Source organism: Lynx canadensis, chromosome X, assembly GCF_007474595.2.
Source record: "Lynx canadensis isolate LIC74 chromosome X, mLynCan4.pri.v2, whole genome shotgun sequence".
Lineage (NCBI taxonomy): Eukaryota > Metazoa > Chordata > Mammalia > Carnivora > Felidae > Lynx > Lynx canadensis.
In genome coordinates, this window is record NC_044321.2 from 19,723,123 (window position 1) to 19,795,211 (window position 72,089).

Here is a 72,089-nt window from a genome sequence, read left to right on the forward strand (position 1 = left end):
TGGGCTTTTTCCAGTTGAACTTCTTGAGGCTGGTGCTCTTGGGCTCTCCTGCCTTTATGAGAGGGTCTCCAAGCTGACCTCTCACACTGCTTGGGCTCTGTGATTTGTCGACTATCCCCCACAGTGATAGCTTGTCAGAACCTGGCTCTAGACTACCACGAATCAGCAGATGCTTCCAGAGAAAATATGATCTGTAGGTCTTGTGGATTTGTGCTTTCCTATCATTTCTGCCCCACCCCCCTCCCAGGAATTCCTTTACTTTCCCACCACTACTCTACAGACTGAAATATTAAAACTCCTTTCTTTGGCATTTACTGTTTTCTGAACTAGAAGGAAGTTTCTCCAAACATCTAGCCAGCATATTGTTGCAAACACAAGTCCTACTGTTAAAATATTAGTGTTTTCCTTTGCAGAAAATTTTCCTATGCAGATGTATGATTTGTATAATAAAAAAACACCATGCATAGTGCTTTCTAACCTGTTGTCATTTAGCAACATATTTTGAACAACTGTTTATGTAAATAAATGTGTCACTGATGCTCTGGGTGCAGGAAACAGACTCTGAGACAGAGACTTGAGTGCAGGAAGTTTATTAAGGAGTATTTTTAAGATCAACGCCACCAGGGAAGGAGTTAAGTCGGTTCGGGGGGACGTTAGGCAATGATGCAGTTATCAGTCCCGAGGCTTCAGCTCTGAATCTGGAAGGGGCCCTGCAGCCTTATCCCAAACTGGAGAAAGAAGGCTGGGCCTTCTTACTCCTGTGTAGTTTGATGTGGGCTGTCCCTGGGAAGGCAAGGCAGCCAACTTCTACTGCATGCAATTCCTAGAGACACCAGACAGATGACGATTGTCAGCCTGCAGCACTCTCAGAATCTGGAAGTCCCCAAGGGGGATCTGGGGAAGAACATCATAATGTCCACCCCAGCGAGGGACACTTGGGGCTCCAAATAACAGAAAATCCAACCAACTCTTGCTTAACAAATAGCTACTTAATCTCACTTAATATAAAGTATGCAGTAGATGATTTTTGGCATCAACATCATCTTTCTCTTTCATTAGGAAAGCAAAAAAAAAAAACTTTCTCAAAGCCCGTAGAAGACTTCTCCTTACATTTCATTGACCAGAAACGTATCACATGGTCACTGCCAGGTAAGAGGGAAGCTGGGAAGGTGGGGACTGAATTTTCATGATTTTGTGCCTGGAGCAGTGAACATTGCTCCCGTGAATAGTATCTGGGTTCTGTTAGTATAGAAAAGATACAAAGGAATTTACACATGCATCTAACATAGCCTGCCACAAATAGACCCCTGCAAAATTATTTTGAATGATATATGGATATAACTTACCGAAGCAGGCCCATTTTTCTGGAGGTTTTGATCGTTGCCGATATTCTGCTATTATCCACTGCGCTGTGATAAACATCCAAGTGTGCCCATATCCTCAATTATTTGCTCAGGATGAAATGCCAAATATGTGACTTCTGGGTCAAGAGAATGTACCTTTTTAAGATACAGATTACCATGACATACCAGGGAAAGTTCTACTAATGTATGTTTCCAGGAGCAGTGATTGAAGAGGCCTAGTTCCCCTAGATCCTTGCTGACCCTCGATATCAACATTCTTATTAATTTCCATCAGACTTGCATTCTTTGAAAAGTACCTGGTTTTAATCAGCATTTTGATTACTTTGTATTCATCACATTTATTCATTTTTTGAATTATGGCCCCAAAATAGGGTTTGTATGGTTTCAGCATGTTGCAAATTATTAAGATACATTTAGTGTTTTGCTACTGTGCTGTAAAGGTTAATCACAGCAGTTCTGTAATTAACCTGAGCTGTTTGCTTAAATTAAAGCTCCTGCTTGACACGACTCCTGGTCAAAGCACGAAACAATGATGTAGAGTGTCTCTGTAACCATGAGTCCAAAGAGTTTCAGAGCAGTCTGACACAGCTCGTCGGCATTGTTTATTAATAACAATGAGATTGAAGACTTGCACCTGGTCTTGGAGTGATCCTCCCCAGCCCCCACCCCAGGGCTCTGCTCGTTCTGCAGCCAGAACGTGCCTCGGTGACCAGCATAGAATACACAACGTCAGCAGATACTTCATTTTAGTCTGCCTGGGTCTGAAGGGTTCTGTGCACACGTCAGTGGTTCCCAATCCAGGAGACATCTGGCCTGGCCCTTACAGAAAGGGGACGTTAGGAACCTGCACCTGGCTGCGGCAGACCCCTACTGTGAGCCATAGGCTGTGATGTATATCCTGACGTTCAGGCTTTTGCCATAGCATGTCTTTTCCCTGTAATAAACTGTACCTTTGTAGGCTTTGTCATTTTGGGACCTGCGCGTATTCTTCAGCAGTTGAACCCCGGTTAAGTGCCACTATTAGTGCACATATATATTCAAGTTTTGTAAGCGTCCCATGGGCACTAGGAAAAAAGTCATATTGTCTAGTACATATACATGTCTTTTTTCCAGGAAGCTTTTATTTATTTTTTTTTTTTAATTTTTTTTTTCAACGTTTATTTTTGGGACAGAGAGAGACAGAGCATGAACAGGGGAGGAGCAGAGAGAGAGGGAGACACAGAATCGGAAACAGGCTCCAGGCTCTGAGCCATCAGCCCAGAGCCCGACGCGGGGCTCGAACTCACGGACCGCGAGATCGTGACCTGGCTGAAGTCGGACGCTTAACCGACTGCGCCACCCAGGCACCCCTCCAGGAAGCTTTTAAATAAGACATTGATTTTTATCAGTAAGTAAGTGAATCTCTGTCCTTCATATTTTGATTGTATACTTTTCATGCCATTTTGCTTAGTTTTTTGTCTCAAATTCTACTAATTTAAGTATTTTGATCCTTTGTTTTCCTTTATTTGTGTCTGCTTCTCGTATTTTTTCCCATTCTCTTACACTGATCTTTTTTGTGCAGTTGTGTGATTTTTTTAAATGAACATAGAACTGATTTTTAAAAATCCAGTGTGGGAAATTTTATTTTTAAATATAAAAGTAGGTTCCATTGATATTTATCATTATAATGAATATATTTAGTATATTACGTTTCATCTTCTTCTATGCTGTTTTTAAATGCTTCTTTGTCATTTCCTTTGTTTTATGATTTGTTTCTCTCTCATGAGTATTTTCTTTGTTTTTATCTACTTCATTGCTTTGGAAGGCACATACACTCCTTTTAGGACTGGTAGGTATGGGCTTTAAGCATTCTGTGGGTCTGGGGAAGAACACATACAAGATGTTTTGATGGCAATAAATCTGTCAGAGACACGAAGACATGGCAAAAGGGCTCAAAGTACCCCCCGCCCAGTTGGGATAATTAGAGCATCAGTGAACATAATTGCAGTGGTTTGAAACACATGACATAAGGGTAAATCTGTGAGTCCATATTACCAAAAAAAAAAAAAAAAAACCCTTACCATCTACCCTTAAAAAAAGACAAAAACTTTATTGTTTTCCTTTAGAGGAGTTTATGGCACCAGCTGTATTTGGAAAACTGCTAAATAAAATATTGACATGGGACAACAGTTTGAAAAAGCATTCTGTGGCCTATATTTCTTAAATTATCAGTATTTTTTAAGCGAAATGGCAGTGTGTGCTCGGGGGATGAGTAGAGGGGGAGGGAGAGGGAAAGAGAATCTTAAGCAGGCTCCGCACCCAGCATAGAGGTCCACATCACCCCCGTGACATCACGACCTGAACCGAAATGACGACTTGGACGTTTAACTGACTGAGCCCCCCAGGTGCCCCAAAATGGTCATCTTTTCATTCCTCCTGATTTGGCCAAGTTGAGCTCACTCTTACTCTCCTCCCTCTTGTCTTTGTTACTAAAATGTTAGATTTTGATACAGAGTAATCATTTAGACTTTTAAAAACTGTCATTTTCACACAATTTTCTCAGTTTTGAACTATTTTTTAATCTCTTGTTATTATGGTGTGTATTAAATTTTTTCAGGAAGTGGGTGTTGATGATACACATTTGAACCCTGGCAGTAGGGAAAAGCAGTTCATAGCAGGGGCGCAGATGCCCCGACTGCCTGGGCCCCATCCTGGCTCTTAGATAAGTTACCTAAACTCTCAGCTCTCTCCTCTGTAAAATGACGGGGGTTGGTGGAGTGAATGAGTCAATATATACAAAGCACTTAGAAGAGCGCCTGCCAGCGTGTGCTTAGTATTTGCCAGCCATTACTGCGAAAGACCATTTGGCCGCGCGTAGGAATCCTCCGCTATAACCCTGTTCTCTAAAAACCCTAGCTGTTGGTCCATTTTCTTCCGAAGACTGATGTTGCAGAGAAGCCTGACATCAAACTGACTTTGTTGCCTTCTAGCCTAGCGGTGGAGAGCTCTGGATGTGTGACTCTGGGCAAGTTACTTGACCTCTGCAGTCCTTGCCCCCATCGTGTGTAAAGCGGGGCAAGTCCCAGCTAGGCCTCCCCGCCTTGGGCCCTTTGCACTTGCTGGCCAAGCCATCCTTCCTCCCTTCCATCCATCGGCTCGTCTTCCCTCACTCCGACCTTTTCGTTCTGCCAGGGCTTCTACCGTAGGGGCCTCAGCCTCTGGCCAGTCATCTCACTCCGGCCTCTCGGCCTCCGCCACCGACCCGAGGGCACGCACGCGGCAGAGAGAGACAACCGACCGAGCGGTTCCGCGGCGAGACCGGAAGACACTCTCTTTCGTCCAGGGTGACTGGGCCGCGGGGAGCCCAGAGGCGCCCGTCTGCTCCGGCAAGGGCTGGAGGCCAGCGGAGGCGGCTGGAGCGCACAGGGCTCCCGCCAGACTCGCTCAGGGTTCCCGAGGCCAGTCGACGTCAAGGCGGGCACCGCGCGCGGCTTGGTTGGAAGCCGTGAGGTTTAGGGGAGAGAATTCAGTAGAGCTGCGAGTAGCGTGCAGAACACGGGCTGAGCCCTCAGCGAACGACGGTTTCCTCCCGCCTCAGTGGTTGTGGGGCTTTTTGTAGTTCCAAGTTGTGGTTACAGATTGTTGCCAACTGTGTCTGTGCGTGGGTAGGTGATTTTCCCCGAAGTGCGGGGAGCTCTTTCAGTCTGCACAGAGAGAGAGAGAGAGAGATCTTCCCCAAGCTTAGGAAAACCTTGGTTCCCCGACGAGCTTTCGTTACTGCGTCTCTTGGCTAGGAGCGGTGAGCACCTGTCTGTGGGCGATGGTCTGTGTTCCCCGTCTCTACCATCTCTCCCCACCTCCGAACGTTGAGTTCCCGGGGGCGGGGACGTGGGTGCCGGTATTGATCTCCGGAGGGCTTCCTCCCAGCCTCCTGGGCCCTGAGGCCCTGGAAGGGCCTACAAGGGACCGGCCGCCCCCGGCCCGGCCGCTTAGGGAATGAGTTTCTGTCCCTCGCCCGGCCCACTGTCCTTCTGGCAGCGGCACACGACTTCTCAGCGACACACTTGAGCGGTCAGCGCGAGGAGCCACCGACCGCGCGGGCGATCCCAGGAACCCCCGCTGCTCAGCCCAGAGGCCCGGCCTAGGGGCTTGCTGGAAATGCAGAGCCTCCGGGAGGTCCTGGCCCCGCTGCGGCGGAACAGCACGTTCACGACGCCCCCGGTGGTGGGGGCTGGGGGGGGGGTGCGGGGTGGGGGTTGTGTGCGCCTTAAAGTTGCAGAGGCTGTGCTCCAGAGCACGGGACTCGGTAACCCTTTTATTCATAATCCGTTTGTTTTCTGGCTACTCACGGGGTCTTTCTGTACGGGGAAAACCTTCCCAACTCCTCACCGGACCAGATCATGTCAGGCTCTGACTACTTCTTACTGCATTTTCATGTGAAGTTTCATGACCATAAACTGGGGACTCCGTTGCCCATCGCCTGAGTCTTACGTGCACAATTCACACTTCATTGGAACCTTAATTTTACTCCGTCACATTCCTGCCGTGTCCTCGGCTCCCTTCACCTCTCAGAGAACCCCAAACTTGCCAGAGTTGTGTCCGCAGCTTCTGTTTTGTTCGTTCTTCTCTCCGTAAGAGCTCCCTGATCTCAATACTCTCCCCTGAGCTTCCACTCACGAACTTTGATGCACTTTGGATCAATATTGCCCACTCAACAATAACAATATTAATGGGTTTTTTTTTTTACAATATTAATGTTTAACATTGGTTACCACACACCGTTGACATCATTCATCTCTTTTATTGTCACCAGAACTCCCTGAGGTGGGCTGAAATATTCTCATTTTTCAGAGGAGGAAACTCAGGCTGGAGCAGCCGGTGGGAATTGGAATCTTTCTCATTCTCTTCAGGACACTTAGCATTCTCATGGCAAAATATTATTTGTACTATGATGGGTAAAGATTCAGCGTACTATTTTGCCTACCTCTTTGAATATTTCCATAAGGAAAAGGGACACGGAGTCAAAACGATTAAGTACTATCTGTCATGGCAGATGGCTGGCCGGTGTATCTCTCCAGTCCTGGACTTCCTTCTCCGTTTCATCTAGATTGGCCTATCTGGTGACATTTTTGACTTCTTCACTCTTGAACACCTCACAAACTTCTGAGACCTGATGGGCCGGGACCTGCACTCCTGCTACCCCTTCCCCAACCGCTCTCCTGTCTTTCCCACCAGAGCTAAGAGCATCATCACACGCCCTGTGTTCAAGAGGGACCCAGGAGTCGTTTGGGCGCCATCTCTTCTCCGTTACCTCGTATGACCAATTCACTGCCAGGTTCTGCCAGCTGTAATCTCCAGAGCGTGTCCGAATGCCATTCTCTTCTCTGCCTGCAGTGTCAGCCACCACCGTCGTCCAAGTTGCCATCACCCTTTACACGGCCCTGCCTGCTTCGGTGAGCTTTCCGATTTTATGCTGCCCCCTTTCTAGGGACCAGAGGACCTCTGAAAACATAAATCACATCCGCCACCTACTTAGAGCCCTTCGATGATTTCCCTTTTCCCTTGGAGTAAAATACAGACTTCTCACCCAGCCTCGGTGGCCTTGTGTGATGTGGCCCTCGTATTTGTCCGCCACACCTTGCACCACATTCCCTGCCTTCCTCTCCTCAGCCAGGTGCCCCGGTCCCCTTTCAGTCTCTCTGCTGCCCCACATGCTTTTCTGCTGCAAGGCTACAGACCCCTGCCCATTTTCTATTGTTTCGTCCTCTCTTACTCATCCTTTGTATCTCCAGCTATCTACTCCTTCTTTTTTTTTTATCTACTCCTTCTTTAGAGAGACACTCCCTAACCCCCCAATCAGAACTAGCTTCTCCCAGGCAATCTTCATAGTGCCAGTTTTTAGTTGTGGCAACCACCATAATTTGCAGTTATATGTTAATTTGTGTTCAAATGCTGCCTCTCCCACTCTGATGACAAAGAACGTGAGGGTCTTTGGGTCCAGTACCTGGATGTAACTGGCACCTAGTAGGTGCTCACGAAGCGTGTGGTGAAGAACGGAACGTCTCTGTCATTTTCACCTGCATTCTGGGAAAGTATCTCAAGGATGTTTTTCACGTCAGCCTTTCTATTCCTTACTGACTGTATATGGCTTTTAATTTTGTTGATGCCTTACGAATTTTCTTACAGTCTTCTTTGAGTCAACTACCTTGTCAACTTTTGCTCTTCGTCTACCTATGACCTTTTGCTTCTCATGCACAGAAGTTATGGTTATTTGCGATCTTTTGAAGAGGCCAAATAGTTTGATTTTTTTCTTCTGTCTCTGAAAGCCAATAATTTTCCACAAGTATTTCCTTTCTTTGAGTCTTCCAACTGTTTCTTTTATCCCACTGTCTTTGGTTGTAGATCTAAGACCCTTCCAGACTTAGTGTGTCAATAGAATGTGCGGGTTGCCTTTAGTCCCCGCTTGTATGCATTTGGGTAGAGTTTCCAACCCCTTGATATCTGCAGCTGCAAAGTGGGTTAGTTGATGGGCATGGCCTCCTGTCCACGTTCCAGCTTCTAACAGGCCTTCCCTTTTTGTACCTCCTTGTTCTCCTGTGGTTATTACCTTCCTCTTATTGTCTCCGTCTGTGGTACTGGAACCCAATGACAGTAAGCGAAACGGTTCTTCCTATGTCTGTGGTCACCTACAGTGAGTGAGTAATGGGGGAGGATACGTTTTATGCCACGGCCAGTCTGCCCTTACTTCCTACCTAGCTGATTAACCAGGTTGTTCTGTTTCGGGGTGCCTGGCTCAGTCAGTGGGGCGTCCAACTTTGGCTCAGGTCATGATCTCGAGGTTCCTGAGTTCAAGCCCCGCGTTGAGCTCTGTGCTGACAGCTCAGAGCCCAGAACCTGCTTCAGATTCTGTGTGTGTGTGTGTGTGTGTGTGTGTGTCTTCCCCTCCCCCGCTCACACTCTGACTCTTTCAAAAACAGATCAACGTTAAAAAAATAAATAACAAAAAAATTCCCCAAGGTTGTTCTGTTTCAATGTAAAAATGTAAAAATGCAGTGGGTAGACTGGAGGTTGTGGGGGACTGGGGGACAAGAGGGGACAGAGAGGATGGGGACTCGAGGTGGGCAGAGGACACAGAGGGGTTTCCAGACAAGGGGCAAAACTCAGGAACAAGACTTCCTGCCTGACAGTATAGTTCCTTGGGATCAAGAGCTATGAATGCGCAGTCTTCTGGCGAGTAAAGGCCCCAATTTCTGCGTCAGGACACAATAGGTGTAGCAAGAACAATGTACCTTTTTGTTTGTTTGTTTTAATCTATCCCCAGTTGCTCTCTTTCATGAAAGGAAGCCCGAGTGCTCCATTCGGTGAAGTATGTGTCCCTTTTTCTCAAACTCTAGTTGCCTTACAATTATTTTCAAGGCCGTTCACAATTTTATATTATGTTGTCTGTCAAACTCTCATTATGTTAATGGATTTTTATTATTTTTCTATGAGGACATGGGATGTTTTAATGGAAAGCTGTGAGGAGTTTACTGGTGGACTGTAGATCCAATTTTTCTCTTCTCCTCCTTCAACAAAGAAATCTGCAGATTTACAGAATATTCATGAATATAATTTTTTTTTTTTTTTTGCTTCACATCTGCTCCCATAGCTCTGTCAGTAAGGAATTCATCATTCCCAAAGCATTCCATATGCTTTTCCACTCTGCATTTACCCGTGCAATTTCCCCTGGCACAAATCCTCTTCAGTTTTTGGCCTCTAGCAACTCAAGAACAGGATGTTTCGATCCTCCGCTTGTTTTGAGCCCGAGGACACCGTGACTCCATGTTTGTTAGTACAAACATTCTAATCAGAATCACGCCAACATTGAAGAAATTTTATGAAGAACATCTTTTCCCAAGCAATCTCAAATCACTTTAATTCCTTAATATCAATTTTCTACCTAATGCAGATAAAACATTTCTAGTGTTTTTTATTTGCTTTTATGTTAATGAAATTATTTTCATCTGGAAAATTCTTATTCATAAAAATGTCACTGTGATTTGTTTGAAAACTTGTCTAAATCAAAATTTTTACATTTTAACCTCTTTCAAGTGAGTTTACTTCTGTGGCAATTAGGTCTGCCAGTTTCCCATGTTGTGAATTTTGTGGGCCTAAATTTTGTCAAGAAAATGTGAGTTTTGGGGCGCCTGGGTGGCTCAGTCGGTTGAGCGTCCCACTTTGGCTCAGGTCATGATCTCACGGTTTGTGGGTTCGAGGCTCACGTCGGGCTCTGTGCTGACAGCTCGGAATCTGGAGCCTGCTTCAGATTCTGTGTCTCCCTCTCTCTCTGCCCCTCCCCCACTTGCGCGCTCTCTCTCTCTCTCTCTCCCTCTCAAAAATAAACATTAAAAAATTTTTTTAAGAAAATGTGAGTTTTTTAAGTTTCTGTATTTATTTTGAGAGAGAGAGAGAGAGAGAGAACGGGTGCAAGCTGGGGAAGGACAGAGAGGGAGAGAGAGAATCCCAAGCAGGCTGTGAGTGTGGAGACCTAAGAGGGGCTCCCAACTCTCCTACCGGAGATCATGACCTGAGCCAAAGTCAAGAGTCGGGATGCTTCACCCACTGAGCCACCCGGGCGCCCCAAGAAAATGTGGTTCTTCCAAGTGTTTTGTATCGCTCACAAATATAGCAGGTAGTAGTGACCCCCCCCAGGCCCCCTTGGCACCCACCCTTCAGTACACAGGAACAGTGGTTGGCTTCTGAGTGCAAACACCTGCGACCCCCCACCTGCGGGCGTTCTTGGAGCCCGACACCCCAGCCAGGCCAGAAGTGCTGGGGAGCTGATGTGCCCCGGGGACAATCCTCAGCCAATGACAGAGGTAAGTTGGAGGGTAAACACCCCAGCTTCCACGTCCTCTGGGGGGATGACTCTTAGCTATGTTCTACATGGTTTTTCCTAGTTCCCTGGGGTGTGGGGGCGGGGCAGGGGGGCGGTATAGAAGCCAGTTACCTCTGGTCAAAAGCTGCTTGATGATGTACCCTTTACTGGCTCATCCTCATCTGTCTTAATTCCCCCACCCTACTGATGCTTTCTGAAATGACCTCTTAATTACTCATACTCTGATTCTCCTCTAGAAGTCAGCTTCCAGGGACCCCAACTTAAGGCTACAAATGTTATTGTATAAAGTTTTGCTATTGACAGTTTTATTGTGTTATTTTTATGGGGTCTAAATCTTCCATGGTCGGTGTTGTAAAAAAAACGTTTTTAACATGTATTTATTTTCAAGAGACAGAGTGCGAGCGGGGGAGGGGCAGAGAGAGGCACAGAGAGAGAGGGAGACACGGCATCGGAAGCAGGCTCTAGGCTCCAGGCTCTGAGCTGTCGGCACAGGGCTCGAACCCACTAACTGTGAGAGCATGACCTAAGGTGAAGTCACACGCTTAACCCACTGAGCCAGCCAGGCACCCAGCCAGGCACCCAGGGTTTTTTAAATTCTCAGAGTCAAACATTTTGTTACTGAGTTAAAATGAGTCTTCAGTCATTTTTTTGTTCATTCACAGCAACTATTGTAGGCGCTGTTTTATGTTTATTCCTACCAGTACTAGAATCCACTTGAAGACTGATAGATTTGATTTGGGTGCATGCCTGGGTCAGAACCTCCTGCCTCATGTGACCTCCTGTACTTTTTTTTGCACATCCTTTCTTGAGAACCCTTTTTTATATTCCCACCTAGAGAAATCTTAATCTCCATAATGAAGTAGAAATGCCAGTTCCTCCATAAACCTTTTCCTGATTCTCATCAATAGTAATTGTAATTTTGAGCTCCGATAGCAGCCTGCTTTTTCCTCTATTTAGCACCTTTTCTTGCCTTAAGTGATTTTTAATTATTTCCCCATCAGACTGAGAGCAGAGCGGATCTTTTCACTCCCACCTAACTCCACTCCTACCAGCACACACTGCAGGTATTCAGTAAAAGTCTGAATGTATGTTTCCATGACAGAGAAACCTCTCATACTCCAGATCTAAGAATGCTATTTGTTAACTTTTGAATGGGTTTTTAAAAATCTGTAATGTACACCATGCCTCTCACTAACTTTATCAGCTGCTATCTCTCAGATACATTCGATTCTTAATCATTTTGCTCCATCAGTACAATTCCCATCTCTTTTCTCTAAATTCTGTTTTGCTTTTCACATTTAATGAAATTTGATTGTACGGTTTTTTAAATTGCCCCAGTAATTAAAGATACCTAGTCATCATTTGGAATAATATGCTCAAGTGTGGCAAGGCATAGTTGATGAGGAATTCTTCCAAATCCATAATAAAATCTCAAAATGCCAGTGAAAAAAATGACATTGAAAAAGGTCATAGGACATACATAGCAAATAGATGCGAAAAATTACTCAACAATCACAATAATCAAAGAAGCTGAAATTAAACTACAGTGTTCACCTATTACATCGCTTATTCCTCTTTATTAAAGTACAAGGTGTCAAGGTGTAATAAAGAAACTCATATTCACTGCTGATGTGGGTATATTGTACAACTTTCCTGGAGCTTATTCTAGTAATATTTGCCAGGGACTTTAAATGGTTCATTTTAAAACTTCATCTTTAGGAAATTATATTAAGGAAATAATCCTAAATTTGGACAGTGTGTGCGTGTGTGTGTGTGTGTGTAAAGAAGTTTAAAAATGTAGTTACGTCTCACAACAGAGGCATGTTTAGATCAATTATGGTATAACTATATTATGGAACACTAAACAATCACTAAAAATATTAATTTCAAAGAAATTTCAATGACTGGTGAAATTATTTCTAATACAATTTTACGTGAAATACGGGATACAAAACTATAATTATACTGATTTCCATTAACACTCTGATCCCTTGGGGATAATTTTCTATTGGCTCCTTATCTTCCTGGGTCACACTTTCCTGTTTCTTTGCATGTCCCATAATTTTTTGTTGGAAACTTGACATTTTAGATAATGTATCGTAGCAACTCTGGATTGTGTGTGGTGTTTTTGCTATTTTTTGGTTTGTAGTGTGTTTTGTGATTTGCCTCGACGAATTCTGTGGTCTTTTCCCCACCCTTTCCCCTCCCCTACAGTGTATGGCCATTGATTTGTGTGTGCTCAGTTTGGGTTAAATTTTTTATTTTTAAGCCTGGATTCCCAGGCACCGCCCGAGTTTGCATAGTTTAGTGGTCAGCCAGAGGTTAAGCAGACGCTACACACTTCAACACCTTGAGCCAGTAAGGCTCCCATCTTTTGCTAATGAATTTGTGTGTGGCCTGGGGAATGCACTCAAACTCTGAGTAGTTTCCAACCCTATTCCAGCTTTTGTTTTGGGTTTGCAAGGTTTCACATCCATTCGGGGACCAGTAGCTCGCTAGGGCCCTCTTCAGTCTCCCGTTGGTGCACACAGCCTTGTCCGTGAACACAGCCTTCTCTGGACCACCAGGGATAAAGTAGGCTGTCTCATTCCCAAGGTCTGTTAAATTTCTGGCTGGTCTCTCTGCCACTCTTCAAAACCAATCCCTACTGAGACCCCAGGCTAGCTGCAGAGTTGGCAACAATGACATGGGATTGTCCATACCAAATAAAGGCAGGCCCCTCTGAGGGCCTGGTAGAACCTCTGTGCCACATGGCTGGGGGAAGGGGAGCTGAGATGGGAACAGCCCCTGGCTGAAACATCCCAGACTCCCACTGTTCTTAGAGGTTCAGCACATCTTGAATAAATGCTTCTCTGATTTGTTGTATGCCTTTGGTCAATTTCCAGAGTCTACATTTTTTGGACAAGTTTGCTTAACTTTACCATTGCTTTTAAGGGAGAGGATCAGCTGAGCTCCTTAACTGGCCACTCTGGAAGTCCTGCTCTGTAAACCACACAAGTTGTACAAATTATACAAATTCATCCTTCTCCTTGAGGGAGAAAGTGGGACCCTCCTTGGGACATGAAATCCCCAGGGTAATGTCACCTTGGCAAAGTGTCTTCAGCCTGGAAACTAACGGGATCTGCAGGAGAAAGTCCAACTGTGCAGACCAGAGCACCTGGATTAGTGGTCCTCCGTACTTGTTTTCTTCCACTTATTCCTTAGCATTCAAGGATCATCTACATTCCAAGAAAAAAAAAAAGCTCTATGGTCAACATTTGATTTACATTAAGCTAAACAAAATCAAAAGGAGTCAACATCAGGACTTCTCCAGAGCCTTTTAATATGCTGTTTGTTGAGATTCTCTAGGAAAGAAAATAGGTAGTGTTTTCTCAACACTGTGACCAATGAACTTTTCCCCCCCACACTTCAAGGGATTGCCAATCTTCAAAATACCCTTCGGTGTGTTTTACTTGAAATTTTCTGCCTGGATAAGAAATACGGAGATGTTAGGGGAAGAAGTATGTTCACAACTATGACAGCTGGATGCATCAACCTTCTAGACATGGGAATGGTGGTAGTGGAAATGAATGGAGGGAAATCCCTCAGTGAGGTCAATTTCTGTGGACAATCAAGCTAATATAGCTGCCCGTCCTCACCGGGAGCATTTCATTGGTAACCTTCCAAGTTTCTGGGCTCTGTGTTTCTTTAAGGAGGACTTCCCATGTGCCTGGCTTAAGTAAGGCTCTTGGTAAATAAAGACACAGTATTTGCCCTCAAGGAATACAGTTAAGGGCACGTCGGAGGAGAGTTATAACCGAGCGTCAGAGGTGGCGGCATGCAGGCATCCGCAAGGTGCTGTGGTAAGACCAACGGCACAGTCAACCCGGCCCAAGGTGTCAAAGAAGACTTGACAAAGGCCATGATGTCCAGGCTGGTTCTTGAAGGCCAAGGAAGGCTTAGCCGGGCAAGGAAGAGGGGAGGAGCATGTGCAAAGGCCAAGAGGCTGGAGAAAACATGGTATATTCAGGGAGCTCCGAGTAGTTTGCCTAGCTAGAGTATGGGGTATAAAAGACGGAAGAGGTACAAAGGTAGCAAAAGATGAAGGGCTCTGTGTGGCAGGCTAGCTAGGGAGTTTGGCTCTTACTCTCAGAGTGAAGAGAGATTATGAAAGGCTGTTGAACCTCAGGATGATTTACCTTCTGAAAGATCCCTCTGGCAGCAGTGTAGAAAACGGACTGCGGAGGTAGATCAGAAAGCTCCAGGAGGCCAGCAAGAATAATGAGGATCTAAACAAGGGCAGTACAGACGGAGAGGGGCAGCTGAGAGGTGAAATTGTGAGGGCTAGATGAACCAAGATGCTGGGGGGGGGGGCAGGGGAGAGAGGCAGTGGTAGACCACTCCCAGGTTTCCAACTTCAACAATGGTCCAGCCACATAACAGAGGGAACTCGGGATGAGGGGCAGGTATTTGGGAAGGAGAGAATATATTCAGGCTTGCACTTGTTTGGTTTGAAATTCCGATAAAACACGTGCGAGACGTTAAGGAGACGGTTGGAACTCTGGGTTGAGACGTACACAGATTTGACAGGCGTCAGAACTCAGAATAAAAGCTGCGGGAGCCACAGGTGTGGTGCAATCGGGCAGGGAATGTGTAGACTGAGAAGCAGACAAAACCGTGGGGAACTCTATCTTCCTCTTCTGAACGCCTATAGCATCTGCCTGTAACTTACGGAATGTGTTACGTGCTGCAACATCTAGCTCAGTGCCTACTTGTGCACAAAAAGTACCACGCTTGATATGAGGGTACAAAGAGGAATACAAGAAGGTCCTTTCATCCAAGGGAACTATGATGTAGTCGTGCAGAAAGAATTATACCCACTTATTATGCAAAATGAAATCAAGAGCTACAAATATGCTGAGTGTTGAAGAGGCAATTAATTCAATGGAAGAGAGAACACAGGTTTCAGGAAGGGAGGAGAGCATTGGAGTTGGGGTGGAAAGTGGATTTTGCAAGCAGGGAAGGGGAAAGGAGGCAGGTAATCAGAAGCTGGAAACTAACAAAGATCACAACAGAATGAAGTGGGCGATGCGACAGAAAGAGGCTGGGAAGGTGGCTTGAGGCCAGGGCCCAGGGAATCCTTTCTCAGGCGTCCATTTTAAAGAAGGCACAGAGGAGGAGCCTATGGATATCCAAGCGCTTGTGACACAGCAGCTTCATTTCTGCCTCGCCACTAAGTTCAGAAATAAATGCTAAAGGAAACCTAAAAATCACCACACTAAGGCTTATGGCTTGTAAATGCTCTTTCTCAATTCCGTATTTCCATTCTGCAAAACTCTGTGTTAGTGGAACTTTAATTACTTGGCTTCGTTATAAAATTTCCATTGCATGTAAGTGTAAATAATTTCACTCTAATGCACCCATTTGAATCTGTGACTGAAAGCAGTGGGAGAAATCACGTTTTTATGGTACTTCCTTGGCACGCCGAAGGGAAACAAAATGTATGCTGTTAATCAGGTCATGAGTGACTTGGAAAGTGATGGGTTGCATAAAGATAGCAAATAATAAGAGATAAATAGATTTTAAAGATTAAAAATATTTTATTTAAACTTTTCTTCATAAACACTTTTAACATTTTTTTTCAATTTAAAAACAGAATGGATAGCATAAACATGTTTGAATAGATTATATTCACGGCTTGGGAAAAATTACCTGACAAAAATGTAAAGGCTTTCAAAACAGGTATAAAAGGCAAACCTTAAATTATTCTAAGATTTTTAAATCGGCCTTAGGATTATTTGACTACTGGCCCAAAATGTACCTAAAGGTCAAAATATTTTTCTATAGACAAAGTATGCCCAAGAGGTACAGGGCATATACAAGTTAGGTAGAAAATAACCTCTCCGACTATCTCACTGGAACATTCCTTCAGAAAGCAAACACCTAACCCTTACTGTTATACTGATTAATAAGGTTTTTAATGTAGCTGTTCCCAAAGATGTAAAAAAAGAAAATCCCAGATTATGAAGGGGGAACAAACCACGCTGAGGGCATTCTCTCAGCGTCGCCCGTGTACCAGTGAAGTCACACGGGTGTATGTACTGCAAGGGTAGGACTGCATGAGCTTACCTATTCTGGTCTGTGTCTATTGAATATTTGACTTTATAAACTCTCGATAAACTAATTTCTCAGGACTTTCATTTTGAAGATAAATCTCTTTTAGAAGATATTTATTCCCAAACCAACTCTAATCTGATTGAATAAACGTATGATCCCTAAAAATGTTGAGTACAAAAAAAAAAAATCAAAAACGTATAGTAGGCAAACAAGAAAAATGGCACTGGCAGTTTTACTGCCATATAGCCCTCAGTTACAGCTAATTTACACTATTATCTATGTTGTGTTTTACTTCAGTCTAAAACTTTAAATTATGTATTCTCAAAAGAGCTAGTCTTTTCTGAGAGATAGCTTATAAACTGAAATATCAATTTATATTATAAACTGAAATGTTATGACCTACAACCACATATACATATATAAAAATAGTCCCACTGAACGTTTGACATGTTTAGGTTATGCAGCTCAAATAATTTGTTATAAAATATTTTAAAGCTTAGTTTCATGTAATTAAGACAAAACTCTCCATTTTTACCACTTCTCCCCACACAAATGTGTGTGTCCTTTACTATGACTCGAGCAGGCTTCCCAGAATGAGGTGTCCAAAGGTGCTGCTTTAGAAAAGATAAGTGAAGGGCTCAGTCAATATTTCACAAATTAGAGTAACACGCACACACAGAGCAGAGCAATGAGGACACAGAGAATGTTGTCTCAAGAAAAGCTAGTAATTCTATTAATTACGCTTTGCTTTTATAAAAACCAGTAGTACTTCTTCCAATACAAAACCTTCAATGTGAGAATCTTGAATTTTGTGAAATGGCTGTAGTGCAAGGATTTTCTTTAAGCAGATTAAAGTCAAAACTGAAATTCAAGGTCAAAGATAGGGAACAGAACAAACATTTCTAATTAAGATGCAATTACTGAAGATCAGCTATTTTTGTCAAGTCTGGTGTTTAAAATGTAAAGTGAAAATTAACACACAAAGATCACAACAGTTACACTGTAGTTTCCAATCTCTTCCTGAATTTTTAAAAACCACTACCTTGAGCACATACAATGTATCTAAACAAAAAATGGTTCCAAATGAAGCACACAAAAAATAAACGTGAAAAAAATTCTATGGAAAAATTTTCCATAGTTTAGTATAACAAAAATAAATCTCTTTCAGCAATGAAACCGTAATTTTAAAAGGGAATGTAGGTTAATCGTGGATTTAAAATAACCTATATTAGCACTACATATAAACGGATGAATTTTCTCATACATTCAGAACCCAAGCAATACCAACTATTCTTAAAGCTCAAAACTGACTACAGCTAACATCAGGTCAGACATGACTCACGTGTGAAGCTGAACCCAGTTAGTTCAAGTTAAGATTTCACAAATTTTCCAAAACACGAACTGTGATCTTGGTCTTGTGTCTTTAGAATGATAGACCAAGAATAGTCAACAGTTTGCCCAGATCTTACACTAACTAGGACTATGAAGTCATATCTAAGCAATTAACAAGAACCACCACTGGTGTGTAAAAGTGTAAAAGCCTGATAGGGGTACCCTGTCTCGGTCTTTTCCAGCAAAAGACAACAATGAGGAAAATAATGAAGACATTATCATTATTTTCTTTAAAGCAAGAAAGCACACAAAGCACTAAACCAACTAATATATTAGAAAAAGAATTAAATGGCTACTGTAATTCCTAGTTTTCAAAAATAAAATGATTAAAAAATGATTTTTAAAAGGTAGAAAAAGACTTTTACCCATATTACCATGGGAAACAAGATCATGACTTCACTCTTCCATTTTGTGTTCAGTGGTGGCAGCAGCAAAAAAAAAAAAAAAAAAAAAAAAAAAACGAAAACAAAAAATAAAAAACAAAAAACAAAACCAAAAAAGTGAAACTAGAAAATTTATACAACAGCCATAGAAGAAGGCATTGCAATATTGCACCAATATCCTAAGCTCTGGCAAGTTTTGCCAGTGTAGATCTAGTCTGTATCAGATATAGACTCTACTCAAGAGAAAATGGCATCAATTTGAATGATCCACTCCCTGGTTATTCTTGCTTAATTTTGTCAACTACATGTTTTTCCTTCGAGTTGAAAGACTTGAAAGGTGCACAGCTAATCCTACAACACTTTTATAAATGCTTTTAAACAGTTAACTTTGATGCATTCTGAATTTTGAGGTTACTATCCTTCATGCTAGTAGCTTTCAGTAAATAAAACAAAGGCTGAGGGCTTACATCCCCAGTGCCACTAAATATTTTGTACTAAATAAACAAGTAGATATAACCAGTAAGACTGTAATTCTATTTCTTACCTCTAAGTCAAAAATGAACTCAAATTTTCCACGAGATGCTACTTTCCATTCAACAACAGATGCAGCAGCCTTCTTGAATGTAAAGAACGGGAGTTGCACTTACTTTTAGGGGGCCTTTATTTAGGAGTCTGGTATTACCTAAATTCTCTTTAAAAGTGCTTGCACGCTGCAGGGCCAGGACTGCATATACCACTCCGATTCTCACTAAAAACAGGGTAACGTTAAACAGACTGCAAAGAAAAACATTTTCAAAAAGAAGACATACATTGATAAGGAACACTAAACGTTTACTTTTGAAAATAAAATACAAAATGTTAGTTTTCAGAAATCCATACATGTTTCAGGAATACAAGGAGCTCAAATATTACTGAATCAGTATGGACTGAAGATAGGCTACTTTGATACCAAATGAGGACTCCAGTTATTTTAACTTTCTAAAAATGTTAGTACATGAAAAGACGTTACATCTAAAATTCAACAAGTATGGCAAACCGTGTGTGCAAGTGCACTAGCTTAAAAATATAGAATCCTAACCACGCATAAAAGGAGATGTGCCTTGTACGTTCCTAAGATGTACGCAAGTATGGGTATGCTTTCGCTAACACAATGCAGAGAAGAGAAGGCAGCTTAGAAATAGTGTTTTGAATATAAAAAAGTTAACTTTGTAGAAAATTTATATTTTTGCATTTTCAGCAAAAAGCCATGCAAAAAGGTCAAGAGTTTTAACGTAAATAATAAAACCAAAAGGTCGAACAGATTGAAATACACTGAAATAAATGTTCCAAAAGATTTCAGATTGAGATAGGAACCGAAATTACATCCAGTGACACTTATCAGGTCTTCTCTTAGAAGAGGCATGACTCCTACGCTGACATCTGAAAGAAATGTTTAAAGCATAAAATCAACTTCCCAGATAAGTGGATCACTCTATTAAACTGCTTCTGGAAGTAGTTTCAAGAGCTAGCGCTTCGAATTAACTTATTGCATGAGTTTGAGGCCACTAAAAAGAAAAAAAAAAAAAGGATGCTAGCACAGAATGAAGAATTTTTTACGATATTAGACCAATGGCTTTGATAGTAAAACTGGTGAGGTTTTTCTTTATGTTTTTTAATTAACTACTCTGTCACAAACAAATTTTTTGTTTGGCTTATTTAAAGGGAGAAAGATGTCATTAGTTGCAACGTCTGACCTCGTCCAGTATATATTCCGGAAAATGCAGGTTGCATACTTGTAAACCATCTAGCTTGCAGGGCATCCGCGGGTACTCGTCTTCCTTCCACTTGTTTTCTTCTGGATCAAAAGTGAGAATGGAATCGCTGTAATGACCATTGTAGCAAAGGCCTCCGAGAACCATTATCTGTTTGTCCAGCACAGTCACACCATGACCACTTCTGCCAATTGGCATGGATGCCAAAATGGTCCACTGATCAGTCTCTGGGTTGTACACTTCTGTGGAAGGGCATCCCTGAGACTCAAAAGAGGCTCTCAAGATCACACAGACGCCACCGAAGACATAAAGCTTGCCGTTGTAAGAAATCATCTTGTGAAAGCATCTTGCGTAATTCATTTTGCTCTTATTCTCCCAACAGTTGGTAACCACTTGAGTTCTCCTGGTCCGCTGTTCTATGGTCCCTTCTTTACTGGGGTCAAACACACACACCTGTTTGGAGGTGGAAGATGAGGTGATTCCACCGGTGATGAACAACTTGTTATTGAGCACTGTCCCTTCATGTCCGTATTTGTTAACTGGATAAGGATCCACAAATTCCCATTTATCATTGGTGATGTCATACCTCTCAGTTGAATAGAAAGTCTCATCTCTGGTTCTGCCTGCCACAGCGTAAATAAACTTTCCAATGACACCAACTGCAAACTCTGAACGTGGCACAGACATGTCTGCCATCCGGAGCCAAGAGTTTTGCCTGGGGTCATACCTGAACACTTTGGAAGAAGCATGGAATTCGCCATCCGGGCCCAGTTCTTCCCCGCCCAACAAGAACACAAAGTTATTGACGATAGCAAGGCAATCCGGGCGCAGAGGAACTTGTGGGCCCTCCAGTTCCCACCAGACTCTTGGTTTCTTTAAGAGAAGAATTTTACTGTTAACCATGCTATGTCCAATCATGCCTCGGAATACTGTAGTTTGGGGTTTGGCAGAACGGATGCGGCTTGACTTCATGTCCAACAAAGGCTGCTGGTGAACGTTCTGAAAGTAATTCAGTGCTTGGTCAACTTCATAGCGCAGCTGTCGGGAGTATCTATAAAATTCGGATGTCTTAACCTAAGAATACAAGTAAAAGAATTTAACCAAAAGAAAGAACATCAATGGCAAACAAGATATCAAAGCCAACTAAGATGATTAGTGTATGATTTGAGGCTTACTTTGCTAAAACTGTTTCTCCTGTTAAGATCACATACTATTTTTTTATGCAAAGTTTTATCATATTTGTTTTCATAATAATCTATGCACATCCCCAAGCCTTTTAATGTAAATATTTATTTTCCAGGCACAAGGCTACATTCCTCTAACAAAATGTACTAATCATTCATCTACTGTATGTCAGGCCCTGGGATACAAGTGGTGGCTATGAGGACAAACAGAGGTTTCACAGTAGAGGAAATCATGGCCATGGTTTTCTTAACCACAAGGAACACTGTAAGAACAGCCATGACTGAAAAACTTGGGCAATCAAGTTAGTGAGTTAGTAAAAACTTAAATATATACAAAATTCTCAAGTTTTTGATATAAAGAATTGGTTTGATATCATCAACTCCTACAATCATAACCCAGTTGACAAGGAAAGGTCAAGGTTTTTTTCCTTTTTTTAAAAAAAAAAAACATTTATTTATTTCTGAGAGAGAGAGGGCAAGGGGCAGAGAGACAGACAGACAGAGGATCCAAAGAGGGCTCTGCGCTGACAGCAGAGAGCCCAATGCAGGGCTTCAGCTCACAAACATGAGATCATGACCTGAGCCAAAGTGAGATGCTCAACCGACTGAGCCACCTGGTGCCCCAACTTTTTTTTTCTTTTTCTTGGAGCTGGAACTACCTCATTGTGATGATTATCAAGATCTTATGAAGCACTTTTAAGTACTGTGCTAAGTTCTATAGGGACATAAAAATGTTAAGATGGGGTCTCTTTCCTCAAAGAACTTAGAATCTGTGTCTGGGGAAATGAAAATAGGTAACAGTTGCCAATAAGTAAATAAACAAGGCAGTTGACAGTTGGGAATGAGGGTGTAATATGGGAGTTCTGTGGAACTTAGGACATGGAACATACACCAAACTGGCCCAAAACACTCACGGGTTACCTCGTGGAAGAGGTAGGAAGCTGGAATCCGTGAAGAAAAAGCTTGTATCCTAGTGACAAGAATAAGACAAGAATCTTCAACTTCAAGGGGAAAATCAGCTATTGTAGACAGAAGATGGGCAGAAGAGCACGACTGATGTGAAGTAGAGACAGGGAGCAAAGGCAATGACTCGAACTGATCTGAGGATTTAGACTTGAGGCGCTCGTGAGAGCAGGATCACTAAGGGACTCTCGAGAGGCATTCCACTTCACTGGTGATCAATCTACACTGGTGGGAGGATGCTGAGGCGGAGATGTCTAGGAGTGTACAGGGAACCCAGCGTGGCTGTGTGGGAGGGAGCCAGAACTACACATAAATGTTTAGGAGCTTTCTTTCCTTTTTCTCCTTTTTCCTTCCTCCTCCCTAGTTTTCTCATTCACGCCCCACCTTGGTCCAAAAAGTTTGAAACAGAAAGCACCGCAAATGTGTTTTTAAGTATTTTGTTAACTGCATTTCAATAGGATTGGCTTCCTTTGTGATCCCAAGCAGTTAATTTTATGGATTTAAAATCATTATTCTGAGAAGGGGTCCTTCGGTGGATTTAACCAGGCCAGCAGAGAATTCCTGGTCTTACTACATAAAAGAGAACAAACGGACGTCATTACTTCACTGGGGGCCTTATGTGCAACATCTCAAGCTAAATTATTCCTCCTGCGAGAGACTAATAATCATCCCTGTTTTCCTGATGAAAAAACTGAGGCTTAGAATCTTAAGTGACTTGCCCAAATTGTTTACATGACTAAAACCAGGAGAGCTGGGATCTGAACCTTGAACCAGGACAGTCTTGCTCCGAAGATCAATTTCCAATAGGTTACAGCACAGCTTCCTTTAGTCTTTAGAAAACTCTTTAAATGACAAACTCAATTCTTAGAACACTTAACATATTCAATGAATTAGCGTAATGACCCTTCTCAAAGAAAAGATAATATAATGGTTCTTAAGGAATCAATCATATGGATCACAAATGACTGGGCATCCAACCCAATTCTTCCTAGCAAAATATTAAGTGTGGAAAAAATCACAGCAAATAATGAATAATGGTAAACAAGTAATTTCAATAAAGAGAGTAATAATATGATAAAATTACGAGATGAACTCGCATTCTCTACTACTTTCACTTCACATATAGAAGAATAAAGAAAATGAAACGAGCCTCAATCTCTTATGAGAAACAATGGAAACCTGTAAAGCCATTTTCACGGAGTATTTATCAATATGCAATGATGTTCACAATATATTCAGTTTTTAAAAAGCAATAGTAAACTGGTATCCCAATTAAAGAAGATTTTGTGTACGTTTGCTGTGTTAATAGTGATTGTCTCTAAAACTTCACAAACATCTTTGCATTCTTTGTTTTTAATGTATCATATTTATAAACAAGAAGAATCTTGCCATTAAAAAAAATGGGTCTCCTAAAACCATCAAAAATATATTTGCTTAGTAAAAATACGTATCTTTTCATTTTCCATTCATCTACTATGAATTGCCTAATAGTGTACCTCGCCCATTTTTCTCATCTTTTTCATATGTGCAAGACTAAAAGGCAATACCCTGGAAATCAACAAGAAACATAAACCTCAAATTAAGTATTTAAGTGCCTACTGTGCACAGCCAGTGGCCTGAGAGCTACACAGGTTTTGAAGTAACAGAATCCGGTCTAGCACTGTAATTAAGCACCACGTCAAGCAGCCCGGTATGACAACTAAGAATCCAATTTAGAAAATATCCGACTCACATTCAACAAGCTGTGGGATCTTGGGCAAGTAACTCAACATCCTTACAGCCGTTTCCTCATCTGTATCATTGAGATAACAATAGCACCTATGCCTCATAACCCTAAGGTAGGAGATAAGCATGATAATCCAAGTGAAAAAGACTTACTACGGTGCCTGTCATGTGGCAGTGTACAACAAATAATAGCAGTTATTAGCTATTATTACTCACCAGTGGACATCTGTGGAAGTGTCCATCAGCTTAAGTCAATGCATCTGATGGTGTGTTTTTGGTCTGTGTAAAAATTCAGTCTTTTAGAAACAAGAGGAGTAATGAGTCAAACTTACTCTGGACCTAATCCTCCCCAGTAAAACCTGACTGGTAAGATGCAAAGAGAAGGAAGCTTCACTTGGAGATGGAAAAAGGAAGGGGAACACTGCACATATTGGACAGGCAGATTTCAAGTGTTTTAAAGGAAAATTAGGACCAATTCCAAGATCGGAAACTGTGTAAAGAAGCTCAAGAAGGCTTGGAGGCTCTCAAAAGCATAATGCTGACTGCATAATTGCAAAACACACTGATGAGGGGAAGAAAAGGGGAAAGTATCTAAAAAATCTGATGTGCTGCACAGAGAGCTTTCTGGAATTCAGATGTTAAAAAACCACTTACAACAGATGGCCAAAAAAAAACCAAAAAAAAAAAAAAAAAAACAGGCACATAAAACAAGTATTACAAAGGGTGAGATGGAGCTGTAAGAATACTGTGAACAAGGCTAACGCCTCAGGATGAACTGTGACTTAGCAAAGTGCCAGGTATTGAATTAAGTGGCATCTTGGAGGTTAAAGTAAAAAGAAGTAGACGCAAAAGTGAAGCCCTTCCCGGATGGGGTGGTTAATGTAATATTAGCAAAGACAAATAGTCTTCTATTTTATTTCCATTCTCGGCTAACAATGTCTTATTCTGTCCAATCTGAAGATCAAACACAATGACGAAGAAACTTAAATCCAAGATGGCTAAGGAAAAAAAAGAAAAAAGAAAAACTAGATAAGATATTGTCACTAAGTTCAAGTCATTTCATCTCAAGATCACATTCTGGGATCCTGAGAGGCTTCACATATAAGGTTGCTTAACTGCTTTCCGTAATCTGTGCGGAATCATGAAGAATGGAAAACGACTAGAAGCCAGACTTCCAAACTAGACTAGTTAGCCAGAGGCTGATCCTGAATTGTTAAAAAGTACTACTTGCAAATAAGAAAGTGCTACACACTGGGAGGCAGCAGACTCACCAAATAATGCCAAAACTTGACATTTCCAGTTTAATGTCCGAGGATGTAACAGAACCGGTAGACAATGAGAGAACCTATGGCTTTGGCAAAGTAATCAGTAAGTCTAATCATAAAGAGAAGTACCAGGGATCCATGAACCACTTGCAATTGTAGCAATAATTGTGTTAATGCATTCCGGGGGTAAGGCTAGATGGTGGGAAGTCCACAGCTTTTATCAAATGCTCCAACGATCCATGAACTCTAAATGTAAAGCTGTAACTGACTATCCTCAGTACAATGTGACAGAGCAGAGTCATATCATGGACCTAATTAAATTAGACAATCCCACCCTCTCCATCAGATGAAACCACAGCTCAGAGCGTTTAGTTCCATCGCTACAATTTAGACAATACAAAGTGGACCACAGTCTGAAGACAGCGAAGGGATCTAAACCATAGGAAGAATGGTAAAAGTGATCAGCAATGTTTACGTTCAAGAGAAGACTCAGGAGAAAGATGGCAACCATTTTCAGGACCAGTAAGTGGAAGTTTGGAGCAAGATTTTAGGCCAACAAAGAGAAAAGCTTTGTAATTAGACCTACCAAGATAATGGATGTCCATCACATTAGTAAAAGAGCACAGAAACCAGGAACAACTCAAATATCAATGACATCAGTTGGATAAACTGTGGTATGCAGACTTTACCATATGCAGTCATGAAGAGAATGAAGTTAATCCACATGCACTAACACAGATGTTCAAAGTGTCAAATGAAAGCTGAAGAATATATACAATATTCTCAAAAAATAAAAGTGGCCTGCTTTGAACAGCTGGTAGTGTATTCAGAGGAAAACATGTATACACATACAACATATGGTTACCAGTGAACTTTTGGGGGACTTGCCCCTTTTCAGGATCTATACAGGTCTGTATTTGGCTTTTTCACAAGGACTACAGTAAAAAGGGTATGGGTACATATTTGCCCCAAGTCAGGACTGTTTACCTCCGGAGTCAGTGAGCAATCCTGTCACTTCAGGTAGTCCATGTGTGACTGTCAGGAGTGCTGGAGAGGGTTCTGGTGTCACATGAGGACTAGGCATAATGGCCTGTGACAGCCCTCCACCTTCCAACCCCAGTCTCTTGCAAATCCCATCAACCTGAACCAGCTTAAGTGCTTCTTTTTTTTTTTTTTTTAATTTTTTTTTTTTCAACGTTTATTTATTTTTGGGACAGAGAGAGACAGAGCATGAACGGGGGAGGGGCAGAGAGAGAGGGAGACACAGAATCGGAAACAGGCTCCAGGCTCTGAGCCATCAGCCCAGAGCCTGACGCGGGGCTCGAACTCACTGACCGCGAGATCGTGACCTGGCTGAAGTCGGACGCTTAACCGACTGCGCCACCCAGGCGCCCCATCTTAAGTGCTTCTTAAAGTCATTTTCCTGTCTGTTTCCTACCCAGTGTTTCGGTCCCTTTGTCCCCTTCTCCATTCATTCTATTGTGTTCCTTTGAAACCAGGGTTCCAAAGAGTTTAAACAGTTACTTCAACTCTATGTTAAAAGTCCTTATCATAGCCACATACCTTTATCCAGCTTGTTCTAACCGTAAGCCCCCAACAATGGAAGTTGTGCCTCTGAGATAGTTGGTTATACCATAAAATGTCTTCTAACCTAAGAAATTTAGCTCCTACTCTCTGCCACAGCTAGAAGTTCTAGATCTACCTTGCTCTTTTCCCAGAACTACCATTTTCCTCTACAACTACACAATATCAATAAGCATAATTAGTTTCTTCTTTCATTATAGAAATGGGGAATTAATGCCTCTCTGATAATCCTGGACAAAGTAATTACAGATATACTCTGCTTTAAAACAAAAAGCGTAGGGCTAAAACCTTCTATGTGAATGGAATCATTTAAATACATTAATGAAGAAAGCTATCAAAAAAGAAACATGTGGCTCATCTTTTCATAGAGAAAGCATTTCTCCCATCATTCGCTCACATAACAGTTTATCTCTAGATCAGTTACTTCCAAAAGAAAGATATGGGAAAAAAATGACATTTCTTTCATGTTCTGAAGAACTACTTTCCTTACCCTTTCACAGGATTAAAAAAGCGGTCTTGTTTTAACACTTAGAAAGAATATATTCATTATCGCTTTTCTTGATACTTAAAAATTTTATTATGAAAAGCATTTTGTCTTATGCTGCGTAAAAAATAAAAGTATGATACCTCCTAAAAACAGTGATCTGAAAATTTAAATTGGCCATTTCCTCTGATCTTTAGTTTCATGACTGTGTACACAAATGCATGTACAGGAGAAAATGTGAGGTACTATTAATTCTGAATGAGGCTCCTGGAAATGTGTGTTAAGTGGAACACACAGGAGCTAGCCATTACCTCTGGGCAAATATTCCAGGTTTCTCCCGTTGCTGTCAAAACGTTACATAATCCATTCATTCAATTTTTTAATTTTAAAGGTAATTCGTATAGATCATTCTTAATTTTAAGAATTAAAGTGAAACTGGGGCACCTGGGTGGCTCAGTTGGTTAAACGTCCGACTTCAGCTCAGGTCACGATCTCATGGTTAGGGAGTTCGAACCCCACGTTGGGCTCTGTCCTGACAGCTCAGAGCCTGGAGCCTGCTTCAGATTCTGTGTCTCCCTCTCTCTACCCCTCCCCAGCTTGCACTCTGTCTCTCTCAAAAATAAATAAACACTAAAAAAAATTTTTTTAAGGAATTAAAGTGAAACTGGCAATATAACTAAAACAAGCATTTCTACAGAGCTTATTACTACATAACTTCACGTGATTAAAAATCCGCAATTTAAAAAAATCTACTAAAACTGGCTAGTCTGGGGTGCCTGACTGGCTCAGCTGGTAGAGCATGTGACTCTTGATCTTGGGGTTTTAAGTCTGAGCACTACACTGGGTGTAGAGGTCACTTTAAAAAAAACTGGCTACAATCTAAAATTATTTTAGGACTTTAGCCAATTTAAGATATTAACAGCTATTTAACCTTTCAAAATGTTTTTAAATGCCCAATATACTTCTACTAAACCAAAACCAAACAAAAAAAACCCACACACACACAAAAACCCCCACAAAAAACAAAAAAACCCCGTCTTTTATTAGCTTATCCATCAGTGGGGGTTGGAGGTGCCATTGGGGACTGAAATAATCCCTGAACTAAAGATCCTAGGTCTTGGGCTTGATGCCGTCCCTAAGTCACTGTGTGACCATGGACAAGCCTCTAGTTTAGACATTTTCTCCTTACGATAGGAGTCAGTTGCATGAAGACACCTCTGGCCCTTCCTACATCCAAAAATGATACCCTAATTTTCAGAATGATGAGTATAAGGGATCATGTGGAAGGAAGACAGAGTCCTAGCTATCAGTTTTATCATCCCTTCTCTATGATCCAATCTGCTCAAAAGAAATATCCAGAAATAAAGCAGTTACTAAAACGAATTATACCTTTGGGAACCACAGCTACATCTAGTATTATTTTTGATATTCAGCAAAATGTGGAGCAGTCTTTATGTGCCATATTACAAAAGCATCCACCTTGGTATGAGAAGTCTATTTATAAATTCATGCTCAGAACTGAAGCTCATACTTATTTATGTCAAAATTACAAAAAGCTAGGTGCAAGATACCTTTAATTAATCCCTTTGTCCTGAAAAACTGAGTTAATGACCAAGGATAAAGCTATAAGAAACAAAAATCAGTTCCTGCTAAGTACAAATCCTCTCAGTAATACTGTAATTGCAGTCAAACACCAAACAGTAAAGACAAATTTTAGTATGGATTTACCTATCCTCTCTTCTTCAAGCAGGCAACAATCTAAATTATCGAAAAGAACTTCAAAAGCCAAGTGACCAGCATAAATGGGGGTGAGGGAGAAGACGCTCCTCAAGACAATAATCTAATAAGAGATTCAGCACAATTTGGTTAGCCCTCTATCCCTTCAACTTTCCTAGGATGAAAAATATGTAACTCAAAAAATAAATATGCTCAGAAAGTCTAATTTGCTTCCAATTCCAGTGCAGTAGTCATTGAACATCACTAGAAATTAAATAAGCGTGCACAAGCCTAAAAGGTAAAAATTTATGTAATTTCTAGAAAGCCTTAGGACCATCTTATTATCTGGTTATACTAATATTTAGATAGTACAAGTGTATTCTACAATTCACAACTTAGGAGGACTTTTTCCTACTTATGAAATATTCTCAACTGTGTAAATGTTTTAATTTTATTGAAAAATATGCTAAAAGAGAAGGAAAGCCAAATAAAAGGTTTAATCCTACAATTAACTTCTGAATGAGCAAGGCTTACCTATGACTCATGTAACATTTTGAGTAAATATTAGAGAATTAAAACTTTAAAGCCCACAATCTTAGTATTTGCTCTTGTTCCTTTCCTGCTTCTAACCTTGTCTCCATTTTCTGACTTCTCTGATCTTTTTTGATTTCGGCTTCTCATTTGGTTTCTCTCCCTCCTTGTTCCCTCATTCATTAAAACATTTTTCTCCTTTTATAAGAAAACAGCTGTCTCCACTCCATCTCCTCCTTCCCTTTCACTCCACAGTTAATTTCCAATTCTAGACTTTTGTTTTCATCTCCCATTTATTCTACTTAAAAGGAAAATCAGCAAGTAAGACTAAATTTGTGAACTACCATTTTCAGTAGGTTCTGGCCTGCTTAATACACCCTCTACGGACAGTCTCTCTCCCAGGGGATCTAACAGCAGTCAACACCCTGGATTACTGTACCCTCCACGAACCTGTAAACCTGGGATGAATCCAAGTCAAAGACAGAAAACAAGAGCACTCTACTTCTATATATAAAAGACAGAAGAGTTGAGAGAAGAAAAACACTTTGGGTGATTTTGAAAGAACTGTGCATGTGTTAATTACAATCATCCAAGTCCACAGGGCTGGGGGAGGAGGGGCTGGTAAAAGAGATGGATGTAAAAAAGACATTAAGTGAACGGTAAAATTCCGCTTAACCTATTGACCTAATTTCCAACAGAAAACCTGGTCATCTCCGTGCTTTCACTCCAAGGGGCAAGTGAGTTGATTGTTAAGCAATTTCAAGTTTATAGCTGTATAAGGACTATTTAATGTATCAAGGGGGTTTTAAACTTTTTCAAAAACAACTCAAACCCATTAAGAACTGTAACCAAATTTCACATTTGAAATCTAGGTTACTGTCTTTGTAAAAAATATTTGTACTGTCAAATACAGCACTGCTTGTGTTTCTCATGTACTTCCGTGAGGGTTAGAAGGAAACTTCTGTTCTTTCCTCTAGATTTGTCTGGCTATAGCTGAAGTCATTAGAAATAATTAAACTTTTTTTGAGTTTTCCGCTAAACTGTAATTAACACTACAGTTAATGGTCTTGTTGCTAGACAGAAATTTTGGATTGCTCAAGTGCTAGATCAGTCAAAACGTGTCACAGCTCCTAAGTAAAGGAATTCTAAAGGGTATACAGCACCTGCACTTTAAACAGATGCGTCCTTATCCATACAACGTCATTACAAGTGGTCTGTACCTCAATTAACCAAAATATCACACCATCCAAGCAGGACATTAAGAGCAACTGATTTCCTCATGTGTCATATAGTCCACTGTTAATGCTATCTAAATCAACTATGCTAATAGCGCAAATATTTGGAACACTTTGTGAAGACCAATTCTGAGAGCTACTAGTATTCTTAAGCGTCCAAGGTATACTTGGACGCTTAATTTGTGATCCTTGAATTCTATCCGTTTCAAGGTGAGTACAAGATCACTTATCCCCATTTTAAGATGTAGCTTTTAAAGCCACAAATTCTGTACTTTAAGTAAAAGATATTTTTTAAAAAAAGTATTGGAAAGCTCTTCTGAAGCATTTTTTATTCTGATCCTAGGATTACTTTTCACTAGTAATGAAGTTGTCTTTTTTCAGCAGACTATCAAAATTACCTCAAAGTTTTATTCTTGTAACAAGCTTTCATAAAATGCAGATATGATTTGTTAAATCGAAATATATTCTCAGTAAAAGAGCTTTTTTCTCATTAAAACATAAACTTTGCTCTTTAAAAGTTACATACATCCAAATTTGGGGGGAAGATGATGAATTACATTTAATAGATCAGGAAAAAAGCACAGTAGGGAGTCTGAATATCATGAGCTAGTTTATAAAAACATTTGGAATAAAGCAGAATACATGTATATAATCGGCTTCCGTAGTAAACAGCCAATGAAAAATCAACTGTAAAAGCCTAATTATAAGCCAAACAAATTTGCTTTGTAAATCTTTATAGGATTTAAAATATTTTCTTTCCTTGTGAAAAATTGGAAGATTTTATGATTGATACAATTTCTAAGGGGATCATTGGTAAGCTCTTACCATATACATATTTATCATACTGACCCTGGGTTCAAAATGTTAAAATATCACTGTACTAAAGAATCAACATATGGGTATTTTAATGAATAATTTAACAATTTTGCTGAAAAGATCTTTCCCATACAAAAAAGTCAAGTATAATATGCACTTTGCTAAATATAGATTTGCCTCATACAATGTTTTCAGTAAGGCAGTAATTGTTTTTTAAAAACCAAAGGACCAAAGAAAGCAAAGTGTAAACTATTTAAATCTTCACATCACTGAAATTCCAAATGACAAATGCTAAGTCTTATCTCTGTTAAAGATGCAAAGACCCTCGGAGCTAGTAAAAAAACATGCCGCAAACATTTGTAGGAGTAAAAACTGAAACTGAAGTCTAGTTTTAAAATTGAGAATCCACTACAGATAAAAGGGATCATAAGAACTCTTCAACAACTATGTTAAAAGGACAAGATTCTGATATTTATTTTCAGCTTTCTTATACACTGCCGTCCCCAGAATTGTGCTTTCACATCTGAAGGTTTTCCCACACCCTGTACTTTTTTCAGTGCCATTACACTTCTCACGCTGTATTTTGTTGATGCAAACACGTTGGAATTTTCATGACTCTAGACAGCAACTTCTAAATGACCCAAGCTGGGCCACAGAGACAAGTGCATGCTTCTGCACCTCAGGGGCCTCTCCCTCCCTGCTCTAGCAGCTGTAATAGGAAGCCCTTGGAGTGGGAAGCAAGCAGACCTGGGTTTCACTCAGTCATTCATCATGGGATAAGATTCCTAACCTTTCTGAGCCTGTTTTCTTATCTATAAAATGGAGATAACCTATAGATTCTACCCACGCGGAGAGCGCTTAGCGCACGCGCGACCTGACACACATAAGGTGTTCAAATAAGGAGAATCACTGCTTCTAAGGAATTCCAGGAGGAAATTTGGAAGTCTTGATCTCTTTGGTGATGCTCCCACAGAGTACTCAGTACAAAAGTTTTCAGCTGGGGAGAAAATCCAGTAGAGGACTAAGGGGAAAGATATCGTAGAATAAACCTAAAGATTTCAGCATAGCTACGGAGCATGATTCAGGTCCCTGGAATGAAGGAGGGCTATTCCTTGGGGAGAGGCAGAACATCCCCTTTCCACACTAGGAAGCCTCTGCTCAGATCTGTTTGTTACTTCCAAAGAAAGACTTAAAATCTCCACAGGTTCCTTTCACCAAGCTTTGCTCACTAGCTTTTAATTTTCGTGAGGCCAGGGTAAGGATCCTGACAAAGAGATGCTATACTCAAGTTGTCTTCATCATCCACTGTACAGAATAGTTCTGTAGGTAAGTTCATTTAATACTAAACCGTACAGAACATTTCTAATGGCTGAGAAACCAGGAGAAGGGTTTAATATGTGAGAAAAGCTGCTTATTGTATGCAGATTCAGAGTTTCTAATGAACAACTCACTCCTTGAACTTCTAGAGCAGCGCTGTGCAACAGAAAGAGCCACAAATGTGAGCCAATGATTAATTTTACATTTTCTGTACATTTAAAAAAGTAAAAAACATTGGGGCACATGGGTGGCTCAGTCAGTTAAGCATCTGACTTCGGTTCAGGTCAGGATCTCACAGCTTGTGGGTTCAAGCCCCGCATCAGGCTGTGTACTGACAGCTCAGAGCCTGGAACCTGCTTCAGATTCTGTGTCTCCGTCTCTCTCTGCCCCTTCCCTGCTCTCTCTCTCAAAAATAAACAAAAAAAAAAGTAAAAAACATTTAATAATGTATTTTATTTAGCCCAATATATCCAAAATATCATTTCAAATTGTAATCAATATAAAAATTAGTAACGGGTCATTTACATCCTATGTCATCTTAATTTTTGAAATCTCCATTCAGATTTGCCACATTTCAAGTATTCAATAGCCGCAAGCAGTGGCCATATCGAACAGCGCAGTTCTAGAGTCATAGATATACACTAAAATTTTTATCAGTAAGAGTAATCTTTTGACACTTCAGCTAGTTTTAATCCCAGTAAATTGAATGGAAAGGTTTTAAATTTTTTTAAAAGGGAGATTTTATAGCAGCACTACTGACAAAAGCCAAAGTATGGAAAGAGTCGAAATGTCCATCGACGAATGAATGGATAAAGATGTGGTATACATATACAATGGAATATAACTCAGTGATCAAAAAGAATGAAATCTTGCCATTTGCAACGATATGGATGGAACTAGAGTGTATTATGCTAAGCGAATTAAGTCAGAGGCAGATGATTTCACTCATGTGGAATTTAAGGTACAAAACAGATGAACGTAAGGGAAGCAAAAATAAGATCAAAACAGAGAGGGAGAAAAACCATAAGAGACTCTTAAATACAAAGAACAATTTTGCTGGCAGGGTGTTGGGTAGGGGGAATGGGCTAAATGGGTGATGGGCATTAAGGAGGACACATGTTGGAATCAGCACTGGGTGTTATGTGTAAGTGATCAATCACTAAATTCTATTCCTGAAATCGTTATTACACTATGTTAACTAACTTAGATTTAAATTTTTTTTTAAAAGGAGGGAAATTTCATCAATCTAAAAGAAATCTAATGGAATAGTGTGAATAAAATTTGTGACTATTTTAGTCAGAGGATTGGGCTACCTGACCTCCTAATATATATAAAAAAAAAAAAAAGGTAAATTCTAAGTATGATCAGAGTTACTAAGTAGTTTTTCCAAGACTTCTTCAGCATTACAACAAGATTTTCCTGCAACCGTTACTGAAAAATCACAACACTGAAAAGGAGATGTGTTAACAGGGACACATAAAGAAAAGAGGAAATGTAAGTTAACACTAACACAAATAAATAAGATGATAAATTCACAATGTGGGATACACTAAGGCAATCAGTGATCTGATCTTTCTTTTTAAAAAGTAGGGGACTGGGGCGCCTGGGTGGCTCAGTCAGTGAAGCATCCAACTTCGGCTCGGGTCATGATCTCACAGTTTGTGAGTTCAAGCCCCGCATCAGGCTGTGCTGACAGCTCAGAGTCTGGAGCCTGCTTCGGATTCTGTGTCTCCTCTCTCTGCCCCTCCCCCACTTGTGCTCTGTCTCTCTCTCTCTCAAAAATAAATAAATGTAAAAAAAAAAGTGGGGGACTGTTTTAGGTTAAGATTAGACATACATGAAAACCAAAAGCAACGCATAAATAATGACTGGATTCTAGGGCATTTTGAGAAAAGGGAAGATTTGAATATGGACTAGCTATTAGATGATATTAAGGTCTTATTGTTAATTTACCTAGATGGAATGGCAATGAACTTGGGTAGGATAAAGTCCTTATTCGTACAAGAGGCATGTAAGTTTTTAGGGATAAGGCATTATGATGTTTGCAACTTATTTTTGAAGGTTCAGCAAAGAAAAAATCTAGACAAATATGGTAAAATGTTAACAGTTATTGAATCTAGATGACAGCTAGACATCCATTATACTATTCTTCCAACTTTTTCTGTGTTTGAACATCCTCATCATAAGGAGAAATTCTAGATGAAAACAGAGACATAACAATCAAATATGCTGTATGAACCTTGATTAAATCCTTAAAAAGTAGCTAAAAAAGACATTTGGGGGAGAAGTGAGAAAACCAGAAAACGAAGTGGATATTACATGACATTAAGGAATGATTGTTAACTTCAATAATGGTATGTATTATGATTACGTAGGAGAATTTCCTTACTCTTGGGAGATCAGCTGCTTGCTCCAGTAGTTAGGGATGAAGTGTCATAGTATCTACAACTTTCTTTGAAATGGTTTCACATACCTAAAGCCAATGTGGCAAGATGATAAAAATATTGACCTACAGGATGTTTATGGGTGATCATTTCACTATTCTTTTGGCCCTTTTTATTTTTTAGAGAAAGAGAGAGAGGGAGCTAGTGGAGGAGAGAGGCAGAGGGAGAGACACAGAGAGACAGGCAGAGACAGAGGGAGACAAAGGGAGGGGTGGGGGGATTTTAAGCAGGCTCCACACTCAGTTCAGGGCTGGATCCCATAACCCTGGGATCATGACTTGAGCCAAAATCAAGAATCAGACGCTCAAATGACGAAGTCACCCAGGTGCCCCTCAGACTTTTTTTTTTTATGTTTAGAAAGTCTCATAATAAGGGTTTAAAATTTAAAGCTAAAAATAAGAAGTGTGTATCAATATTCCACTTTTCTAAATTTCGGCAAATAGGATAAAACCACAAATCAAAACTGCCTACGCTTTTCCCCATGTAGATTCTCATACTAAAAAAGGACCAGCGCAGATGTAACACGTCTTTATTTCTGTGCCCTTTCTGGCACCATGCATATATAATGGATATTAAAATGGCTTTGTGTGAGACCTGCAGCATACTATGGAAAAATAGATGGGCCCTATTTTCAAGGGAGCTCAAAATAGTATGGTATAAAATAGTTCAAATTCTTATTTCCCAACCCAGTTTTCCATTTTAGTTTGGTTTATGAAGTTTTATTTCTAGAGATAAGCTCTCAAAAATTTGCCTAACTTAAAAAAAAATTGCCTAACTTAGTGGTTCTCAAAATCTAGATAGCCATACAGGCCTACTGAAACAAATATAACACTGTATGTTAACTCTACTGGAATTAAAATAAAATAGAAAGCCACAGATTCCTTTGATAAACATTAACTCTCATATCGCAAAGGTAAGAATCACGGACACCTACCTTCTAATTATCTCACCAGTATTATTAAAATAAAAGTGAAAGGCTTACACTATATAACAAAGAACTGAAAGATTTCTTTGTGGCCAGGGCTTTATGAAGTTTTCCTAAGAAATTAACTCAAGTAGGAAGCCCTAACATTTTTATTCTGATGAGATGCTCCATACCTGGCCAATGGTTAATAACCACCTCTTATACTACATAAGCAAACAAAATCCATCAGAAGGTACAAGTAATGTTTCATATAATTTACAAAACTACCTGACGGTATTAACTTTCATTTCAGCCAATCACTATTGACTATCTTGAGCTGGTGATTAGAATATAAAAAGGCTCTGCTCTAGCACTTAAAAATCACTTACTGCTAAAAATTATCCATCATATTGCACCACAAGAGGAAAATTTTATTTTCTTGTTCACCAGTACTTCCATCTGGACTGAAGTTGGGAGGGTTTTTGTTTCTTTTAGTAGTGGGAAAGCATTTGCACTTAATGTATAAAGACAAAACAGGATTCCCCAGGGAAAGAGAGCAATAAAAACAATAGTAAGGAAAAAAAAATCGAATCAGACACAAATGATTTATATAGTTGATGTTGGGACTGGTTATTACCCAACAAAAAGTGATTAAGAAATGTATTCTTAGCTTCAATTATTTCTGTTAGATCAGTACATTTTGAGAATAAAGATAAAATCCCATAAAATTGAATTCTCTATTAAAAGTGTAAGTTAATGACATTTCACAACATTTCGGGGTTGGGGGGGGGGGAACATGCCAGGCTGCTGAGTGTTATTTGAAGGCGCAAATTTGTTTATTTTTCAAATGGTGCAAACAACCCTCCTTTGCAAATATTGTTTTTATTGTCAGGCCTGGTAACTAAATCTGAGTAACTATTTAACATGAAGGGTGTCGACCAAAGCTTTAAGTGCGCTTTCTAGAAAGAAGATGCAAGAGGGTAAACAGACCCCCAGAGGTAACCATGTGATTAGAAACCAATTAAGTTCAGCAATTACTGAAACCGCTTTCTCTCCTTTCCGCAAGAAAGGATCACAAGTGAGACTCTGACATAAAAATGAAATATGCTTACATGCAAAAAGGGCAAGGCTGTTTTGAAGAAAGACTATTTTTAAGAGAGAACTGTTACATGGTAAAATGTGCACAGGGATGTTTGATCAATGTAGATAGATGACTGATGGCCTATTTAGTTAGAAATGCCAAAACAATGGTTTTAGACATAAACATGTTTTCATGGTTAAATTTAGTTAGTATTCACAGTGAAATGGGAAAAACAGAACTACTGAAGAGCAGGGAAGAAAATCAACTAGGTATGGGTAGGGAAGAATCACCACTAGGGCCTACTGGTTTTCAAGAGCTATTTTATGTTTACTCACTACGTTTTAGAGGAATACCAAAGTGCATTAATGAGCGTCATTCAGAACTACAAAACTCCTCTCAACTCTAATTTCAGCATGTATCACTTAAATTAATTTTTAAAAACAGAGCTAGCCTGATGCAGTTCAGATGTAATTACTTTGTGAAAAGAAAGAGCTAAAGCAAACCTGAAATATTTTGCATTACGTAATTATGCTTCAACTTAAAACAAACTACTCTACTACCTACCTGGTTCATCTTTCACCCACAATATGTGTTTTTAAAAACCTAAATGCACAAGCTACAACAAATCAGACTTCTTACACATAAACTATTCTTATAAACTATTCATTCTCTTTTTAGCTCCTGACCAAGCCTGGGAATGTCACCTATATGAGTCCTATCTATTGCTTTCAAATGCACTAACCTTCTCAAAAACACTGGATGGGGTCATCAAACAAAACCTGATGTTCTGTATGATGGTATCGGTATGTCTCCAGCGTCTTCTATCATGCCGCAGCCAAGACTGCACAGCCTCGTACAGCTCTATCTCTGGGAACCTGCTCAGATGATCATTATCCAAATAAGACATGAGCTTCTCAAAGCTAAGATAAGACAGGAAGTCAGGCCTGGACATGAGTGGCACAAAGTTGTCTAGCAGAAAGGCGTCCAACTTCTCCCTGACTCCCTCGATGTTAACACCAAAATCATCTAAGAGTCTCATAATTTCTGCACAATTTTCTAAGCAGATTTTGGCTAACAGAAAAGAGCAGCAGAACTTCACCACTTCTATAAGTTGAACATACATGGCAGCCTGAAGGATCTCATGAACAGTATTCATACTCAGTTCTATAGTTCCATAGTACATAAATTGAAGTACGTGGCTGAAACCAGTAGCAGTTAAACCTTTTAAATGAATTTTGTCCTGATCTCGCTCCCTCATGTCTGCAGTAAACATAATTCTGAAGTAATCACTCTGGGTGGCCAAGAGTGCTTTATGGGCCTGGAACTGATGATCTTCAATAACCAGAGTGACATCAAGAAGCAATCCCTCCTCATACAGTGCTCTGAACCCAGCAGAGACACTGGTGTCATGGATGGAGGAACAGAATCCTTCCACGTCCCCTGCCATGAATCACCTGGAAGAAAGGTAATCAAAGAAAACTGTGTTAATCATTTCCATGCATTCTGAAGACATTATTAACTTAAGAGCTTAAACAATTTTTCATAATCATCTCAATTCCACTGCCTAAATCATAAATGTACAAGCCCTTTGGGAGAAGACAACCTAAAGGTTTGCAGGATAATGTTTTGGCTTCCCTACCTGGGGAAAAATATATCTAAATGATCACATATCTATCAAACAATGGTAAATTGTTAACTTACAAACAATATATGCCTATCCCACTGATTTTACACCGTTCACCAAATATATTTCAATATGTTCCCAGATTTTCAACACAAAAAGAATTTCTCAGCCAAACGCTAAATTATGAGAAAAAACAACAAGAAAGAAACCAAACCAAAAAGTACCACAGTTGTCCTTGAACACTCTTAGAAACTTACCCAAAGGAAATAATGAGATAAATACGCCAAATTGTACACACACAAGATTTTCTTTCTAGCCTTACTTACAATAAAAAAAGAACTGGAAAGTATTCAAAAGCCCAACAAGAGATTATTAAATAAATATGGTGCATGCAGTTCTATAATGGATAGCTTTAACAACTAAAAATGATGGCAGCAATATACCTACTCTGACAAAGGATATTTATTAGGTACTGTTATGTGAAAAAACAAAAAAGCACACAACTACAGTTTACTTGGTGCATTTTTCAAAATTAAATACACACATGTATGTTTAGATGAGAAAAAATCTGGAGGAATATATACCAAAACGATGTCCCTGGGTAATGGGATTTCAAGAAATGTTGAAGTTTACCTTTTCTTTTTTACTTACCTCATTAACCTTATCCTAAAAAAACAATGACCACACATTGCTTATATATTTAAAATATAAATATATAATTTTTAAAGGGAATTAAACCACATTTTTGCATATCCGAGAAATGAAGCCGAGACAGTGGACTGATAATTAGATCTCCGAAGCAGAATCAACTAATTCAGTCTATTAGACTGTTTATGAAGCAAAGCAATTTTCTCCTTTTCACACAAGCACCCTCCCTCATACCCTGCCCGCCAGCCATCTATCCTCTCCTCTCAACCTCACACAGCTTGGGGCCTCCTCCATTCCCCGAATTCCCTCCCTACCCTTTCCACTGTGCCCTGTGGAATCTTGCTTCAGTGAAAACAAACTCCCCTACAGCCTCCTGCTGGTCACAAAGTTTTTCCCGCAGTCTGATTTAAATATGAAAACATACTCCTCTATAGCTTATAAACCTACTTTCTAAGGCTCCTTTTTAGCTTTCTACTGTCCTTTTTCTAAAACACGGCCTTTTGCTCAGATAAAAATTCATCTTCTATTGCTTGTCACTTGTCACATACACACATCCAGATCGATCACTCTCTCATGCATGTTTGCCAACAACTTTGGCACCTGGCTAAGACTCATGTTCTCCAAACCAAACCACTTCGAACATCGATGTTCACATAAGACCACTCATCCAAAACCTGAAGAGTCAAATTTCCCTGACCACCTCAACGGCTTCGGCCTCCCTCTTCACTCCATTTTAAAATCTTATTCCTGGGGCGCCTGGGTGGCGCAGCCAGTTAAGCGTCCGACTTCAGCCAGGTCACGATCTCGCGGTCCGTGAGTTCGAGCCCCGCGTCAGGCTCTGGGCTGATGGCTCAGAGCCTGGAGCCTGTTTCCGATTCTGTGTCTCCCTCTCTCTCTGCCCCCTCCCCCATTCATGCTCTGTCTCTCTCTGTCCCAAAAATAAATAAACGTTGAAAAAAAAATTAAAAAAAAAAATAAAATAAAATCTTATTCCTGTACCTGCTAGATGTCAACACAATCCATAACTGGTCCCCATCTAAAATCTTAACTGTCAACTCTTCACTCTGCTTAATCTTCGCCTCCCTTTTCACTTGGTCTATCGTTTCCAAACTTTACCTGTATCCTTCTCCAGCTTAGATCTTCTGGTGTTGGACACAATCTCCCAAGTTCTTTCCTTTCCAATCTCCCCACTCTATTACCAAAACCTCCTCCTTTACTTGCTAAAAGAGTACTTATGTGTGCCAGGCATTATGTTAGGCATGGGGGAATGTGCCTTTCAGGAATCCCCTCTGCACCCTGGATTTGGAAGAAGCCTCTGATACTGAGAGTGAAAGGCATCTTCTGTGGACATGCTAACAGCTCTACTTATCCAATCCTGTGAGCAGACTATCACCGTATTTTTGTTTCATCAATGTTATCTGTGACACCCCATATTTAACTTCTTGATGTATTAACCCATTGATTCAGTAGTCACCCCTGTCTGAAGTCATCTTAAAAAAAAAAAAAAAAAAACACCTTTGTTAATCAGCAAGACAAAAGTCTGAAAGAATAATATGCCAAAATGTTAAAAATGGTTATCTCGGGATGGCAGAGTATCAAGAAGTTCTATTTTTTTCCCTTTTGCTGACCTGTGTTTTCTAATCTATCTGAAGCAAAAGTATATGATTGTTTTGAAAATTCATTTTTAAAAATATTAAGAAAAACTAATTGCCAAGTCCAATGGTTATAGACTAGTCCCTATTTTGCAGAATCCTTCCGCAACATGACTTACTCCCTTTGCTCAGTTTCATGAAATTACTTCCCTGATTCTCTTCCTATTCCTGGGCTGTTTATTTCTCAATCTCCTCCCTGGCCTCATTTTTCTTGAGCTGTTCCTTAAACACTGGTGTTCCCCAGAATTCTGTTCTCGGACCTTTTCTCTTTTCATCTTAACACCGTATCTCCTTCAATGATCTCATCTAAACCCATGGTTTCTTCTAACACCTACCTTTACCAAAACCTTGACTATCTCTGTCCAAATAGTGAATGGATGCTAAACATTTCTTCTTGTGTCCCACTGGGATCTCAAAAACATCATGTCTAAAAGTAATCATAATATGACCTTCTCCCAACCAGTTCTTTCTTCCATATTCCTCATCTTACCAAGAGGCAGTCTAGGAGACTCTCTCACTCAATTTGTCCCTAACTTACCTGCAAGTCTTGCTGATTAAATTATATATACAATCACTTACCTAAGACAGCAAAGTATGCACACAGTGAAATTACTATCAAGTTTCTTATTAGTACTCCATTGTTCCAAAAGCTATATTTTCACTTTGAAGGCAGAACACAAGAGGTTTGTCTATCATGTGGAAAACAGATATAAAATAATTTAGATGCTACAAGTAATTCTTGGCAAAACAACTTTACTAACACATTCAAGATTAAAGTAAGATATGAGGGTTTTTTTCCTGAATTATTTTTAAAGGTAAAATTAATGAGCTTAGAATCTTCCAAGTGATATGAGGCATACATACACAAATGCGCACTGGGAACAAAAGGAACATCACACGGCGTGGTATCTGAATAATCAAACATTATGGTTAATAGCGGACTACCCACATCACACTAATGACCAGTTTTCAAAATAACTGGAACTTAAAAATACAAGAAATTAGACGAGATGAAATGTCTGATATTTCATTATCTTTCTCAGGATCATTATGGACACCAATTATCACTGTGACTTGTCAAGATACTGGTCACATTTAATGGAGATTTAGTAATAGAAGACTCGACCTCAGGGTTTGTATACGTGAGAGTAGACTGCTTTGTGTTTTATTCATCTGTTATTTTGACAATGCCTAGAATACCATATATTTCACTTCCTGTCAAAGTAACACTCTCTATTCAACAGTTATCACTATCTGATAAGGTCTCCAACAACTATTATTCACCTTTCTGGAAAAGGTTTCATCTGAAGGAAATTTTTAAAAGGAGATACTATGCTGCAATAAACATAGAGGGGCATATATCTTTTTGAATTCATGTTTTCATCTTTGAGTAAATACCAAGAAGTGGAATAACTGGGTCATATGGTAATTCTATTTTTAATTATTTGAGGAACCTCCATACTGCTTTCCACAGTGACTGTACTAATCTGTAGTAACCAAGATATGGAAGCAACCCAAGTGTCCACTGATCGATAAGTGGATAAAGAACACGTGTGTGTGTATGTACATACATACACATACTATAGAATATTACTCAGCCATTAAAAAAAGAATGAGATCTTGCCATCTGCAACAACATGGGACGGGCCTAGAGGGTATACTGCTAAGTGAAATAAGTCAAAGACAAATACCATATGATTTCACGCATATGTAGAACTTAAAAAACAAATGAACAAGGAAAGAAAGACAAAAAACAGACTCTTAATACAGAGAACAAACTGGTGATTGCCAGAAGGGAAGGTGGCGGGGGGAATGGGTGAAAATAAAGAGAATTAAGAGTACACTTCTCCTGATGAGCACTGAGAAATGCATAAAATTGTTGAATCATTATACTGTACACATGAAACTAACATAAGACTGTTAATTATACTTGAATTTTAAAAAGTACAATTAAAGTTTTTTAACATTTATTATTGAGAGACAGATAGAGCGTGAGCGAGGGGCGGGGGGGGGGGGCAGAGGGAGACACAGAATCTGAAGCAGGTTCCAGGCTCCAAGCTATCAGCACAGAGCCTGACGCAGGGCTCGAACTCACAAACCCCGGGATCATGACCTGAGCCGAAGTTGGATGCTTAACCGACTGAGCCACCCAGGCGCCCCTAAAAAGTACAGTTTTTTAAAATAAAAATAAAAGGAGAAACTATGATTTCTCAAAAAAAAAAAAAAAGCAATCTAGGTTCCAGATACTTACTATGGTAGAAACATCATAGGGCAAAGAAGAAAAAAAAAAAGGAGAATGATTGGTAAATAGTGAGTCAAAAGACCCTAAAAAATATAAGGACAGCACCCATACTCCTCTGGGATCCAGCACACCAAGGGGGATTCCAAGCAGGCAGGCTTCACTCTGTGATCCTGTCCAGTCACATACAGTCAGACTGGGGTGGGAAATATGAATCAAGAGGAACACTCTCTTGTCAAGAATTTAGAAAAAGGAAAAAGAGAGAGACGTGCACTGACTGTGTATGACTGGAACTGGAACATGTCAAAGAGCAGCTGTAGGCACCAACTTCTGCCTGCCATGTGGGCCAAATATCAGAGAAAGCCAGTGAACTGAGAAAGAAGGATAAAGCCAAGACAAGAGGACAGGGAGTGCTCCCTAACACCTTCATTTTTCCAGTTCCTAGGCTCAGCTGTATTCCTGCCCTTGGGTTCTAAGAGAAATCCTTCCATGCTTGGAACAAATTCCTATTTTAGTACTATAGGTGTGTTTTTCCTTCACATAACCATGGTCCCTAACTAGTATGGTTTTAGAACAGAAACTGCTATACTTTAAGTTACTCAAACCTTCTTGGTCTTATCTCTGCATCTGTAAAATTGAGAACATTCACCATGATGACCTCAAAATTTTTAGTCAGAAAATTTCTCATTTATTCTCCTACTTTTTATAAGACTTTACAGAGGTATAATGCACTTACGTAGGTGTGCAGGCTAAATAACCTGTGGCTATTTTTCAAGCCTTAGCAATGCATTTGTGAAGTTTACTCGATCTAAGTTGATTTCTAAAACTAATTTGTGATAGCTGGGACTTATCAGTAACTTCTTTTCTACATGAAAAAGTTTGGTGCATCTATCAATAAGACTAATAACTAATAGCTTTAGAGCAACAGCAGTATTTTGTATTTTTATAAGGAGAAAACAATAAAATACTCTGTGATTAACTGACCAACATTTAATCTCTAAATGGAAATAGTTGAATTAAAAGCACAGGTGTGGACTCATATGCCTGTTTTGAATCCTGGTTCTAACTTCTTCCTAGCTTTGAGACCTTGGGGCAAGATACTGAGCCTCTCTGTGCTCTAATGTCCTCACTTGTAAAAAGCAGGCACCAGTATCAACAGAACCTTCCTCACAGGTTGCTGTGAGGACTGCATGAGTTAATACACGTACAGACTTAGTTAATACATGTAAAGACAGTATATGGCCCTGAAGTACACCATAATGTTAGGGCTCATTATTAGGCCCCTTCAGTTGGTGCTAGTGGAACCAAGAGAGTCAAACGGCCACTTTAAAAGTCCAGTTGCCTCAGGGAGCCTAGGTGGCTCACTCAGTAGAGCATGCGACTGGATCTCTGGGTTGTGAGTTCAAGTCCCACAGAGCACGTAGAGATCACAAACAAACAAACAAGTCCAGCTGTCTCTAGAGAACCCTTCTCCCTAGCAACAGCACTTCCTTAGAACCCCAACCTGTCTTATCAGTGAAGTCTCTTAGGAGCCAGGCCAACTCTAACTTGATAAAGAAACTAAGGTCTATGGGTGAAATTTTTCAAGGTCATACAACTAGTTAGAAATAGGGTTAAAATTAGAATTTAATTTACAAAAAAATGTGTTTTGTTAGAAAGAGCAAAACTTTTGAAATTAGAGTGCTTTCTAGTACTCACCACCTGCATGACCTGGCGAAATGTAGTTAACTTCCTGACCTCAGTTTCCATTCATACATTAGGAATTATCATCACCACCACCTTATTATTGAATTGGGGTAGTGATTAAATAAAGTCACTTCAATGCCTAGCCCAGAGCAAGGCATCCACCAGAGGTCAATCAATGATGGCTTCCATTGTTCAGCTCTTGCCTAATGCTCCTTTACCATCCAAAAAAAAAAAACAAACCATAGGAACTTGGTACCTCTCAAAATCACCTCTACAGACCCCACATCTCCCTAAAGTTTATTAAAATGAAAATTCCTAAGAGATCAGGAGATCTCTTACTGGTAGACAAAACACTGGACTTCATTTTACAATGGCATTATTTTCTACTTTTTCTCAACACACAAGTATAATTTTCTAGCTTTTATGGGCTTTTCAAGTTTTTCTGCCCTAACCAGGGTAGCTACTCTCCATATCTGTGCTGTTCAATATATAAGCCACTAGCCATGGGGCTATAGAGCACTTGAAATGTGGCTCATCCAAATTGAGATGTGCTCTCAGTATAAAATGAATGCCAGATTTTTGAAGATTTAGTACAAGAAAACTCTGTAAATTATCTCTTTACACAATTTTTTGTACTAATCACGTTGAAATAATACTTTAGATATAATGGGTTAAATAAAATATACTAAAAGTAACCTCACCTGTTTTTTACTTTTAAAAAAAACTGTGGCTGTAAAAAATTTTAAATTACATGTGTCTTGTGTTATATTCTATTGGGCAGCACAGAGCTACAACATCCATGTTTAAGGCATCAAACAACCAAACTTACAAAGGAACATGTGAAACAAAACCAACTTGTTCACAATCCATACCCTGGAAGCTACAAAGAAAAGAAAAAAAAGTGAGGCTTAAGATAAAAACACAAAACACCCATGTAAGCAAATAAAAAAAATAATACCTACAAAGAGGAAATTATAAGGATACAAAAAAAAACCCACAAAATCTTATGCATAAGAATTTTCTTTAAAATTATAGCAATTCATGGAATAAATAGTTTTAAGAATGAATCTCTGTAAAACTAAACTCAAATAAGGACTATAAATCAATGAGGTCTGGCGAAAAAATCCATTAAGGGGCTTTGAGAAGAGGTATTTACTGACTTACAAGATGTTCCATGCACAGAAACTCTGTATCCTCACTTTTCAAAACAGATCATCAGATTAAAGGAAATCATGGTTTATAAACTCACGTGTGTGTGTATATATATATATATATATATATATATATTCTACACTTGGCCTTCAGAATTTCAAATGGCAGGGTTTTTTTTTTTTCCAAAAGGGGAACCAACTTAAAACTAAATGACAAGACATAATTACTTCACTAGGAAAAAAATACTGAAGAGTTTGTCTTGTTTCATAAACTTGGCACTGATTAAAGAGAAACCTTCGTATTTTCTACACCTAAGAATGATTAGTATAGTGATTTTCAAAGTACAGTCCAGGGATAAATGAGGTCCTAGTCCCCTAAAAGAAATCCACCAAGTCAAAACTATTTTCAGAGTCATAATTTTAAAAGTTGTTTGTCTTTTCCAGAACTTTCATTCTCTGTTTTCCAGAGGCTACACGTGTGATATGGTAACAGACTGAATGCAGAAGCCGATAGGAAGCCCACTGTCTTTCATTAAGTCAGACATTAATCAGATCTGCAAAATGATGCCACTCTTCTCACCAAGTTTAGTATGGTTTTGGAAGACAGTTAATTTTCATTAAAAAAAGTTATTCAGATTAACCTGTAATGGGTTTTTTAAATAAACTGTATGTACAAATATTTTTTTTAATTTCCCTGTTTTAATTTCTATTTTGGTAAATATAAATAGATACAACCCACATTAACAGAAGCTCTTAAGGGTCCTCCAAATATTTAAGAGAATAATGAGGTCCTGAGACCAAAAGGTTTGAGTGCTCCTGACGGTATAAGAGATCGATGACAACACACACATGCACAAAACATATTCTTCCTACCTCTGCCCTGGAAGACTATTACTGCTATTTATATCACAGAAATTTTTAACAGTTCAAACTCTCTAGTGACCAGTAAAGAAAGAAGTCTGATGGGGGTAAAATTGGACAGGAAATTAAACTCAAAGAAATTAAATGCTTCCTTTTCAGTTAGAAGGCTGCCATTCCAATCTCAAGGCAAAATTTTAGGCAATTAAATAGAAGGTATTTCAAAATCAACCTCCATGTTTATGCCTTAAGCAATAATTTACTGCTTTCACGTTCCTCCCAAAGCTCCTTGAAAATTCATACAAAATCTTAAGTCATTCGGAACAAAAGCTAGATTCTCAAAGCTTGATACACTTGTTTTCAACGAAAAATTTAAATTATTTCATACTACCTTCTTCCTCAAACTGGTGGCTTACCAAAGCTGATGCCTAATGCAGAAAATCCCATACTCGCACACTGAAAAGAAAATGCAAGGCTTACTACAGACAAAAATAGAATCATGGAGTTTCTCACAATTTCTGTTAACTTATAAAAAAGAAATTTTAAGTTCAGCAATCTCAAAGTGGTTAACTTCTCCATCTAAAAGGCAAGAAAAATGTAAAAACATCCTATATTAGCAGTCATTTTATTCTTGGATACACTATTCAAATTGAGACACAACTCAGTTTAATATGGGAGGCAAGGCAACATAACTTTAATTTACTTAATACTGGAAATTCTTTCTTATCTATCTAAATGTTCTTACAACTCAGTACCAAACTGCAAATGACCATTTAACTGAGCTTTTAGGAAGGCTCTGGGTCCTCCAGCCAGGTTGGCACCTATTATCCAAATTACTTCACTTTTCAGGTATGTTTAGCATTTAATCATTCTATACCACAAGAAAACTTATAAGAAAAAAAAAAAAACCACTCCTGCTTCAATGCTATTTTTTCATCAGAAGATTTTCATTTAATGCTCTGCCTATTTCTCACTACAAGCAGTAGTAGTCCAAGAGTGATGTCATGGAAAACAGCTTCCTTAGCCTTTAGAGATTGGATCCAGTGAGAATTCTAGGAAAAGCCTCTACTGGGGAATAAAACTCCAAATCTTCTAAGTTATATCCTAACAAGAAAACATCAATATTATAGTGCTAACATTTTAGTTCTCTACAAGAATTATACAAACAAACTAAATCTTTTGGAAGGGATCTTGATGTCCTGATACAGATTTCCTGCAAATCTTTAAATGATGTAGAATCATTAACTAAATTCAATGATTTTATCAGAGACAAAGAATAAATTTTCTATCTGTTCTTATTTGCTTCAATGATTCAGCCAGATGAGCTTTAAAGGCCTTATATTAAAAACAGAGTATCTGAGGAAATACCTCCCCTTTTCTAATTTCTTCCAAAGTTAAAATTTCTAATTCTGAAAAGGCCTTCCACTTTTGTACCAGCGGCAATACAACATATACCCACAGCAAAAATGAACCACAAGAGCCCCTCCAATGATTCTTAAGATAGCAATAATAGTATTATCTCCTATTATTCTCCCCCTTGTACCCCTTGCCCCAGATACACTGGCCTCTTTTGCTATTTCCTGAAAACCAGCCATACACCCATCCTAAGACTTCTACACTTGCTGTTCCCTCTACCTGGATCACTATATCTCCAGATATATAGGGCTCCCTTCAGGCCTTTACTCCAGTGTCATCTCAGTGAGGCCTTCCCCAAACCCCATCTTTAAAATTAAAGACAAACAAACAAAAAAAACAAAACCCACTGCCAGAAATCCTCACTTTACTTTTCTGCTTAATTTTTCTCTATAGTATATTAAAATTGAGATAGAGCCTCTCTTCCTTGTTTAGTTTACTGTTTGGGTTGTTTTTCTTTTTTCTGGTTTTGCTTTGACTGTTGTATCCCTCACAACCTAGAAATAACAGCGCTTGGCACATAATAAGTGCTTAATAAATATTTGTTGGATGAACAGATAAATTTATCCATTCATTTACCACATAACGATCCATGTTCTGTAACCACCCCTGATTTAAAAATGAGAAAAATCAAAGCTCACAGAGGTTAAGAAACCTGCCCAAGGCCCTGATCCTTAAGCGGTGGAGTTGGGGTCCGTCCCACTTCAGAGCCTCTATGTTTAATCAGTATCCTACAAGGCTTCACCAGTGACTCTTAATTTCTTTTCAATAAAAAACCCCAAACAAACTACTGCATGCCAGTTCAGAGAAAATATACGCTAATAAATTAATCCAACCTCTCAAACTAAATATTAATTCTCCTTACAGTTCACGTTATTTACTCTTAAAATATTTACAAAGTGAAGGGCGAGCTGACAGCAGACCAGCTAATTTTTGGGACGCAAGTGAAATGAAAATTCGGGCCCCCTTATCCAAAAGCTGGAAAAAAGTGTCGTTAAAGGTACTAAAATAAAAAGTTTTCTCCTTTCTTCTGAGGTATCTCTCGACTTATTGGTGTTTTTTTATTTGCTGTTTAACGCGTTCTAAGTAAAGAAAAATTAAAAATTTAAATTAGCATGAGTTTCATGATTCACCTTTATATTGTACAATGCCACTTTTATGTGCAGATTATTACACCAACTAAGGGGCCCTTCTGAACACCCATGAAGGCCAAGCCAGCCCTGGTTCCAAGATTTTTGCCCCAGATAACCCAAATCAAGGCAGAGAGAAGGTCAAACCTTGAAATTCCCAATAAAGCAATGATTTACCAAAATTTTTTCTTTAGGACAAACGATAAGTCCGATGTATAAAAGCCTAGCACAGTACAAGAGGCTCTACCATCTAATTTAATCCTACCCACTTATACTACTCAATCTTTTTACAAAACACAAAAGCATACTCTAAAAAACAACGGGGATTAGATTATAAAATAAAAAGTCTCAGAAAACCATTTGTTGGCTAAAAATAATAATACACTAAGAAAAATGCTTCTCTTTCACTTTTTGTGGACCATTTTTAAGCCAAAACATACTACATGGTACATTTTTGATGTACCCAGTAAGAATTATTCCATACTGATCTGTTTTTACACATATGTATTATAAAATCTGACAAATAAGTCCAAACCACAAATATTTACTATTCTATTATTTCTCCCAAGTTAAATCAGCAATAGAGCGCAAATTAACACCCTTTACCACTGAAAAACTGGTTTTAAGCACCTACTAAGTGTTGTGATGACTTAAAAAGAAAATTAAATTACACAAATACTAGTACATTGCCAAAAAGTTGAAAATTTCTACACATTTCTAGATCTGTTAAGAATTACAGAAATCTGAATGCATTTGTGAGCTCTTCAAAAATAATTTTCAAATTAGTAGAGATATCCAGGCATCCTGTTCCCTAGATATGAAAAACAGCATTAAAATTAAAGAATATACCTTAAAAGCATTTTCTAAGTTACAATTTAATCAGATCAACAAAAATAAATGTAAATTCGGAAAACACAGAAGACTAAACACAAAGTGTTAAATAAATATTCCGAGTAAGAAAACGGGCATAAGCGGCCTAGAAAAATGAAAAGCAAAGCACTACAGTAACGTTAAATTTGAATTAAAGAATACCGTTATTTAAATAAGCAGTTAGCATTTCGTAGGAAGAAGGCCAAGCAACGTGACTATTATATATCTGGTCGATTCACAGGACTGCTTTCCTATTCCGTACTTATTGCTTACTCTTATAATACAGAAAAAAAAAAAAAAAGAGGCAGCAACAGTTAGCCACTACAACGTTAACCACTCTGGCAAGGGTTACTTAAAAAATTGCTTTGCATTTTTACAACACTTTACAGCTATAGGTTATTTTCATATATATGACCTCATATAGTCCTCACTACCCTGTGATGTGGCTATTACCGACTAGATTTCATAGATAAGAAACCGAGGATCGGTAAGCGATTTTCTCAGCGTCACCCAGTCGAACCCAGACCTTCTGATTCCACGTTTTATGCCTCGCATTTCGCATACTTCTATTCCAGGCATAAACAGAATTTTTAAAGGGAAGGAACGGGTTAGGGAGAAAATAATCATGGTACCTGCAGCTGTGTGCTGCAAAAAATGGCTGAATTATGCTTCTTCCTTCTCCCCCCCTCCCTGAAAAAAATTAGATTTCAAACAATTTAAGTAAACTCAAAGACAAATTAGTTCCCGGCGTCTACCAAATGTTTGACTCGGGTCTGTGCAGAAAAGGCTACCAAATCGGTGCCGAGCGCGGGGACGCGGACGAAGCCCGGGCTCCTGCAGGCCGGAGGGCCAGGGGCGGCTACGCACCTCGGGGGTCTGTCCAGCCTCTAGTGGACGGCAGTCTGCATCAGGAAGAAGCGGGCCGGCGGGCCAGGCGGTGGGCGGTCGGGCCCCGGGATGGCACTCGGCAGGCTCCTCGAACCTCTACAAGGCGCCGCTCCCGGGCCGGGCCGGGGCGCTCCGGCGGGGGGCGAGTCTGCGCGCCTGCGGCCCCCTCGGAACCAGTCCTGGGAAAGAAGACAGCGCTGAGTCGCGAGTCGAGACAGTCGGGCTCGGCACAAGGCGCAAGGCGGCGCGGCGTCGGGGCCGGGCCCGGCCTTGCCAACGCCAGGGGCCTCGCGGCGCCCGGCGGGGCTCGGCTGGAGGGCCGACTCGGGGCCACGGGCGGGGAAAGGGGCTGGGGGGCTGCGGGCAGCGGCAGAAGCACGGGTGGTAGCGGCGTCGACGACGGCGTCTCCGGGCTTCTGCCCCGAAGCGCGCCGAGCCTCAGGATCACCCACGCCGGGGGTGGAGGAAGGCGGGAAAGGGGCGGGCAAGGGGCGGAGCGTGCGGGGCCACGAGCCAGGGGCCGCTCCAGGCCGCGCGCCCCCTGCGGGCCGCGGGAGCCGCCCGGGGCCGGCCCAGGGAGGCGGGGCCCGCCGGCAGGGGGCTCCATGCGCCGTCGTCGCAACGCGGAAGCCTGCCACGCGGGTAGGGAGGTCGAAGGGTGGGAAGGCAACAGTTGGAAAGCAGGCCTCGGAGGCGCCCTCGTCCCCCATCGGCGCCTCGAGGGGGCCCGCGCGCGGGCCACGGCCCGGAGGGTGTTTACCTTCCCCCTGGTCGAGCGCCAATGCCGCCATCTTTCAGCCAGCGCGCGTCACTTCCGGCGCCGGGGGAGCGGGAGCGGGTGTGGGAGCGGGGTGGGGGCAGGGCTGTCCCACGCCCGCGGGGCCCCACGTTCAAGCCGGCCACGCCGGCGGGCCCCACCGAGAGAATAAGGCGGCCGGGCGCTGCACTGCAGCCTCGGCTCGACGCGGTTTCCCTCGTGGCGTCGCCGTCGGGGCTGGGAACGCCGGGTGGTGCTTATCCCCTCGCAGCGGTCTCGCTTAGTCTGCATGAGCGGTGGTCTCAAGCTACTGCGGGTGCGCCCACCCTCGACAAAGTTGAGGGTTGGGGCGCCCGGAAAATGTCTTTTTGCATCTTGAATACCACGGTGGGGGTGGGGGCGTCTGCGACGACGTGGAGGAAGCCTTGCCCTACCTACCTGTTTTATAAAATTGACTACTTCTGCGCCAAATGACATCATTTTTGTAAAGCAACTTGCAGGGGATTATTGCGTCATAGCTCCACTTGGCTTATTGCACAGCAGTTACTCTTTCGGGAATGCATTTCCCAGAGGTGGGAAAATTCATAGAAAACGGCATGTCTGCCCCACAGAAATGTCGGATCTAAAAACGCTGTTCTATTTGCGTCAAAATAAGATGGCAAGAACGAACATTCAGAGAGCAGTGATTTTTGGGGTGGTTATTCTTTTTAAATAAATCAGCTGTAGAATTTGAGCTAATGTTTTTTTAAATATATCGCCTTACTTGATTTAAGAATGTAGAACCATACTAAAGCCTGTTTTGTAAATTTATTATTGTGAAACCTCTTTGTGAGAAAACTGTAAATGACAGAAATACACAGCTGGAGGCCAGTGGTTCTACAACTAACCTTAAATTAAGTTATCCGGTGCCCATTTCTAATCTAAAACTGAGGATCTCCTACCCTAACCCCCAGTGCACCCCCCGCCGCCATTTTCTCTCTACACCAATATCCCCATGAATTTACAGTGAAGTGTGTGGCTAAAAGCGATCATTATCTCTTTCTAGCAAACTTAAACATGTCATGTTTCCCAAGAGGCCAAGATAGCGCACGGTGTACTTTTTTGCTGAAGTAGACTAGTTCGTGGGAAAAAATAGAGAATCACCTGAATCCTAAGGAAATAGGGAAATAAGCTTACTTTTTCTGATTTAAACTATAAAACAAGCTTTAAAAAACTGTAAGCCATAAAATATACTTTAAAATGACATACATTCAACTTTGAACATTTGCGTTTTCCTACATTATTCTTGAACGTTTAAAATGGGTGAATTTTGATTCTTGTGTATTAGCCAACAAACATACATTTTGAGGTATACATAGTGTAGCACTGACCTGTACAGAGAGAGACTTACGTTCTTGATTCAAGCAGGAATTGAAATGTGTCTGTGTTGTGTGTAGCTGGTATATATACCTACAGTGAGTAATGTCATGAACCACTGTGATCATTACACCCCTTATGGCATGACGTGGCCTCATATATGACATTCCGTTACATCCAAAACGTCTTTTTTAAAAATACTGTTTCTGTGTGCTGTGTCTTTTCACCAATCTTTATATTTACTATGTAGAGTCCATTCCTCAAAAAAAAAAAAAAGTTATATGTGATCTATGATACCTCCCTCACTTTCATTTAAGAAAAAAAAGGGTATAGATGGGTCTAGTGCTGTAAGGAGCATTCTGCTTCTCTGACACCAAGCAAAGTAAAACCACATCATTTATACTAACTCCTCTAGGTAATTCCTGTATTCAATTACTTTTCCCACCAATTACTGGAAAGTAATGGGAGCTCCCAAATACCTTGAGGGCATCTTTTCACACTGGTAGAGTCCCACTGGGAAAAGGGAGGCTGTCTTTTCCTAGCCCTCTAACATAAGTATTACAGGATACTTCTCAAATCTGCTACCTTGCAGTCTGAAATGTCCCGAGGCATGTTAGAGGCTTTGGTCTAAGAATGGTGGTAGAGTTGGAAGGAAGTTCCAAGGAAGGGGATTGTGAGGATTTAGGATACTCTATAACCTTTCCTTGCCCGCTTTTTTTTGTTTGTTTGTTTTTGGGTTTTTTTTTTGTTTTGTTTTGTTTTTGGCTTTTCAGAAGCCTAGCGTCTGTGATAAGGTAGTCACTTTTCATGTAACTAGCTCCCACTTTAATCTCTGGGAATCAAAGAGTTGTATTTTCAGTGAACTCTAATAAAGTTACGTATGCATTCCCTTTCCTCTTGAAAACTGTTTGGACAGGCGCTTTATAGCTGTTGATGGTTTTTAAGGCATCTTGTTGGGGTCCAGTCCATCTCAGTCCCTCAGGATGCACCAGCATCCTCCCAAATCAGTACCAACTTCCGCTGGTACACACCAAGACCTGTACACTGACACATTCCAACAGGTTGGTAGCTGTTGTCCTAAATATTTTTTTTCTGGTCCCTATTGCAGACAGAACCTTCAAAATGCAATCTGAGCAGTGCCTGGGTGATTCGGTTGGAAAAGCATGCTACTCTTGATCTTGGGGTTGTGGGTTCGAGCCTCGTATTGGGTATAGAGATTACTACAATAATAATATTTTTCTAAAGTTTATTTCTTTTGAGAAAGAGAGCGTGCACATGCAAGCCAGGGAGGGGCAGAGAGAGAGAATCCCAAGCCCAACTCCGGGCTCGATCTCACCATCTGAGAGATCGCAACCTGAGCCAAAATCAAGAGTCAGACGCTTAACTGACTGAGCCACCCAGGTGCTCCTAAGCTTTTTTTTTTTTAATGCAATCTGAGAGTCCCCAAATTTTCCAGCCTTTCAACTTTGTTGTTTTTACAACCCAGTAGAATAACTTGAGACTTTATGTTGCATGACTGACAGGAAATCCGTGTCTTCGTGAATGTTGGAGGCTTCCTGGCTAATGCCTACATACCTTGGTTGTTGCTGGTCACCTGTTGCTTGGAATGGCTCCTCATAGCTTCTGTCCTATTATCTATCTCTAGCTTTCTGGTCTGTCATCACATCTCCACGTTTCTCCAGCTCTTTCTGTGTACTTCCTGCCTCACAAACTTGACTCTCCCTCCAATTCTCTAGCAAAGCAAAAACCTAAAGCCATCACAAGGAAACTTCAGTCGCTTTAAATAGGACATGACTTCTAGAGATCCCTAAACAGGGATGTCTTCTCTCGCCAACTGTAAGTCAGAATTGTAATCATTAGGTGGGAACCCTCTCCTAAGCATATCAAAGGGTTTGTCCTGGGGCGCCTGGGTAGCTCAGTTGGTCCGACTTCAGCTAAGGTCATGATCTCACGGCATGTGGTTTCGAGCCCCATGTCTGGCTCTGTGCTGACAGCTCGGAGCCTGGAGCCTGCTTCGGATTCTGTGTCTCCCTCTCTCTCTGCCCCTCCCCTGCTCATGCTCTGTCTCTCTGTCAAAAATAAATAAACATTAAAAAAAAAAAAAAAAAGAGGAGCCCCTGGATGGCTCATTTGGCTAAGTGTCTGACTTCAGGTCATGATCTCACGGTCTGTGGGTTCGAGCCCCACATTGGGTTTTGTGCTGACAGCTCAGAGCCTGAAGCCTGCTTTGGGTTCCGTGTCTCCCTCTCTCTCTGCCCCTCTCCTGCTCGCGCTCTGTCTCTCAAAAATAAATAAGCATTTGAAAAAAGTGTAAATTGATTATAATCGACTTTAAAAAAAGAAAAAAAAAAGGGGCTTGTCCCATCTCCTCTCTTCCCCAATCTCATGAGTCCTTAAATCCACGCCTTGGGCTCAGCTAGGAGAGTACCAGGTCCCTAAACGTCCAAAAGGAATGTGGGCACACACACAAAAAAACCCTCAAAAGGGCACTTCCCCCATGAGACAGTGTATCTGAAATATAGTAAAACCGGGGTGCCTGGGTGGTCCAATTGATTAAGCGTCTGACTTCGGCCTAGGTCATGATCTTGCGTTCCCGAGTTCCAGCCCCGCATCGGGCTCTGTGCTGACAGCTCAGATCCTGGAGCCTGCTTTGGATTCTGTGTCTCCCTCTCTCTCTCTGCCCCTCCTTTGCTCATACTCTGTCTCTCTCTCTCAAAAATAAACATTAAAAAATTTTAGAAAAAAAAAGAAATATAGTAAAACCTTGGTTTGTGAGCATAATCCTTCTGGGAAACATGCTTATAATCCAAAGCACTTGTGTATCAAAGTGAATTTCAAGAACCATTGGCTCAGTTGTGATTATGTGACGTTTGGCATCACGTACTACTCATATTGCAAGACATCACTCCTTGTAAGTAACTTGTTTTGCGAGTGTTCCACAGGATGAGCAAACATTTCTCTTTTTTAATAGCTTTTATTTATTTAAAAATTTTTTAATATGTATTTATTTTTGAGAGAGAGAAAGACATAGCGTGAGTGGGGGAGGGGCAGAGAGCGAGGGAGACACAGAATCCGAAACAGGCTCCAGGCTCTGAGCTGTCAGCACAGAGCCCCACGCGGGGCTCGAACTCAGGAGCGGTGAGATCATGACCTGAGTTGAAGTCGGATGCTCAACCGACTGAGCCACCCAGGTGCTCCCACAAGCAAACATTTCTAATAAATTTTAACTTGATAAACGAGCTATGTCTTGCAATACAAGTAGTACATGATGCCAAATGTCACAAGATCACAACTGAGCCAATGTTCTCTCTCTCTCTCTCTCTCTCTCTCTTTCTCACTGCGGGATTGTGGATGATCATCTCCCATGCTCGGATGCGGTGTTTGGTGTTTGGCCACGGTGTCTGGCAGAAATCAGTAATTTTTCAGAACGTTGGAAGGTGCCCACAACTGGCACTAGGTGTTTTCTGTCACTTCAAAGCACTGATGGACAGTCCTTTGCTTTTCCAGACAAGAGTAAGCCTGAGAATGCTTTGCTTCATTCTAGGTCAGGCTTCCTGCAGAGAGGGACCCTTTCCTCTGCTGCCTTATCGCCAGTTGCATTAAATACAGTCTATGACAAGTTAATTCACATTGTACTGTAGTCAACATCTGTTAGTGACAGTGAAAGTCATCCTACACAATAACCCTCCTCTCTCTTGTTGCCCTCACACCAGCCACGAAAGTTTTCAAAGATAAGTGCAGGTTAATTTGTTTTTCTTTATATTTTGTGTTTTCTTGGAGCGCCTGGGTGACTCAGTTGGTTAAGCATCTGACTTCGACTCAGGTCATGATCTCACGGTTTGTGAGTTCAACCCCTGCGTCAGGCTCTGTGCTGATAGCTCAGAGCCTGGAGCCTGCTTCAGATTCTGTGTCTCCCTTGCTCTCTGCCCCTCCCCTGCTCGCAGTCTGTGTGTCTCTCTCTAAAAAATAAGTAAACATTAAAAAATTCTTTATTTTGCATTTTCTTTATTATTTTGTATTGTATTACAGGATTGTAATCATTTTAAATGAATATTTTTGGGTTGTGGAATGAATCATCTGAATTTCCATTATTTCTTAGGAGGAAATTTGCTTTGATATACAAGTGCTTTGGATTATAAGCATGTTTCCGGAACGGGTTATGGTTGCAAACTAAGGTTTTACTGTATTTATGTTTTGTTATTTCACCAATGTGGGGAGTTACCTCAATGAAAATGAATTGATAACCTGGCTTATCTCTGTATGGCCAAGAGGACTCAACAATGTGATTCTGGAACCAAATGCTTCTTCATATTTCACTTCCATCCTTAAAGCCCTAGCAAGCAATTCTCTGCTGGCAGTTGTGAGAATAACTGTTTTGTGCTTGTGGCCAGCTAACAAGTGTTTAAAAACATTCAGGTTTGGTCTCAGAGTCCCCAATACATGGTGACAGGTTTAGACAACATGGGGTGCTATGTGAGTCAGCACAAAGGTAGGGGGGTGTAATTCGGGCTTGAGAAGGTCTAACAAGTCTCAGAGGCAGTAATTTCTTTCTTTAAAAAATTTTTTTAAATGTTTATTTTTTAGAGAGAGAGAGACAGACAGAGTGTGACTGGGGGAGGGGCAGAGAGAGAGGGAGACACAGAATCCGAAGGAGGCTCCAGGCTCCGAGCTGTCAGCACAGAACCCGACATGAGGCTCGAACCCACGAACCATGAGATCATGACCTGAACTGAAGTCAGACGCTTAACCGACTGAGCCACCCAGGCGCCCCGAGGCAGTAATTTCTAAATTCAGGGCAAAGGGAAGAATAGAGGGGAAAGGGAAGAGAGTAAAGGATCCCCCACAGCGCAGGGCGTTCCAGGCCTAGAAGAGACAGCAAGGCAGCTTTATTTAGAGAACCGCTGATAATTCTGTAGGATGACAGCATAGTACACAAGAAGGGGAGAGGGAAAAGAAGAACCACCAAGGCTGCTGCGTATAGACCGAGGCAGTAAAGGCTTCTCCCCTCCTGTGTAGCCTCTCACGCCATGCTTTTTCCACTGTACCATGCTGTCATACTGATGAACATATTAAATGATCTTGCATTTTTACTCCTACTTAATTCCGTAAATTATTTGCTATAGTAATCTAATAGTAATCTAATTTATCCTAATCTACTATGCTAATTTACTTATTCATGCCGTCGGTATGTATGAACACCTACTGTGTGTCACGTCCTGTTCTAAGCATTGGGGAATCTGTCAGAGACCAAAACATATAAAAAGCCTTGCCATCTCAAAGATTACATAAATCAGATAGTAAACAAAATAAATAAGCAAATTTTGTGGCCTATTAGAATGTGATGAGCGCTATGGGAAATAACAGAGCAGGGTAAAAGATTAGTAAGAGTGTTCCCGTTTTAACTGGGATAATCAACGCAGGAGGTTGCTTTTGAGCTTTGACTTGAAGGAGGTGAAGGACCAGACTGTGTAAAGCTTTTTAGACCATTGTAAGGCCTTGGCCTTTGAGAAATTGGGAACCATTGGCAGCTCTTGAGAAGAGGAGCACTACCACTAACACTAAGGCTGCTCGTGTAAATGATAGAATTCAGGCCTAAATGTAACGGACAACATGGTGACTATAGTTAACACTACTGTATGGGATATTTGAAAGTTGCTAAGAGATTAAAATCCTAAAAGTTCTCATCACAAGGAAAAACTTTTTTTTCCTCTTCTATCTGTACGAGATGATGGATGTTAACTTATTGTAATCGTTTCACAATATATTTAAGTCAAGTCATTATGCTGTATGCCTGAAACTTCTACAGTGCTGTATGTCAGTAACATTGGAAGAAAAGAAAACCACTGGAAATATAATATGCACGCACAAATAAATAAAAAGTTAGGCTATTAAACAAAGTGGATGAACATGTAAGCAGGACCTGGGGTAAGGAGACTCATCTAACAATGAAATAGAAGCTAAAGGAGACACTGTGGGAAGTGGCAAGACTCAGCAAATATTCTGAAGGTAGAGCCAACTGGATATCCTGGATGTAGCGATAAAGGAAAGAGAGGAGATGAGGAAGTCGCCTAGGTTTCCATCCCCAGTGACTGGAAGGATGGAATTGGCATTTCCTGACATGGGGAAGACCTCAAGAGGAGCAGGTTTGAAATGAGTGGGCGTGAAAAGAGAAGGGGGCACACCAAGGGCTGGGAGCCGTCCAGAGAACAGGGAGCAGGTGTAGGAGGCCGGAGTATGGTATGCTACAAGCTGGAGAGACTAGTAGAAGTTGCTCAATGTTCACCATCAATAAAAGGTGCAGTGAACATTGCCATTTTGTTTTCTTTTAATTTTTTTAATGTTTATTTTTGAGAGAGACTGTGAGTGTGGGAGGGGCAGAGAGAGAGAGAGAGAGAGAGAGAGAGAGAGAGAGAGACAGGGGATCTGAAGCGGGCTCTGTGCTGACAGCAGAGAGTCCCATGTGATGTGGGACTCGAACTCATGACCTGTGATATCATGACCTGAGCTGAAGTCAGACACCTAACCAACTGAACCACGCAGGTGGCCCGAATGTTGCTGTTTTAACTGAATATATTTACCTTGAAATACAGTGTAGACAATGTCCCCTTGAAAATGAAAATGTCAGGGGTGCCTGGATGGTTCAGTCCGTTAAGCTTCCGACTCTCGGTTTTGGCTCAGGTCTGGACCTCAGGGTTCAAGAGGTCAAGCCCAGAGTCGGGTTCTGCACTGACAGCGCGGAGCCAGCTTGGGATGTTCTCTCCCTCTCTCTCTCTGCCCCTCCCCTGCTCGTTCGCTCTCTCTCTCTAAATAAACTTTAAAAAATTTTTAAATGAAAATGTCGAAAAGAACAAGTGTTTAAAAAGTTCATCATTTTTGTGCTCCTTCTGAAATAATGAAAAATAACCCTATGCTTCGGAAGCCTCAACATTGCAAGCCACATTTTCATGAAGTGTTTATGGGATTACCAAGGGGCTGAAAGAAGTAGAACTAGGACTGGGCCCTGGGGCATACCATAGTAGGGAGTCATCCAGGAAAAGATGGAGAACTGTCAAGGAGCCTGAGGAGTAGCGAGTGAGATAAGGGTAAAAGAGTGTGGTATGGCAAGCCAGATAGAAAAGTATTTATTGTAAGTTGTTTTAATTCCACTATCTATAAAAGATTAAATGAATGTCATCATTTTAATGAAATTTATCTACTTGGGAACACAACGTAGACAATGCCTCCTTGTAAATGAAAATGCTAGAAAGAACAAATTCCCTCCAAAGTTAATTATTTTTATGTTCTTTTTGAGCCAATGAAAAGCAATACTATAGAAGCCTCAAGGTACAAGCCACATATTCATAAGCACAGCATTTCAGTAGATGTGCGTACACACACACACACACACACATCCTAAGTGTGAGCGCCAGAGTTGAGGTGAGCGGGAGCCATGAAGAGCTGCTACATGGTGTTTGCGCAATGAAAGAAGTGAAAAAAAACCGCCTTCAGTAATTACTGTTGCCAGAAGCACAGCTTTAGGGTTTGAGTGTGGTTAAGGATAGAGACGGGATTGAAGCCAGGCTCTGAGGTTATTTATTGGTTCTAAAACGAAGTTCTTAAAAAAAAGAAAAAAAACAGTAATCGCATAGCTCTCTCCGGACAAACTGTCTTTGTCGATACAGGGCAGAGGGGGACTTTAGGTAAGTCAGTTCGGGCCGCCACAGCGCAGGGCGGTGGGAGCTGAAGGAGAAGCTGGGAAAGCATTACGTGAGCAACAGGGCTCAGGCCGAAGCACGGCTGAGCTTCATGCTTCCCAGGGACTTGAGAAGAGAGCAGCACTGTTTGGGTGAGGGGCATTAACTTAATGCTAAGTATAGGTGAGGCAGGATAGCCCTGTGATATTGAAGTCTCAATATCGTCAAGATGGTGAGTCTCCCTAAATTGGTCTACATATTCAAAGCAATCCATATCGAAAACCCAGCAGGCTCTTTGTTTTTCTTTTTTCTTTTTCTCTTCTTCTTCTTCTTCTTCTTGGCAGAAATTGACAGGCTGTTTCTGAAATTTATATGGAAGTGCAAAAGCTCTAGAAGGGCCAAAACAGTTTTGAAAAATAACATAGTTAGAAGTCTTAATACTTTCCAATTTCAAAATGTACTATGAAACTACAGAAATCAAGACAGTGTGGTACTGGCTTAAGTTTGGACATGTAGATCAATGGAAAGGTGTTGAGAGTCCAAAAATATGGTCAATTGATGGTCAATTGATTTTCTACAAAGATGCTAAGGCAATTCAATAGGGAAGGGAAATAGTGCTGGGACAATTGCATATCCACGTGTAAAAAGATGGAGTTAAAGCCTTCCCTCACACTATACACAAAAGTTAATTCAAAATATATCATAAGCTAAATATAAGAGCTAAAACTGTTAACCTTTAAGAAGAAAACCTAGGAGTAAATCTTTGTGAACTTGAGTTAGGTAAAGTGTTCTTAAATAATGATACCCACTGAATGATTCATGGAAGAAGAAACAAATTGGACTTTAAGTTAAAAACTTTTGCTCTGCAGAGATACCATTAAGAAAATGAAAAGACAAGCAACAGACTGGAAGAAAACGTTTGCAAATCATGTATCTGAGACAGACTCGTATCCAGAATATATAAAGAACTCTCGCAATTCAATAATAAAATAAGCAACCCAACTTAAGAATGGACGGGAATAGCTATTTTACCAAAGAAGAAATATGAATGGCTAATAAGTACATGAAAAGATGCTCAGCCTCATTAGTTATTAGAGAAATACAAATGAAAACCGCACCTACTAGAATGTCTAAAAACAAGAGACAGTATCAAGTATTGTTGAGGATGTGGAGAAACTGGAGCCCTCACACACTGCTGATAAGAACATAAAATGGTGCAGCTATCTTAGAAGAAAGTTTGGCTGCTCCACAAAATGTTAAACATAGATTTACCGTAGGACTCAGCAATTGCACAACTAGATCTTTGCCAAGAGAAATGAAAACATGTTTTCATAAAAACATGTACAGAAACGTTCATATGAGCATTATTCCCAACAAAAACTTGTACACATATGTTCATGGTATTATTCAAAATAGCCCAAAATGCAAACAACCCAAATATCCATCACCTGGTGAAGGGATTGACAAAATGTGCTATGTCCATACCATGGAATTTACTCAGGAATAAAAAGGAATGAACAACGTGGAAGAACCTCAAAACCACTATGCTCAGCGAACAAGCCAGATGCGAAAGACTGCATATTGTATGATTTCATTTATATGAAATGTCCAGAAGTTGTCTGTAGAGACAAAGCCCGTTAGTGGCTGCCGGCAGCCAGAGATGGAAATGGGGATTGACTGTAAATAGATACAAGGGATTTCTTTGGGGTGACGGAAAATTCAAAAATCTGGGTTGTGGTTGCACAGCTCTGTAAATTTACTAAAAACCATTGAATTGTATACTTCAGATGAGTGAATTTCATAGTATGCAAATTTTATCTCAAAGCTGATTCTTTTATTTTTGAGAGAGAGACAGAGACAGAGAGAGTCGAACGGGGGTGGGGCAGAGGGCGGGAGACACAGAATCTGAAGGAGACTCCATGCTCCGAGCTGTCAGCGTAGAGTCCAACGTGGGGCTCGAACCCACGAACCATGAGATCACGACATGAGCTGAAGTTGGATGCTCAACGGACTAAGCCACCCAGGCACCCCTCAAAGGTGATTTTTTAAAAAGAGTATACTCGTAATTGCCTATGAATTCCAGCTCTGTTAGTTATAAACTGTGGGATTGTGGGCCCGTTATCTAATCTTTTGTGGACTCAGTTTGCTCACTTGTAAAGTGGGAATAATACCATCTACGTCGTCAGATTGTTGTGAAGGTTAAATAAAGTTAATACTTGTTGAGTCATTGCCAATATTTAACTGTACTGTAATTTTTTATGAATATTATTTTTTGTGACATTTCTACTTCCAGTGCAAGTTTCTGACAATGAAGCATATTATATTTATTATCAATGAATTTTATTTTTCATTCACATACCATAAGGTTCACCCCTTTTAAGCCATACAATTCACTGGTTTTTAGTATATTCACAAAATTGTGCAACCATCACCCCTAGTTCAACGTTTTTTATTGAAGTATAGTTGGCATATAATAATGAGTTTAGGTGTACAACATAGTGATTCAATATTTCTACATTTTTATCACCTCAATGGGTTTTCTTAATTGGCTGATGTAACTATTCAGAATGTAAGAGAAATTCTAAATTTATAAACTTACAAATGTGTGAGTTCCTAAATGTAGGAACTAAATTCCTCCATTCAAACATAATACATTGTAGTCTCTACCATCACTTAACCAATGAATACATTTATTGAAATAGAACTTTCTATTTTAGGTAAACTGTTGTACCTAAAACGTATGTGATAGAATGCATATATTCCTTTTCATCGTAAGTATTCAATAAACACAGGTAATCTAGATTCTTATTCACCTCTCCTTAAATTTTTTGCTGGCTAAACATGAACACCTGTTCATGACGTAAAACTTGTAAAGTGTAGACATGAATGGAGGTAAACAATTACTCGACTTTTTGATACACCATAAAAAAAAAAAGGAAACTCCCAAAAGTCTTTAAATTTCAAAACACCGACTTAGTGGTAATCTTTCCATTAAGCAAGTGGGTTTTCCTGTATGAGCTTAAAAAAATAACCTCTTTGGGCGCCCTTACAATGCTGTGCAGTTTACAGCCACCACGGACCGCCTCCCAGGCCCTAGAAACCTGTGAGAACAAGTTAGGGACTTTGCTCTTGCCATCCCTGTGCCATGACCATTTCACCAAACCTCCGCGCGAGGGCGCCCTCCCCCCCACCCACCAGGTGACGCGTGGGGCCGTAAATGTGGCCAGCGTGGCCTTCACAGGAGAGCCGCACCCCCAGCCGATCTCGCCTTATTAAATTATGGAAATCGGTAAAGAAGGACAGCCCCACTGTCTGTCCCCACACCCCAAAGAACATTCCCAGGCTCCGGGAAACTCTTCCGGCCCTCCCCCCCCGGGAACCGGAAATGGCTTCTCCCTCGCCAGCGCGCGCGGCGGTTACATCACCCGCCTAGTAAGGGAGGCGGGGGTGTCTTATTATGGGGCTGCCCTCAGCGTTGCCTGCACAAATATGTATCAGGTCTGCGACGAATAGACTCCTAAACTTTGCCTCCTGGTTTATAGTCAGTCGGCCGGCAGGCACTGTGTAAACCCAAGCGGAGAGAAGTTCAAGCAGCGAGGCCCCGGCGGCACTGGCCAGCCTCCTTTCCCAGGCGTGGGCCCTAGTCGGCCTTCCCGCCTCCGCTTCCCCGCCCCTTACAAGGGGACCTGCGCTTGGTCAGGCAGCCACTGGTGCGACTTCCTTCCTCTCGGAGCAAGATGGCGGGGGGCGAGGCTGGCGTGACTCTGGGGCAGCCGCATCTTTCTCGCCAGGATCTCGCCACTTTGGTAAGGTTTCGTGCTGCAGGGATACGGAGGGAGCTCAGAAGTGAGTGACAGAGCCTCCCGGGAGGCGTTGAGATCAGGCAGTGCGGGGATGTCGGGAGCATGCATTAGGAGGGAGCCTTGGAGGCCGGCGCCCTAAGCTGAGCTCGCGCCGCCGGCTATACCCCGGCAAGTCTGCGAGCTGTGCATGGGGGTGTAAGATTGTGGGATTTCGAGCCCCCCGAAGGATTCGGCTGGAAAGTGATGGTGTTAAATGTCACTAAGGCTTTTGATTCTGAAGGTCTGGGGAGGGAGTATCTACATAGTCCTTAGCCCTAATACTGTCAAGTTTGGGGGGCCTCGGGCCTTCACATCTCCCATAGTGAGTGGAGTTGTCTTCTCTAACGATGAAGGACTCTTAGGGCATCCCAGCCATCAGGACAGAAGATTGCTTTTTCAGGAAAAGCGCTTTGGAAGCTCTGTGGAGCAAATGTAAAATCAAAGGAAAGTTGTGATTGGTCTTATGTACAGCGACTTAAAATAAAAATGTTTGGTTGTAGGATGTTAGCAAGTTGACGCCACTTTCACACGAAGTTATCAGCAGACAAGCCACGATTAATATAGGTAAGATGAGTAACTTGGTGGGGTGCTTGGGTGGCTCTGTGGTTAAGCATCCGACTCTTGACTTCGGCTCAGGTCATGATCTAGCAGTTTGTGGGTTCCAGCCCCGCATCAGGCTCTGTGCTGACAGTGCAGAGCCTGCCTGGGATTCTCTCTCCTCCTCCTCCTCCTCCTCCTCCTTCTCCTTCTTCTCTCTCTCTCGCTCTCGCTCTCTCTTCCCCTCCCCCACTCGCACGTGCTCTCTTTCTCAAAATAAATAAACAAAGCCTTAGTCTCTTCCTGACCTGACTTTTTTGATCTCGACAAGTAATTTTTTAACCTCTTCCTTTGTGTGATTACCTGAATTATATGAGGACACAGACTTTCAAGAAATAGACTTTGAGCCCTTATGAGCAAAGCACCTGTCAGATTTTGTGGGAAGCACATATTGTTCCTGCCTAGTTTACAGACTAGGTGAGAAGATACATATAAAAAGTTTAGTAGCATAAGGCAATATGTAGTCGTATGTATCAGAGGAGTTGAAAATGTGGTGGTATTTGCCACACAGGGTTATTGCAAGGGCAGAATTTTTAAAAATTTTATTTGGTATATAAGCTGTTATTAAGTAGTTTCTCTCCCTGCCCATTGCCATCTAGAACTTTAGAGGAAAAGGTATGTTGACTGTCAAGTTAGAGTATCTGACAGCCTGTACAAACAGCACAATTAAATCTAGTTGAAAGTAAAGCTCTACCATCAGGTTATTAAGAAATTCTAAGATATATGTTACCCTTGCTAGCATTACCATAATTAAACCTGGGTGGTTTGCTTGTTTTCATGGATTCTTTTTGGTTGTTTCAGGTTGTTTCATACCTGTTTACTTCACTCTGGATATACTGGAAAGTTTCTTAGTATATAGAATTTTATGTTCTTGTTGAGTGTTTATTTTTGTATTTAACCTAATTTTTTTAAGTGTTAATTTTATTTATTTATTTTTAAAATTTATATCCAAATTAGCATATAGTGAAACAATGATTTCAGGAGTAGATTCCTTAGTGCCCCTTACCCATATCCTATCCCCCCTCCCACAATCCCTCCCATAACCCTCAGTTTGTTCTCCATATTTATGAGTCTCTTCTGTTTTGTCCCCCTCCCTGTTTTTATATTATTTTTGTTTCCCTTCCTTTATGTTCATCTGTTTTGTCTCTTAAAGTCCTCATATGAGTGAAGTCATATGATTTTTGTCTTTCTCTGACTAATTTCACTTAGCGTAATACCCTCCAGTTCTATCCACGTAGTTGCAAATGGCAAAATTTCATTCTTTTTGATTGCCGAGTAATACTCCATTGTGTATATATAGCACATCTTTATCCATTCATCCATCGATGGACATTTGGGCTCTTTCCGTACTTTGGCTATTATTGATAGTGCTGCTATAAACACGGGGGTGCATGTGTCCCTTTGAAACAGCACACCTGTATCCCGTGGATAAATGCCTAGTAGTGCAATTGCTGGGTCATAGGGTAGTGCTATTTTTAGTTTTTTGAGGAACTTTCATACTGTTTTCCACAGTGGCTGCACCAGCTTGCATTCCCAGAGTGTTTATTTCAGATGAAGGCAGTCTTTCATGTGATTAGAAACCTAAGATGAATAGCTTTTACTATACTGACTGTAGTTTTTGAACAAGATTGTCTTTACATGGAAGGTTCATTTCAGACCTGTATCAGCATAAGGTTTGGGTAGAAAAGAATATGAAGGAGGAAAAACTGAAGTCACAGTTGGTTTTACATTGATATTTATAGGGAGTTACAGCTTTGGGTTTTCTCCTCTGATGCTGTTTTGAAAAAGTATTTGGTATAATTGAATGCATATGAATTAATTTCTTGTACTTTGTCTGTAGGTACAATTGGTCATGTAGCTCATGGGAAATCCACAGTTGTAAAAGCTATTTCTGGAGTTCACACTGTCAGGTTCAAAAATGAACTAGAAAGAAATATTACGATCAAGCTTGGATATGCTAATGCTAAGGTGAGCTATGTATACTGTGGAACTAGAAATAACTTTGTTGAATGTGCACGTAACAAATTTGAATCTTTTTTTTGTTGGAACTTTTAGATTTATAAACTTGATGACCCAAGTTGTCCTCGGCCAGAATGTTATAGATCCTGTGGAAGTAGTACGCCCGATGAGTTTCCTACAGACATTCCAGGGACCAAAGGGAACTTCAAATTAGTCAGGTGAGCTCTTTCATGCTAAAAACACTTTATATGTCATATTCTGTTGTCTTCTGATTATCCTTTTTGAAGTATTTAACTGAGATATTAAATAATGAAACTGCTGAATGTTTTTGTTTTTATATTTTTTATTGTTTCTGTTGTCTATAATGACAGTAATTTGAAAAGTCAAGTATTTCAACCTCCATTTAGATAGTTGAGTGCAAATTCTTCAAAGGAAAGGTATCACGCAAGCAGGTGGAAACACAGCTGTTTGGATTTAGGGGATGCTTTTTGCCAGGCTTCCTAAATTTCTTTTAAACAATGTTGTTTCTGTTTTTTAGATAGTGGATGAACAAAGCAATATTTAATTACCTCTCTTAAATACATGGTCTTGTTACCCATCTGTTTTCTGAATATGATTCATATCCTAGTTTTTTATCAGAGGATACAGACTTTTGCCTAGTGGTGTTAATGTGGGATTGGGAATGGCCCACAAGGAAATTTTAGATTGGGGCAAAGCTGGAACTAAGGAGAGATGAGAGTGAGGCTCTTGCTTTGGGCCCCAAATATAAGGGGGAATATCCCCCCAAACACCTCAGTAATCAGGGTAAATAGTATTTTGAGACAGTGCTTTTTGAAATTAATGCAAAGAAATCTTAATAAATAGAATGTTGTTTGTTTAAATTAGACAATTACAGATTTTTTTCTCTTCATTATCACTGTTTTTGGCTCATTGTGGCATTATTAGTTAATTTTGATACTTTGCTCATCATGGATTTTTTTTGCATTAATTTTGTTTTAACAATCTTAAATTTAAATATTATTTATTTTGATTAGTGAGTTTTTTTGGCACCGTCTTAAACTTTGCACCTGAGGCAGATTCCTCCCTTGGCCTTACCCTAGTTCTGGTCCTTGATCAGAGATCACGTTTTTTTATAAATGGCCAAATTGTAAATATTTACAGCTTTGCAGACCATAGGTTCTCTGTGAAGAGGCTGCTCATCTCTGCTCTTGTGTTATGAAAGCAAATACAAATAATATGTGCTTGAGTGGGTATGGGCCAGGTTTGGCCTAAGGGCCTTAGTCGGCTAACCTCTGAGATCATGTCATCGTGAGCATATACTTTTTGGAAATAGTGATTCTGAATGAGTAGTATAGTTTTATTAAAATAGTACTGCTGTCTCTACTTCACATTGGCAGTTCCAGCTTTTCAAGGTGCTAGAGGAATTTTTGGCAAGTTACTCTTTCAGATGGCAGTGCCTGTTCTGTTAACACTGTTTTAGCTTTCAAATCAATGACATTTCCAGCATATACTCTGTGCCATACTCTATACCCTATTCCTTTTGATTGGATTTGGGAATTTCTGTCTGCGGAAATACGGATTGATCTTAGGACTTATTGTTACTTCTTAATTATTAGACACGTGTCCTTTGTTGATTGCCCCGGCCACGATATTTTGATGGCGACTATGCTGAACGGTGCAGCAGTGATGGATGCAGCCCTTCTGCTGATAGGTAAATACATCAAAGCTGCCTTGGACAGATCAGTGTGGAACGAATCCAGGGTGGGATATTGAAACGAGAACCAAGGCCATTAAGGGCCATTTCCATTACCTAAGGGTGACACCTGATGGGAGGTAACATGTCAACTAGGATGCCATCCCTGCCTACCAGCTGTCACACGATAGTAAACAAGATCTGGGGCTGACAGGTGAATCCTTACAGTAGTATATATTTTGAAAAAGTCGATAGTGCATTTTTCCTGTCTAGATCACATGAAATGATTTCTTATTTTAGTTTTAAATTTAGTTATAAATGTGCTTTTTTTTTTTTTTTTTGGTCTGTGTGTCGTCCACTGCAACATTGACACATAGTGGTTTTATTTAGATGCAGATCTCCTAATAAGTGCTAAAGTGTAGACCTCATTGGGGTTTTCAAAGCTAGGGTTTCTTATGTGAGCTCTTAAGAGATTTCATTGATATGGAACATAATTTTTAAAAGCATGCCATGTATATACAGTACAGGACACCTGAACATCACTGCTTAGGGAAAATGATCAGTGGAGTGCACAACAAAACGTGCTCATTTCTATGTGATACACTGTTGGTTATCTTCACGTTTAGTGTTCTTCCCTCCCTTTGTTAGAGAGTACCCTTTGATGGTAGTTGAAATTCACAGAATGTAATAAGCGTCTTCCCTTCTGAATTACTCTCTGCCCCTCAGGAGCTGGACTGGGCCAAAACATCTCTAAGACTGAATAGAGCCAGAGGGCTATGACTTACCCTTGAACAAAAGCTAAGGGCAGACCCTAAATGCCAAACTTGTTGATTCCAAGCTTCTTGCTTAGGATCAGGGATGAGAGCCAAATGATTTGGAGGCTGTAATGAATGCAAGCACAGAGAGTGAAGCAAGGGCAAAAGGTGGACGCCTGGCAATAATAGTCAGGACTTTTGCCTTGAGTAAGGATAAGACCTAGACAAATTTTCTTTATTAGATGCCAGGCAAAAATTTTTTTGGGAGTAAAATAGACATAAAATAAAATTTACCATTTTAGCTGTTTAAATTGTACAACTCAGTGACATTAAGTACATTCACAGTGTTATACGAGCATCACCATCTTCTAGTTCCAGAATATTTTCATTGCCCCAAAAGGAAAACCACATGCCCATTAAGCAGTCACTGTGTACCGTATCCCTCCCTCTAGGGGTTGCCCTCCTGGCAACCATTTATCTGCTTTCTGTTCCTGTGGATTTGCCTGGTCTTAATATTTCCAGCTGATTCTCATGGCATCTTTCTGATTCTTTGTCATCTAGCTGGTAATGAGTCTTGTCCTCAACCTCAGACATCTGAACACCTGGCTGCCATAGAAATCATGAAATTGAAGCATATTTTGATTCTACAAAATAAAATTGATTTGGTAAAAGAAAGTCAGGCTAAAGAGCAGTATGAACAGATCCTTGCATTTGTACAAGGTAAGAAGCCGTGATACTTAATAAATCTGTGAATTGTTTAGACACGTATATAGTCCAGATACAGATGTTAAATTGCCTTTTACTATAATAGACTATCTGAAATAGAATACATTTATGGATTTTAAGCCTTCTTTCTCTCCCTAGTATTTGTTAGCCACCTAACACAACTAGTGAAATCTTTGTTTCTGAATTTAAGAAACTTGGTTTTAATGTTTATTTTTGAGAGAGAGCAAGCGAGTGAGCACGGGAGAGGGGCAGAGAGAAAAGGAGAGGATCTGAAGCAGACTCTGTGCTGACAGTAGAGAGCCTCATGTGGGGCTCGAACTTATGTACCATGAGATCATGACCTGAGCCGAAGTTGGATGCTTAGCTGACTGCGTCACCCAGGCGCCCCTGAAAATTTTTTTTATTGAAGTATAGTTGACCTCCTATTACATTAGTTTCAAGTGTACAACATAGTGATTCAACAGTTTTGACAATTTTATACATTATGCAATGCTCCACGTAGTAAGTGGAGTCACCAACTGTCATCGCGCACAGTTCTTACATTATTACTGACTATATTCCCCATGCTGTACATTTCATCCCAGTGATTTTTTATTTTACAGTTGGAAGGATAAACCAAAGTATATTTCTGCTGACTGAAAGAGCTGAAGTTTGTATCCTGGAAACTATCAGATTTAAAAAAAATAATAACTCACTTTAAAGAACAAAAGCATTTTTTTTTATACTTAGGTCTTATACTATTTATTCTTACCAGGTAGTTACTTTGATCCTTGGAACTGACAATGATTTATTTAGTCTTTACAGTGTCTATTTCTCTAACAGCATGGTGTTTTTCATTTCACAGCAGACATGATGCATGTTGTTGACAATTCTTTCTTAGCCTTGTTGGTGGAAAGGTTGAGTTCCTGTGAACTCAGTTCTGTTGTTATGAAAAAGAATAAGTCCTTTTGATTAAAATCTAATTATGTTTGGTCCATTTCTTTGCCCAGCCTGTTTGACATATAATTAATAAGGAGGAAATATTTTATGAGCCAGTAGTCTTTGATTAGCACCGAGTCTGTAATTTTACTTTGACATTTATTGGGAGGTTAATTACATATTATTAGAAATCTTTCAACTAGTAAAGTGCTCTTTCCCAGGAGTGTTAGTATTTTATTCCTTTAGACAGTGTTATCACTTTTGGTATATTAAATATATATGTTAATATATTTTAGCAGTTTTTTTCTGTAAAGGAACTAGTGTTCATTTTCAGGAATAGAACAAACAATACTGCCACCTTTCTAAACAGAATTATCACTTTTATCCTATTGCTGGCATTTGTGGGGGGATGTTTAGGCATTTGTTTGAGCAATCTTAAGTGTTTCATGTAACATAGATGAAGTTCTGTTAAACTAAAGAATCTTAATCTGAATTTCCTATAGGTACAGTAGCAGAAGGAGCTCCTATTATTCCAATTTCCGCTCAGCTGAAATACAATATT

At 40.4% G+C, this 72,089-nt stretch overlaps 2 protein-coding genes across 3 annotated transcripts in view; one reads left to right on the forward strand and one right to left on the reverse strand.

The window, feature by feature from the left end:
• Window positions 1–15,845: 15,845 nt before the first annotated feature.
• Window positions 15,846–51,656, reverse strand: KLHL15 (kelch like family member 15). Of its 2 annotated transcripts, XM_030305201.1 has the most exons (4): window positions 51,231–51,656; window positions 37,835–38,546; window positions 19,826–20,917; window positions 15,846–19,511 (listed from the first exon to the last, which is right to left on the reverse strand). In XM_030305201.1, exons 2-4 carry the CDS (start codon window positions 38,537–38,539, stop codon window positions 19,500–19,502), a joined length of 1,809 nt encoding a protein of 602 aa, XP_030161061.1. In that variant the 5' UTR covers window positions 38,540–38,546; window positions 51,231–51,656; the 3' UTR covers window positions 15,846–19,499. The 2 variants fall into 2 exon arrangements, with proteins under 2 accessions (XP_030161061.1, XP_030161059.1); XM_030305199.1 differs by having other exon boundaries at window positions 15,846–20,917; window positions 51,231–51,655.
• Window positions 51,657–64,739: 13,083 nt separating this feature from the next.
• The window catches only part of EIF2S3 (eukaryotic translation initiation factor 2 subunit gamma), an 18,534-nt gene continuing 11,184 nt past the window's right edge, over window positions 64,740–72,089 (forward strand). The window contains exons 1-7 of the mRNA XM_030305505.1: window positions 64,740–64,843; window positions 65,380–65,443; window positions 67,317–67,444; window positions 67,532–67,653; window positions 69,052–69,146; window positions 70,445–70,603; window positions 72,031–72,089. The exon at window positions 72,031–72,089 is cut by the window's right edge and continues 76 nt beyond it. Coding sequence (XP_030161365.1) covers window positions 64,775–64,843; window positions 65,380–65,443; window positions 67,317–67,444; window positions 67,532–67,653; window positions 69,052–69,146; window positions 70,445–70,603; window positions 72,031–72,089 — 696 coding nt within the window. The 5' untranslated portion in view covers window positions 64,740–64,774. The remainder of the gene's footprint in view (window positions 64,844–65,379; window positions 65,444–67,316; window positions 67,445–67,531; window positions 67,654–69,051; window positions 69,147–70,444; window positions 70,604–72,030) is intronic.

Coding starts and splice junctions, on each gene's coding strand:
- KLHL15 (XM_030305199.1), bottom strand. CDS start 38,539: ATGGCAGGGGACGTGGAAGGATTCTGTTCCTCCATCCATGACACCAGT. Junction 20,918..37,834: donor CATCCAGTGTTTTTGAGAAG/GTTAGTGCATTT, acceptor TTGTATTCTTAG/GTTAAGACATCCGAATTTTA.